The sequence below is a fragment of the Phoenix dactylifera genome, chromosome 8 (genome assembly GCF_009389715.1).
Source record: "Phoenix dactylifera cultivar Barhee BC4 chromosome 8, palm_55x_up_171113_PBpolish2nd_filt_p, whole genome shotgun sequence".
NCBI classification, from domain to species: domain Eukaryota; kingdom Viridiplantae; phylum Streptophyta; class Magnoliopsida; order Arecales; family Arecaceae; genus Phoenix; species Phoenix dactylifera.
The window spans coordinates 4,143,636-4,200,321 of record NC_052399.1 but is presented as its reverse complement, the minus strand read 5'-3'; the positions used below and the strand labels follow the sequence as shown (position 1 = coordinate 4,200,321).

The window sequence follows — 56,686 nt, the reverse complement described above, 5'->3', positions numbered from 1 at the left end:
CACACAGTCGGTGGCCAAACCTTAGAGTGCCATCTGGGTGCATTTGGAGTTCGGGTCGCAACCCTTTCTCCACTTCATCCTTGAGCTGGCAAATGTGCTCATCAGACTGCTGGGCAACCTTTATTCTATCGATCAAGGTTGGTTGTAAACTCAAGGCGGCCAGCAAAATTTTTGTAGTTTGGGTAACCACCTCAACCTGCATTTTATCGAGACCCTTCTGAATCTGTGGTTGAGTGGTGAGTAAAGCGGCGGAGCTTATAACTGACTTTCTGCTTAGGGCATCCGCCACCACGTTGGCCTTTCCTGGATGGTATTTAATACTCAGGTCATAATCCTTCAAGAGTTCCAACCACCTTCTTTGCCTCATATTCAATTCCTTCTGGGTGAATATATACTTCAGGCTCTTGTGGTCGGTGTACACATCACAGTGTTCGCCATACAAATAATGTCTCCAAAGTTTCAAGGCGAACACTACTGCGGCCAATTCTAGGTCATGTGTCGGGTAGTTCTGTTCATAGGGTTTCAGCTGTCTCGAGGCATAGGCTACCACCTTGCCATCTTGCATCAGCACACAGCCTAGCCCGTTCTTGGAAGCATCACTGTAGATGGTAAATTCTCCAGTTAAGGACGGTAATGTCAAAATTGGGGCAGAAACTAACCTTTGTTTAAGCTCCTGGAAGCTTCTCTCACACTTGCCGTCCCAGATAAACTTGGCCCGTTTCTTAGTCAACTGGGTCAAGGGGGTAGCTATTTTGGAGAACCCTTCCGCAAATCGCCGGTAATACCCGGCTAATCCCAAAAAGCTTCTTATTTCCTTGGCGTTGGTGGGACGAGGCCAATCCACCACCGCTTCTATCTTCTTGGGGTCCACTGACACTCCTTCCTTGGAGATTATATGGCCGAGGAACGCCACACTGTCCAGCCAGAACTCACATTTGTTCAGCTTGGCGTACAGCCTCTTCTCTCGAAGGATTTGTAGCACCACCCTCAAATGGTCTTCATGTTCCTTCCGGCTCTTTGAGTATATCAAAATGTCATCGATAAAAACTATCACGAACTGATCCAAATATTGTTTAAAGACTCTGTTCATCAAGTCCATAAATGCAGCCGGGGCATTGGTCAGTCCAAAAGGCATAACCAGAAATTCATAATGCCCATACCTGGTTCGAAATGCAGTTTTTGGCACATCCTCAGATTTGATCTTCAGCTGATGGTAGCCTGACCTCAAATCTATCTTGGAGAAGACTTGGGCGCCTTGCAGCTGATCAAACAGGTCATCGATCCGAGGTAGGGGATATTTGTTCTTTATGGTTATCTTGTTCAATTCCCGGTAATCGATGCATAGCCGCATACTCCCGTCTTTCTTTTTCACAAATAGGACAGGAGCTCCCCATGGCGACGCACTGGGCTGGATGAACTTTTTATCCAGGAGTTCTTGTAGTTGTACCTTCAATTTCCTTAACTCAGCAGGGGCCATCCAGTAAGGAGCCTTGGAGACTGGCCCCTCTCCTGGTGCGAGGTCGATTGTGAATTCGATCTCTCGGTCTGGGGGTAATCCTGGTAATTCCTCCGGAAAGACATCCGGATATTCTCTGACTACTAGAATATCTTCCAGTTTGGTCTCTTTCTGGGCATCCATTACACAGGCCAGATAGGCCATACACCCTTTTCTCACAGCCTTTCCAGCTTTCAAGGCAGAAATAAAGTGTAGTGTAGGAGCATCTTGAAGGGGTATATCGCCCTGAAAGAAAAATTCTTGCTCCCCAGGTATCCGAAATACTACCCTCTTGTAGTAACAATCAATGTGGGCGTGATACTGTGACATCCAGTCCATGCCCAAGATAATATCAAAGTCTTGCATGTCAAGCTGTAAAAGATTTGTCTAATTCTTTTTCCCCTATCTGAATTATGCAATCCTTATATTTAGTGTCAACAATTGCGGTTTTCTGAAGGGGTGTAGCAACATGCCATGGTTCCACTAATTTCTCAGATGTGCTATGTAATTGTCTGGAAAAGCTAACCGACACGAAAGAATGCGTAGAACCAGAATCAAATAGAATGAGGGTAGGAACCAAGTTGACCAGAAGTGTACCTGTCACCACTTGATCGCTAGCACTGGCATCCTGTCGAGTCAGTGCGAAAACCCGAGGGTTACCCCTCGATCTCTGGTCCTCTGGTGCAGTATGTCGGGGCTCGTCCTTCTTTCGGCTAGGGCAGTTGCGGGCGATGTGTCCTGTCTGCCCGCAAGAATAACAAGCTCCGGTCTTCTTCATGCAGGTACCCCTGTGGTTTCCGCCACAGGTGGGGCAGCCTCTGCTCTGTCTCTTCTTGGGCACAGCCCCCTTGCTGCCTCCAGCCCCACTACTCGGTGCTCCTGATGACCGGGTCCTCTTCAGGTCCTCCCTCTCTCTCCCGGACCGTATCAGGTCAGCCTCAACCTTCAAGGCTCGGTCCAGTACATCTTTGTAGCTTGAGAATAAATGGGAGGATATTCGGGACCGAATCCCGTACCTCAATCCCTGCTCAAACCGGTTCACCTTACTTCTCTCATCCTCCATGAACTGGGGGCAAAATCGTCCCAGTTCGTTAAATTTATTGGCGTACTCCAGAACGGACATCTGGTCAGTCTGGGTTAGTGTCAAAAACTCATTCTGCTTCGCCAGGTGCACTGAGTCCGGAAAGTATTGATTGTAAAACATCCTCTTAAAGTCCCTCCAGGTGAGTCTGTCAACGGCATAAGCCGTCTCCATGGCCGTCCACTAGTATTCGGCGTTTCCTGTCAGCATAGAGGTCGCCAGCCGGACTGTCACCTCATCAGGAAAGTGGAGGGCTCGGAACATCTTTTCTATCTCCCGGATCCATGTTTCAGCCGCCATAGGGTCAGACCCACCCTCAAAGGTCGGGGGGTTCAGTCGGCGGAACCTCTCATAGCAGGAGTCTGCTGATGGCATAGCGGCCAACTGCGTCATCTGCTGCTATTGCAGCACTTGCGCCATAAGCTGATACACTCTGGCTAGGCCTGCCTGACCTGCTGCAGACCGTGGAGTATCCGGGAAAACTGACCGCTCGCTGGGCTCCGGGGAGGGTGGTCTCCGGTCGTCATCTATATCTTCCTAATGATCACCTAGCAGTCAAAAATTTTTAAAGTGAGGTTATGATAACTAGCATATTATAACATTTTCTATAACGGTGACATTCTTAACTACCCTTTTCCTTAGGCATTTTATGGTTATTCTATTGTTTAACCTAAGGCTCTGATACCACTAGATGTCACGCCCCGGATCCGAATCCGTGACACGGCCGTGCTATTGCCGACTATCGCCCACAGTAGCACGCAGCCTCATACAGGGGTAACAGGTAGCCAAAAAGGATTCATCCTTATATATATATTAAAAGTTTGCAGTACAACCTTCAAGTTTGAAACCAAAAATACAGAACTTCTATGCTATTCAAATGTACAGAAGTATACAAGCTTCTCCAAAAATACGAAGCTCTGTAACAAAATAAAAACATATCTGATGGCGATCACTGGTGAGGATCTGAAAGAAAACGAAACATAAACAGATGTGAGCTACACGGCTCAGTAAGTAATCCTGCATAATCCTACCGGATCAACCAGTAGACTAAACATGTAAATCAGGGTTTTGAAAAGCTGACATGCATGTTTATCTAATAATCATCCTGGCATAATAAGTATGCAATTTAAACAAAGCAGTAGTGCAAATCACAAAATTTTCATATTATATGCATATGAAACCGTGCCCCCCGGCATGCCGTGGTCCTTTTACTCTCGGATGCTACTGCGAAGTCAGACTCGGCCACTGGCGGGGCCAGCTCAGTTACTATTCAGCCACTGGCGGGGCAAGCTCAGTTACTATTCAGCCACTGGCGGGGCAGGCCCAATTCCAATTCAGCCACTGGCGGGGCAGGCTCAGTTACTATTCAGCCACTGGCGGGGCAGCTCAGTTACTATTCAGCCACTGGCGGCTCAGTCATTCTCAGTAGCATCTTTGAGCCCATTATAGTGCCTCTGGGCTAGCTAAGCCTTTATAAACTTACATGCATGATTATAATATCAGTATCATCATGTTGCATACATAGCCATAGCTTCTGGGATCATTAAAGTTACTTATGCATTGTAACATATCATGTATGAAATATATATACTTAAAATAAATGCTTAGGAAACATTAATAACATAACATGATCCATAACAGGATTAGGACAGGTTACTTACAGTGATTCGCCTTTCTCCTAGGTCTCCTGCGTCCTGGTGACGAGTCCTAAGTCACCTACAATCATGTCATAATAACAATATATTATTTCCTTTTCTACCTGAAATTTAGCCCAAGCCTAATTCTTCTGTATTGGGGTCTTGGCTGGGCTCATAAGTCTTAATTGGCCTTCCGATTGGCCACTAAGCTTAATTCCCAGCTTAATTGGGTTTAATTTCGGGTTTAGGGTCACTGTGACCCGTTTGGGCCTGAGTCAGGGTCAAATCCGGGATCAATTTGGCCCCCAAATTAATTACATTGGCTTGAATTGGGCTTTAATTTTGGTTTAATTTATAGTCTGGCTTGCCCAGACTTAGCCCAATTTGATTGGGCTCGGGTTTAGTCAAATTTGGCTAAACCCTTTCCCTTTTTCTTTTTCTCTTTCTTTTTCTTTTTCTTTTTCTTTTTCTTTTTCTTTTTCTTTTTCTTTGGGCTTAACGGGTTGCGGGTTCGGATTCGGATCCGACCCGCGAACCCGTTATCACCTTTTCCTTCCCCCCTTCCAGAGGCTTCCGCCTCTTCGTCTCCATCGCCTCCCTCTCTCCTCCGGCTCTCTCTCTCTCTCTCTCTCTCTCTTCTCTCCTTCGTTCTCACCGGAAGCCACGCCTCCGACCGGTCCTCCGACCAGATCTGTGGCCTTCTCTCTCTCAGTCACTCCCTCTCCTTCTCTCTCTCTTTCTCTTTTTTTTTCTTCTTTATTTTCGCCGAAACCCTGACTTCCGGCCCACCGAAACCCTCCTCTTCTTCCTTGCAGGCGGCCGGGGAGACGAGGCTCCCCCCGATCTACCAACCGAGGTGGAGTTTCCCCCCGGAGCGCCGGCGGAAGGGAAGGCCAGCCCTTCCTCCCTCCGAAGTAATGCCGGAGAGGGAAAAGGCTCGGAGATGGGTCGGGATCCGGCTATAAACGAGAGCCTCCACCCGCTCCATCCACGGCAAGGCATGGCCGGAGAGGATGAAGCCTCAAAGTCCGATGAGTTCTCTTTTTTTTTTTTTTTCTTTCTTTCTTCTTCTTCTTTTCTTCGGTCCTTCCTTCCGGCACCACCACCCCTTGCCGGAGAAGAGGTGGTGGTCCGGCCGGGGCTGGCGGCCCTGTGGCCGCCTCTGTTGTCGTCCCGGCCAGATATGGCGGCCTGGGTTGCCCCCCCCGAACCCCAAGGTACCCGCGGCCGAGGCCGCAGTGTCCAGTTCGTCAACAGGCCGAACCCGGTTGGGTTCGGTCCGGATGGTCGCGGCCTGTGAGTCCGGCCCGACCCAGGGATTGTGGGTTTTTCTCCCTCTCCTGTGCCGGCCTCCTCCCCTCTATGTCACTGTTGACACAGAGGGGAAGAGCACCCCACAGAGGGGTTTCTCCATGCTTTATAATGTTATTAACAGGGGGTCCATACCTGGTTTTAGTCGGGTGTAGTCGGGCAGTGCTTCCTCCCTGGTAGTCCCCCCTTCTTCAGAGCTTCAGGGCTCCTTGGCCTTAGGCTCCAGGGCTTCGGCTCCCTCTTTCTTTCTCTCGTTCGGTGTTTAGGGGGGTCTGTGATTTGGGGTTGCCGGCAAAGGCTTAAATATTTGCTTAGAGGATGAAACCCTCCTCTGAGACGTCCCATCCTCTCCTTTCCACCATACTTCGGGACTGGCCGCCGCCCCCCTGTCTCCGGCGCGCCGGCATCGGCTGCCAGCAGGGGGTGCGGTAACCCCTCCCTGTCGGTCTTATCCCTTCGTTTTTTTTTTTTTAAAATTTATAACAGCACTGCCCACAGTGAAATTTGGGCCCAAACCCTTAACTGGGCCCATTTCTTATTGGGCCTAGTAGGTTGTGGGCCCGGACATTACAGTAATGTTATACCATATCATATATTTACGTATTAATACATATTATATTTTATTATGCTCTATAGTATAATACTATGAAATGTTCTTTTTGGTCATTTTGTCGTACCAAAAGTACTTTCTTAGTTTATTTACCAAATACATATTAAAGTTTCATAACATTTTAAAAATGTAGCTACCAAACAATAAATAGTTTTTTTATAAAAACTCCATTTCTGAATACCAATAGCTCTGCCAAATGGGGCCTTAGTCTCTTTCTGTTTCTGATGTATACAAAAATGGCTTCATCCCTTTTGGTGGTGAAGCCTAAGTAGTTGGTTATTTGCTTCAATCAAGGTTTTATATTTGGGAAGCCTAAATAGTCTTGCCTCAGCTACACTATGTATAGTTTTTGTTTAATTTCCAAGGTTTATTACATGAAATAAAGGATTGAACCTTTTCTTTTGAATCATACTAATTCATTGTCCATACTCACACCTCTTTCACTCCGGAGTTACCCCCTCTCACAGGAGGAATAAATTAAAGAATGAAGTGCTTCCCACGCACCCGCACAGAAAGCACTTCCCCCCTTCTAGGTAGACTTATTCACCGGATATCCCCCGAGGGGGACGAGGCCGGAGGCCGGAGGCCGAAGGGGGGAAACGGACTATAAACTATAGGGATAGGGAAGGCTACAATTGATCATGGCTGAGCCTCAAGCCTAAACTATATTTATTTTTTGTTTAAGCCGGACTATTTAAAATTTAATATTTTCTATGCCCAAGCCCAATCCATGATCAATTCTACAGTAACACCTGTTAGATTGGTTTGAAATTTAACTAATCCCTAACGTTACGTAATTCTTGGAGCAGCCCAATTCACATGATACCATTGAACCTTTTTTTTTTTTACTACATCGGCAGCTCACATAGCCTTGTATGAGCATTGCCATGACAAATACTACACAAAGGTAATCCTATTCTGTATTCAATTCCAACTATGTAGTCTAACCAATTTCATTTGCCGGACCCAACCAAAGGTGAATCCAGAACAAGCATCCTCCTCCATGGCTATTGCCGCCTCATACCCTCGAAACAAACCTCTCAAACTCCCCTAACAGAATCCCCATTCTTCAATCACGCTCGACCCGTGATGCCCGAAAGCACGCTCAAAAATCTAAATTTCATTGAAGTATAATAATTTGTATGCATATTTGTTTAGGGCCCACCATCCCCTTCCCTGCACCGCAAGGAAAAGCAATCGAAACCGGACAGACGTAAGCACGAAGCTAGAAGCAATCACCGTATCCAATTTTAACTCATCACCGGCCGTCCATCTTATATCTCGCTGCCGAGCGCATCGTAGCTTATATGTGGATCTCCACAACTGAGCAAAAACAAAATAACGGCCCCATCGACGTCTGAGATCGCTCTGGCATCGAGGCGGACTCGAAAAGCAAGCGAAAAAATTGGATTTAAGTAACCCCGCTGGATCCCATATTTTACGTTCTCTAATCCCATCCAAATTCCTCCAGAAATTACTGCACGGAAGTCAGAAAGAAGAGGAAGCCAAGGAACTCCTGGAAAAAGAAAATTCTGGGAATCCGTTCTTCTCCATCTTCTTCGGTCCGCTCGATCTTCTCGCTCGCTATCAATAAAAAGGGTTGGTAATTCTGGTTTTTCTTTCTAGATTTTGTGATATTAATCTCCCCAATTTAATGTCGTGGTTTTGTTCTTTTTTCTGCATGCATTCGATGATCCTGAATTCTTGCTATTGTTTGTTGATAGTTTTTATTGATTTATTGTACATATGTGTTTTATGGCCTTTTTTTCGCTTGGTAATCTTGAACCGATTATAGGTGATTATTGGAATTTCTTGGAAATTTGGCATGGGATCAGGGTTCCGACCTTTGTCAGGGTCTGCGTAACTGGTTACACTGACAAGTTTCTGATAAAAGAATCATACATGATATTATGTATGATTATTTTGATGCTGAAGCAAAGGAATTTCAGATTTTTTTCCTCACAGAAAAGTCAATCAAATTTTAGATAACCGACGTTAAAATTGCTGCGGTTACATATATGTTGATTCTGTACGTAATTCTAGGATTTTCTTTGCTTTCTGTTGTAACCCTAGCATTTCTATTTGGTAAGTCTTCTGCAGACTGGTTACCTCTTGTTGACTGGCCGTTCCCCCTTCTTTGTTATTGATGGTTCTTGATCCATCCTATCGATTTTCTTCTTTTATTTTTGTTTTCCATCCTTTTTATCAAGGCTGATTGATTTCTTCTGATGTTATGTGAGTTTCTTTTCTCCATCATTTTTAGGTGATTTCTTCTTCCAACCATTGCTAAGGTTTAGAAGAAATTTATTTTTCAGATATCCTGCATCCTGTCCGCATAACTTAATGTCTCGCCAGTTCTTTGTTAAAAGAATCATGTGCAGGATTTTTTGTGGAGGTAGAGTGTTTTTTTCCAAGAAATCTATTTGTTATTTATGCTTAAAGGCTTGTGGTTTCGTTAATATTCTTGCAGAAATCTTAATGTTCTGATAAATGATGCTAACATAGTCAAATATCACAGGTTTTTCCCTCTAAATAAAGCAAACAAATCCTAAAGTGATAACAACTGATGCTAAATTGTTTCTTTTTTATATTCTTTAACATGGAATAGTGATTATTATGTATTTTAGGGTTTAATTCTGGTCATTACAGTCAGTCTGGATGCTCTCCTCCTTCTTTTTCCTGTTATTTTTCTCCAATATTCCATGACCTTAGAATTTGTCCTGCGTTACAACAATTTATATTCTTGCACAGTCAGGTTTATGATTTCCTGTTAGCTTTTATGATTTCCTATGATGGTGCCATTCCGGTCTCATAATCTTCCTATTTATTTATCTCTCCTATTTTCATTTTTCTGAAATCAGGGTTTACAATTAAGGCCTGTTATCATTGTTATCATGAGATTCAAGAAAGGAAATAAGGTGGAAGTGTTGAACAAGAAGGAGGTGCCATCAGGCTCTTGGTGGCCTGCTGAGATAATCTCTGGCAATGGGCATAACTACTATGTTAGGTATGATTTTTATCTAGCAAACATGGGTACAGCCATGGACAGAGTACCAAGAAAGGTCATAAGACCATGTCCCCCATCATTGAAGGGTCCAAGGAATTGGGTGCCTGGTGACATTGTTGAGGTCTTGGACAATAACTCATGGAAGCTTGCAGAGGTTTCAAGGGTTGTTGGTGATGGTTACTTTTTTGTGAGGCTCCTTGGATCCTGCAGGGAGTTCAAAGTCCGCACATCTGACCTCAGGCTGCGGCAATCTTGGCAAGATAAAAAATGGGTTGTGATTCAAAAGGTATCATCATGCAATCCCTTTGTTGACATCATGCAATTTCTACGACGGTCCAATTTGTTCTATAGGCACATCAGCATATTTTCTTGCTATTAACTCTACAATGACTCAGACCCGCTTGGTACTTCTATTTTTGCATCAAAATAAATTGCATTGGTTGTTCTTCTCGTTCTTTTTGTGGTGTCTCACCAGTTTTGCATTTGTTTTCAGGATTCTGGAAAACATGATGATAGGATGATGAGCAGTCTGTCAAAAGGAAAGAAATTCAAATGTCAGATGCCTCAGCCATGCCTAGAAAGTTATAATGCTTTTGTCTTCACAAGAGGCACAAAGAAAAGGCCACGAGTCTCATCACAACCTGTTGAGAGATGCAATGAAGCTAGCAGAAAGATGAGAGCAATTGAGAAAGATGGACGGAGTGAGCGAATATTTGGAGTTTATTCCTCCCAGTCATTGGAAAAGGTAGATGCTGTTGCTTCCCCACGAACAGTTCTGGGTGAGAAATGCTTGTATGCTTCCTTAAACAACAAAATGACTGGGTTTTCTAAATTGGATTCATGGAGGGGATTGCCAAATATTGATGTTAAATATTGTCCTGTAACAAGTTCAGAACCCAGTGATGCTGAGAGTACCTCATCCTCTGTTGGTAGTTGTAGTACCAGCAATAGTCCATATAGATCACCACACTGTCCTGGAATGGGTCTTACTCAAGATTTGTCTAGTCGTTCAGATGATGCTGAAAGTTGTTGTGGGTCGGGAAGAGAATCATCTCTTCCCACTAAAGAGGTATTAGCAGCAGAAATTCATCAGTTGGAGTTGCATGCTTACCGTTCCACTATGAGGGCATTCTATGCTTCTGGGCCCATTAGCTGGGATCAGGAGGCATTGATGACAGACCTGCGTCTTATGCTAAACATATCAAATGATGAACATTTGTTGGAGCTAAAGAATTTAGTGTCTTCTGAAATAGGCAGAACCTCTTAGTTAACCAGAAGCCATAATTAGGTCTTGGCAGAATACTTTTTTACTCCAGCATCAGGTTTAGTTGTTATATTTTTTCATTGCATTGTAATGTAGGGATCAAATTATAGCTGCATCTTGGGCAGTGAACTCATGTATCAGCTGTTAAGACAGTGAACTACTATGACCAAAAAAAATTGTATTATAAGCTTCTATAGAGCAATGAATTATCTACCTTGAAGCCTTTTTTAATCTGATTTTGGTGTTAATTTTTTTTTGCTGGTGCCATTTTTTGGTTATTCGATGGGCTATACTTTGTTTTCAATATTTTAAAATGTTGAAATGTGATGAATTATATTAAAAAATAATTCTGATGAAGGTACAAAGTATATTACAAATAATATTGTATCAAAGAGCTGCTGTGTCTCTTACTGTAAGTTTTATATCTAAGATGATTTGAAGGCATCGACCACCAGCTCCTTAAACTTTATGCCTCATCAAGTTATGTGATTAACCAGTGTTTCTCCAATATCTGCTACAAGTGATGCATGTTTACAAAAGGAAGCTGGAGCTTTCTCTAGCACCTAAAATTCTTTCTGTTTATAGAAGAAATGTTCATTATTTAACAGGTTCTTTGGATGGTCTAGATGCTGATTTTGGGGACATGTAAAATCTCATTAATAGATGCATCTCATATACACATCCTTGATAATGTGTTTTTTCTCCTTTGGTTTAATTTTGGTGCTCATTGCATCAAAATGATGGAAATCCTTAAGCATGAGCAACCTTTCTGTGTTTTTGTTGCTTATTGTTAATTTGCTGCCTTATTTGCTGTACTGGATGGGCATCTTTTGAAACCTCATTATGATAAGGTGCATCATTAGGAATCGATGTTCAATTTTATGCTCTTTTTTACATCCTTAGGATGTATCTGATTTTGGTCAGTATTGCTGGAGTTCTTAGTTTACATCCTTAAGATGTCTCTGATTTTTGGTCAGTATTGGGGGAGTTCTTAGGATCAATGATTATGTGAAACCCTTGACTATGAAACCTTTTTCTGTGCCCTTTATTTGTCAAAATTTTTGCCTCTTTTAAATGAAAACTCCAGTGCTTTGATTTCATTCATTAAGTTCTGCTTTGAGTGAGTTCCATTTTGCGGACATATTTGATACTTTTCATGCCTTTTCCAGGGCCAAAGTTGGAGGCTTGTAAAGTATGCTTCCATAGGTCCCTGATGATGGCGAGGTCTTTACATGTTTTGGACTTCGAACAGTGTTGCAACGTGTCCATCTGATTCTTACGAACACATCAGCATAAGCCAATAAGTTGGTACCTTAAGATCTTTTAGTTCATTCTATTTCAGGCTTGCTTAGTGGTTGTGATACATTGTAACCTGCTGCTGCTTTTTGAAATGTATATGCAGTAACTAGCTTTTTTGTATTTTAGGTTGTAGAAAAAATTCGCTTTTGCTATTGTGTCCTGATTGTTTTTCTGCCATGAATACAATCTATCTCAAGAAGATTGAATGGTGATAACTGAAAAAAGAGTTTTCAAAGCAACATATGCATTTGCATAATAGTCTATATTTTTTTGAGGACAATAATAGTCCACGTTGACCTCAGTAGATATACAACATTTAGGAGCATGTGGGTGGCAGTGTTGCAATCTGGTGCGGCAAACCCTACTTGAAGAAATTTACCGTTTTTTGTGTGGTAGGTGATTAAATATTTGAGCAAGAGAAGGCAAGTTGCCATGCAGACTGTCTCGACTCATTTATCGCATATGGCAATCCTGAGGAAGATAGACGGAATAAAGGCTTATTTTCATCCATTAGTATCATTTTTATACTACCGGGAATAGGATGGATTGATTACAGAATTCCATTATGCTTGTAGACCCTAGGACTACCTATGGGTGTGTGCTAATTAATGTTATTTTGGATTACCCATAGTATAGTAGAGTCAATATTTTTATAGTAGACTTGATATTGTTGCAAAAGTCTTTTATTTTAATATATGGCTATCTGAGACTCTGTTCGGTTGTCAAGAAAATGAAAGAAAGGAACCTAACTCATTAAAGGAAAAGAAAATAAAGGAAAAACAAGAATTTTCTTATATTTTATCAAACTAAGAAATTGCAAAGAAAGTTGTTGGGAAAGCAGTTGGGGTCTGGTAAGTTATTCTTATTCACTTTGTTTTTGTTATTTTCTCTCAAAATCACTACCTATTAGAGAGGAAAAACTTTAAGTCTCTTTAAAAGAAATAACTATACATTTGCTTCTGACTTTTCTCTCTTTCTTCTAACTGCAAAATGATGGAAAAAGTTTTTTTTTCCTTTTTCTTTTTTTAAGCTGTAATGTAGATGCTTGTTGCAGTGTTCATAGGAGGGTAACTTTTTAGGGGAACTTTTAACTGTAAAGCATGTTTTCTAAGCAAGTATTTGGTTGGTATGATGGCATTACTGAAAACATTATGGAAAACTTATATATATATATATATATATATATATATATATATATATATATATATATATAAAGAAAGTTAGCATAATAATAACTTGATTTTTGTATACATATTTCGAGCAACTATAAGCATTTACTTAATTATGCAAGACTTGTTGATCTTCCAAGTTTCTCACTGCTTCTAGGGGTATTCTGTTTAAGATATTTGTTGGATAAAGAATGTTTCTCGACCTACAATGAACATTTTTTTCTCGCTTATGATTCTAAGCAAAAGGAGCACGCTTTTTGGCTGAAACTTTTAGTACTGTTGATGCACCAGAATGAACTAAGCGAATCAGAATCTTCAAACATTGAGGTTGTTTTGTGACTTCAGTCTCTATAATCTGACCTATGGTGTGCTGCAAAGATTCTAGCATTATTTATTCTCATTAGGAAGGTGGAAATATCAGTAAATCACTGGGGCATGTTGCGGACTTTGTCAGATATCAAGATCAAGATTGGGTAATCTTTCTTTGAATGTAAGAGGTTTCACTGTTAATATAATAGGATAGATATGAGTGGTTTCAGGGCTCACAATAACGGTTTCTTGGGCCTCTCTTACGACCTTTTCTTTTCTTTTTTTCCTTTTTTTTTCCTGCTTGAGAATGGAAGAAGTAACTGTGTTCCAATATTTGCAAACTTTTAAGAATTTGTAACCTTTAATAAGTGCTTTGGAGATTGTAAATGAAAATTTTAAACAGGAAAAGAAAATATGTAGTTCTTCCATCAAGGGGGGTCTGAAATTAGCATCCTTGGAAATTTTAATTTTAGACTTAAAAGTAAGATCCACAGTCTATGATCAAGGAGAGAAGGAGAATTCTGATGGGCTAATATAATTTATGATCAAGTATTTAATTTTAAATTCGGAATTTCTTTGTTTGATTAGCCAGGGTCCTAATGCTTTGAAGATGATGAAATTGAGGGCAAAGCAATCCCAAATTCCAGGCCACTAATTTTCACATAATCTATCCAACTGAAACTAATATGTTTTGTAGTGAGGTATAAATTGTATGTTTCTGTTTTGAATAATGACACTGGTCCAATTGTAAGCTAAAAATTTATATATCATGCTACCTCATAGTGGTCCTTTAGATCCTTGAATGTTGATGAAAAAGGAATTATTTTGGATGTTGAGGTCTAGGTATGGATGGACAAAGGAAAGGCAATGAACCTGTTGATGGGCTGAGAAAGATACGCAATGTTATTTTTGAGTTGAAGGTTAAAGTCTGAACAATATAGGGGCGGCAATGGGTTGGGCGCCACTGCAGTCAGCCTCCTGTATGGAGCTCATATTAGCTCGACTTGAAACTAAATTGACCTGCTAGAGGATCAGCGATGAATGATGCGAACCCGACCAGAGTCTGCCCAGCTGACGCGGTCTGATTTATTTATCTCACAGATGGTGATAGTGAATAGTTGCATGCTGGCCAGATCTAGCGATTGTTGGTCACAGACAGTGATGAGGCATGATAGGGATGGGCAGCATTGATTTGGCTTCATTGAGTGGTAAGCAAGCTGGATACAGTAATTGGGCAGTTGGATCTGTATTTGGGTGGCCTAATCTAGCGGGGGAGCTGCCGCTGCTGGTGGTGGAATCACCATATCTAGCACTGGCATGGCCTGATTTAGTAGTGGGTTGGTAAGACCTGGCAATGGAAAGCTCAGTCTAGTGATGGGGTATCCTAATTCGGCAGTGAGGAAGTTATATTTGTGTCAGTGTGGTCTGATCACATAATGGGATGGCTGGATCCAAAGTGTTTGGTGGTGTGATGGAATGTGATAGGTGCTGCTGTGGCTGGTTAGTGGAGGCTTGATCTCAAGGAGAGGAGGAAAGGCAAGAAGAGAAGGAAAAGTGAAGAGGAAGAGAGGAATGAGGAATAGCCAACTGCAGTGGAAGTATGAAGAGAAGGGACGAGAACAGGTTATGGAATGGTTTATTTTATTAATGTTAATACATTGTTTTATTTAATTTATAGATAAGGGCCTGCGTTAGTTGGATTTGGTCGACTTGAATCTGACTCGACCCATGGTGGGACAGCTTTATCTGTCCCAAACCTGACCTATGATTTTTTGGGTTAAATGAGTTTTATGTGGGTAGGTTAAGGTAAATCAGTTCAGATCAAAATTGCCATCCTTAGGACTGTCCTTGCATGAACTGCAAGTGTCAGCCAGACAAGACCTGAACTGATTTGATGAAAGGTTTCATCTCTTCCTGTTTCCTTCATCTATTGATGCATTATTCCTCTGTATGTTTTTCTGTTGTTTGTATGCTTTGAAGCAATGTACTCGCCTTTCTTCTAGTCTATCCCCTTCTCTTTTCCTTCCTTTTTCTTGCTCACTTCTTCTTACTCAGTTTGGTAGATTCCATTACATTAGATTTGCTTGTGGTAGTTTGATCGACAGTTTTGTCTACGTTACAGTAGGCTCATCCTCAGCATGTTGTTACAACCATATTTCCTTCCTATGGTGCCAAGGTTGGGCAATGTGTCAGGTTGTTAAGTGGGATGTTTTGAATTTGGCCGCATACCTCAATCTTCATCTTCTTTTAAGTTTTTGCACTAGAGTTGGCATGCATTAGTTCTGAGATCAAATTTGACCTAAAATTATTTCATGCAGAGAATTTCCCTTAGAAGATCAGGCTTTGTAAACCTGATCATTGGTAGGTTTAAGTTTAACATGTGATTCAGTTTTTGTGAGTTATGAATTGATCAAGTTATAAGTATTGTTCCATAATGAAAGCTGGAGTTTGACCAAAGGAAAGAGCTAGTGTAACCTAGACTTTTCTGGTCTGTACTATTATGAATGCCTTTCTCTTGACAAATTGGTAAAATTTCATCTGCAGATGCATCTAAGTCAAGATTGGGAATTGTTACCAGTTCATCATAAATGCAAGTTATGTTAGAAAACAAATGGTATATGAAATATTGCGAAGACACACCTTTTACTTTGGCAATCTTTTGTTTTGGGCCTCTCTCTCTCAAGCATGTTCATTTGTAAGCATGTTTATTCCTGTAAAATATTTTCTAGGGTTATGAGGATGTTTAATTTAATATTTGTTTTGTAATATGGAGCTTAAAGTTATCAATGTCCTTTGGTGTGTGATGACAGATGGATAATGGAGTGGAGAATTGCACTTGAATGTCAGTTTAAAATAGAAAAAATAAGCTTTATCAAAAAGCAATTTCAAAAAAAAAAAATGTTAATAACATCGAACTACAAATAAAAAGTAATAAATGGTTAAAAAAACTAATTTTTTTAAAAAATTCATTGGCACAGATCAAAATATAATAGCAAAGGTCAACATTTTGACAAAAGCAAGATTAAAACCCAAAGATTGACACCTTTCTAGTAGGCATTAGTATCTATAGTTCCTCCTAGTACAGCTGCAGCTGATTTGCACGCACTTTGATTTGACTAAATCCTAACCTAATTTTTGATCCATCCAAGTGAATTTTATACTAATGGGTGGTAAGGGCTTCCAAATTGAGACCAAAGCTCTGATTTAGTCAGAATCAATTTGGTATATTTGCTTCATATAAATCTGAGTTGGGTAAAGATGTCCAAAGTTGCTCCTTTTAAACTTGCAGATGAAAGCAGAATGGAGGCTTCCTGGTTATCCAAAATGGGGTGGATGACTTTGTTAAGCGAAGTGTGAATATCACTGCTATATATATATATAACTGAAAAGGCTTTGTCTGAGATAATAGCCAAACTCATCTTTCTCTTCAAAGAATTAATAGCTAAACAAGGTGTGGCATGAATATTGTAAGGCCTCCCTTTTTTTGATGTTCACTTTCCTTTTTCAGAGTCTTCGTTGGTCTATGACTCCAATATATGATTGATGTATAGAAGGAAACTTATCGTGAGAATGATGATCTTGTAATTTTAAGACCAATTCTCCAAATATACATTTTTGACCTCTCATTGGCAATTCGTCAAGTACTCTTCTTTCTAGTCTGTTATTTGTAATTTTAAGTCTGTTAATCATCTGATTCACCTTCTTTTGGGTTATCTGTTCAGATTATGTTCAAATAATTTGCCAGGTCTAATGGCAAAGATCTAATAGAAATCATTTTATCATGAGAACACAACAGCCTGTCAAATGCGCCCTCTGCTTGAATCAATCAGGTGTGCTACGCATGCTAGTTGGATCTGGTCAAGGTTGCCGGTGTGGAGAGGGATGGTTCCTCTATGACCTATATGAGGAAGAGTTGGTTAACAGGCTGTTCAGAAACTACATTGTCAGCTGTGTAAGAGGTATCTAAATCCATGCTGACCTCATCTTAGAAACAGAGGAGGCAATATTAGAGCTTTGGACTTGTAAGGAGAAGGAGAAGATTGAGATGGAGGATGTACAAACACAAAAGCGAGGCATCGCCGTCTGTATATAAGATCTGATAGTGAACTTTGAGCCCGAGATTCTGTAGATCTCCTAATTAGATCTTTATTTGTGACTATGGGGGCATTTGGTATGGGGTGCTGACCCCAAGATCAAAGGTGATATAAGTAGAGGTGATGAGATCACTATGTTTGGTTGCACCCTAGTGATTCTATATGGCAGAGATCCCATAACACCTGCACTCCTAAAATCACTTCCCAACCTAGTGATCTTAAACCATCCTTTGAGGACGGATTTCTAAGACCACCCCAGGGAAATGATCGTGGGATGAAATTTGGGACAAAAATGCCCCTCATTCCAACAAGAAAAATTGATATATCAATGTACCATTAATATATTATGTCAATATTATATATAATATGTTATATTGATGTTACATATACACTATTCACGATATATGTATTATATTATAATATATTATTAAATTATATTTTTATAATTATAACAAAAATATATTATTATACTTTACATTTATATTATGAAATTATTTAATATATTATTTCTCTTTGCCTTATTTTTCTAATCAAAATAAATATTGGTATAGATAATAGTATAATATAAGTATAAGTGAAAATATTAATTATATAATAATAAGTAATATATTTTTATAGGATTATTAATTTTTCTGTGGAAATTATAGCTGATCTACTTATAAATTGTTTGGACCTGCTGCCGGCCATTCATATATGTTTTTCTATGATTTATTTGAGAATTCTATTTAATAGTTGCAAAATGTATGGAATATATTAGGGGCAGTTTTGGTATTATATGATCAATAAACATGGATTCCTATGGCATACCAAACAAATTATCTTTAATCATTAGAATATAACATACCAAACTCGGTAATCTTAGATCATCGGAGGTCAGATTATCCCAGAATGAGTATCACTAGCGATTGAAGAGCCCTGTAGTAATCCCATTTGGGCCACCAAACGCCACCTATAGGACTCCATATAGATAATTTGATTCATAAGATATCTCATAGAATTGAAATATTTCATTTGCTTTTTTCTATGACAGCAAGAAAGCTGTTTAGTCCATCACCAAGGAATCATTAAATCAAATAGGGGTTAATTCCATTCGGGATTGGGGATTCACTATCATAAAAGATGATCATCCCTTCAGTTGGATGAACTTTGCTATTCAGTGAAGATTTGATCGTGGGGTTTGTGGGACCAAGGAGAACAGGATGAGTTACTGTGGGATGGGGAATTCACAATGAAAGGGGAACTCAGAGTTTGTGATAGGGTAGAATAGATCGAAATTGCATAGGTACTTTTATGTATGTAATACATGTTTTGAATATTTAATTGTTATTTTTCATTTACACAGTTCTTATTCCTGAATTTTCTAGAAAAAGTGTTGCGCAAAACACAGGATCCAAACGGCGAATAAAACAACGCACAGAATTGAGAGAGGAAGAGAGAAGAAGAGAACACAAAGATTTTCGTGGTTCGGCAATGTGCCTACGTCCACAGGAGCAAAGCGGCCGTATCTTTTTCACTATCACACAAATAACAAGGGTTACAAGATATTTATAGATAAACCCTAATCCTAGAGTCCTAATCCTTATCAGCATTCCTTGTAAAATAAAACACTACATAATTATCCCAAAGATAAACATATTCGGTCGCTTCGCTCCGCTCTGTTAGAATACCAGTGTCTCACTCAAATAAGAATACCACTTAATATGAGCCACTTATTCTAACAATCTCCACCTTGGCGAATATTCACCTCTTAGGAAAAAAATAACCAGGGATACCACCTGACGTTGATAGGTTGGAACACATCTTCTCTAGCACCTAGAGATGTTAACCAAGTCCAAGCAATGCTTGAACTTATCTGTAGTAACGGGTTTTGTCAACATATCTACTGCATTTTCAGAAGTGTAAACTTTCTCAAGTAATATGTCACCGGAAGAAACCATCTTCCTGATCTTGTGATACCTCACATCTATATGCTTGGATCTCGCATGATACACCTGGTTCTTCACCAAATAGATCGCATTCTGACTGTCACAATGCAACCGAACTCCATCTTGCTGAATATCCAGCTCCTTGACTAATCCCGTCAACCACAATGCTTCCTTGGCAGCCTCAGTTACTGCCATATACTCCGACTCAGTCGTAGATAGTGCAACTAGAGACTGTACCATGGACCTCCAACTGATAGGTCCTCCTGCAAGAGTGAATACATGGCCTGTAGTCGATCTTCTGTCACCCAAGTCTCCTACATAATCTGCATCAACATACCCCACAACTAAAGGATCATCTTTCTGTCTAACAAACATGATACCATGGTCTGTAGTACCCTTCAAATATATGAAAATCCACTTGACTGCATCCCAATGCCGTCTCTCTGGATTAGCCATAAACTTGCTCACTGCACTAATTGCATGCGCCAAATCTGGCCTAGTACAAACCATAGCATACATCTGACACCCCACTGCACTAGCATATGGCACTGTGACGTAGACAATCTGAAATAATTCGCTTGCTCACTGGCTTCGCATTATCCATGCTGAACCTCTCCAACACCTTCTGTATATAACTATCCTGAGATAACCACAATTTTCTGAAATCTCTATCCCTGCGAATCTCCATCTCAAGAATCTTCCTGGCCGCGCTCAAATTTTTCATGTCAAACTCTCTACTCAATAAAGTATTCAACTTGTTGACTTCATTCATACTTTTCGCAGCAATCAACATATCATCCACATAAAGTAACAGAAAAATAAAAGAACCATCATCAAGGCTCCTCACATAAACACAACAATCATACTCACATTTCCTTTAGCCAATCCGAATCATGTAGGAATCAAAACGCTTGTACCCAGGGGCGGCCCAATACATTTGGGGGCCTAAGGCGAATCCAATAAATGAGACCTTTTTTTTTAATAATAAATTTTTTACTAAATATAAAATACTTAAAAAATGATATGAAAATAGATAGCTATTAAGTACACTATTTCAACGAAGATGCATGAACCTAACAAAAACAGACAAGAAACCTTTTTAATTTAATATAATTCTTCAATGGGAGCACAGAAAAATAATTACCCTAAAAGAAGGGCCATGAAACTGATTAAATAACTGAGATAATGCTTGACAATACTGTTTACCCGTCAAGCAAGAGCAGAATAGGAAAAGGTCATCCCATGGCACTTCATGGCCAAGGTAAAAAAAAGAATTTGTCCAGAAAGGGGCCTCCCTATAAAAGAAAGTAGGGGCATTATGGGAAATTCACTCCATCTAATTAATAAAAGTCCCATCCCACCATCTCCCCTTCAAGTGAGTACCCAAGCAGCGACTGCAACATCACACAGCAGCCATTGAACCCCCTCCCTCCTTTTCTCTCTGTACCACCCAAGAGGGAAGAGGGAAGAAGAAACCGAGAGGAGAAAATTAAAAGAATCTCCACCCTCCAAGAAGTCCATTTCCAATCCCCTTTTCTTCCTGATGGCCCGGCTGGGTCAGGAGTAATGTGAGGGAAGGAAAACCAAGACCAAAACCAAAAAAGAGAAGGGATGAAAGATGAGAGTGGCTTCAGGCGTGTATCAAGCCAACCAAATCCCTTTCTTCCTGATGGCCCACTGCCCAGGCCAGCGCCCAGCTACGACTCTAGCTATTGGAGACGGATGGAAAAGGCAGAAGGCTACAGATTAAATAAAAAAAAAACTATGCAGTGGGGACCGTGGGATGGGGGCCTCCCGTGGGTCGGGGGCCTTAGGCGACCGCCTAAGTCGCCTAAGGCCCGAGCCGGCCCTGCTTGTACCACTACCTTGGAGACTGCTTCAGCCTATAAAGTGACTTCCTCAATATACAGACTAAGTGCTGTCCAGGTTCTGAAAATTCTTCTGGCTGCTGCATGTAAATCTGCTCCTCCAACTCATCATGAAAAAAAGTTGTCTTTACATCCATCTACTCTAACTCCATATCGTAGTGTGCTATCAATACTAACACTACCCTGATGGAAGTGTGTCTGACCACTGGGGAGAAATCTCATCATAGTCAATCTCAGCTCTCTGTGAGTATCCCTTTGCTACCAGACATGCCTTGAACTTTTTTCCTTCTTTTTCTGATACTGCTTTCTTTTTCTTGAACACCTACTTGCATCCTATCGCTCTCTTTCCCTTCGGAAGCTCCACCAACTCCCATGTCTGATTTGTTTTTAGAGATTTCATCTCCTCCATCATATCACCCATCCATCTATTCTTCTTCTGGCTGTGAACTGTCTCCTGAAAAGTAGTAAGATCTCCACTGCTACTGATTAATGCATAGAAAACCAAATCTTCGAAACCATACCTAGTTGGTGGCTTGATAGTACGCTTGGGTCTGTCTGTGGTTATATTATGTTGCTCTTGATCGGCTGAGGTAGAAGTCTCTGTACCCTGAATATTATTCTCCTTAAGATAACTCTCTAACTCCATCTGCACCACCTGCTTATTGCTGCCGCAACTTTCTGATACCTGCTTCTTTTCTTCCTGAGTACCTTTCAATATGGCTTTCTCATCAAAAACCATATCTCTGCTGATCACTACCTTGTTTGCCTTCGGATCCCAAAGCTTGTACCCTTTCATTCCTTTCTGATACCTCAGAAAGATACACTGTCTAGACTTCGGGTCTAGCTTTGACCTCTCCTCACTAGAATATGCACGTAGGCTGGACATCCAAACACTCTCAAACCTAAGTAGTCTACCTCATTACATGTCCATATCTCCTCTGCAACCTTACCATCTAGTGCTGCCCTAGGTGACCTATTAATCAAGAGCATGCCATATTCACTACCTCTGCCCAAAAGTTCTTTGCAAGCCCTGCATTTAACCTGAGACACTGTGCTCTTTCAGCTATAGTCCTGTTCGTCCTTTTCGCCACACCGTTCTGGTGAGGTGATTTACGTATTGTGAAGTGTCTCTTAATCCTATGCTGCTCACAAAACTCAATGAACTTTGAATTTGTGTACTCAGTCCCATTGTCTGACCTGAGGCATTTGACCTTTCTCCCTGTCTGATTCTCTACTCAGCTTTCCACAACTTGAACTTTGCAAACGTTTCTGATTTGTGCTGCATAAAATACACTCAGACCTTTCTCGAAAAATCATCAATGAAAGTTACGAAATATGTATGTCCACCCTGTGATGCTACTCTGACTGGTCCCCAAACATCTGTATGAACATAGTCAAGAATACCCTCTGTCTTTGTGCGTGGCAGTCCTGAATTGAACCCTATTATGTTTTCAAGAACACAATACTTGCAGAAATCCAGTTTGCAAGTTTTAACATCCTTCAGAAAATTTCTTTTATGTAGTTCCAGCATACCACGTTCACTCATATGACCCAAACGCATATACCACAAGATTGTATTATCAGACTCAGACTCTGCCGCAGCAACTCCACCTACAACAGTAGTCTCTATCAATCTGTAGATGTTTTCTGCTACTTTCTGCCCTTTCATCACTGTCATAGCACATTTATTAACCTTCATTACTCCACTTTGAGACTTGTAACAAAATTCGTTAGAGTCTAAGGTACCCAATGAAATCAGATTCTTTCTGGAATATGTCTAACATCACACAACGTTCTAACCACACCATCAAACATGGTAATCTTGATATTTCCTATTCCAATGACTTTGCAAGATGCATCATTATCCATCAAAACAGAATCAGAATTAACTAACTTGTAGGTATCAAACCAATCTTTGTAGAGCGTCATATGATAGGAACATGTTGAATCCAGAATCCAAGAATCCGCGAGATGATCTGAACTAGACGAAACTGAAAGTATATCACCGTCACTGCTATCTGTGTCTTCTTTCACTATATTCGCAGATTTAGAGGATTCAAATCAGATCTGTCACCATCTTTACCCTTGTTTCTCTTAGGACAATTCCGCTTTATGTGACCCTGTTTCCCACACTTGTAGCATGTTATGCCTTTCTTTTTTCTAGATTTGGACCATTCCTTGTGTTGCTTCTTCCATGCTCCTGGTTATCCTTCGCCACTAAGCCTTCTCCTTGAGAACTCTCATCATTGGCTTTCTTCCTCTGATGAAAACCTAACAAGGCTCCAATGACGTCCTCTAACTCTAGAGTCTCCTTTTCCCACGTCAGAGTTGTAATTAAATTTTCGTACGTAGGAGAAGCGGGTAAAGAATGCAATAACGTCAACGCTTTGTCTTCGTCTTTGAACTTCACATCAACTCGCTGCAGATCACTGATAATCTGATTGAACACGTTGATATGTTGGCTTAAATCAGCACTCTCTGCCATCTTAAAACCGTACAGTTTCTGCTTAAGATAGAGCTTGTTCGTCAATGATTTGGACATATACTGACTCTCCAATTTTGACCAAATTGCCGCCGGCGATTTCTCGTCCATGACATGATATATCACATCATCAGCCAGACAAAGTCGTATTTGAAACAGCCTTAGCCTCTAATTCCTTCCACTCTGCATCACCCATGTCATCTAGTTTCTTTTCGTACAGAGCCTTTACCATACCCTGCGATACTAACAGATCCTTCACCTTCTTTTGCCATAGCCCGAAATTTTCAGTTCCATCGAACTTTATCGCATCGAACTTCGCAGAAGACATCCATGTAACCTTATCTTTTTGCAAAATAAAATAGAGAATAATAGGATCTGATGAAAAATGAAAATACCAGAAACGCCCCTCTTCTTCTAGGTCAGAAACGCGTGCGCGGGAGAGACTCCTCTTTTGGATCTGTCGCGCGACGCAATGAAAACGCAGCAGACGGCGGCACATGGACAATGGTGGGGCACCTGCAGTAGAGCTCTCGGCCAATTGGGTTCTCCTTTCTTCCCCGAATCCGGCCGCAAACGGCGTGGGGCAGTGGAGCAACGAGAGGACGTAGCCAGACACGAGCGCACGGGCTTGTTCTTCTCCGATCAGATCGCGCGACGATGAGGAGGACGCAGCAGTGACACAGGCGGCGGCGCGCGGAGAATCTCCTCTCCGCCTTGCTGTGGTCGTGCGGCGGTGGCACAGGCATCAGCTCTCGTCCGGCCGGGCATCATAGCGGGGCCTTTCTCCTTCCGCTTGGGAGCCACCGGAAGAACACCCACGCGACGGGAAGAAGAAGAAGTTCCTCTTTTTTTTGTGTTCTGTATGTTGTTCTCAGCTTGGGAACAACTTGAGATCCCACGTGAATAAACACCCACGGCTTGGGAAGAGAGCCTTGGGAGAGAGGACACAAACCCCTCAGCCCCCACGTGAAACAGAGAGAAAACAAATCCCTCCTTCCTTCACGTGAACCAGAAATCGCCCACAGCACCTACGAGAGATCTCTTTTCCTTTCTTTGCGGCACCGACGTGAACACCTTGGGAGAGAAGAAACTCTCGTCCGCCCACGTGAAGAGAAACGACCGCGCAACCGATTTATAACCTTGCAGCTCTGATACCAATTGTTGCGCAAAACATAGGATCCAAACGGCGAATAGAACAACGCACAGAATTGAGAGAGGAAGAGAAAGAAGAAGAGAACACAGAGATTTACATGGTTCGACAATGTGCCTACGTCCACGGGAGCGAAGTGGCTGTATCTTTTTCACTATTACACAAATAACAAGGGTTACAAGATATTTATAGATAAACCCTAACCCTAGAGTTCTAATCCCTATCAACATCTCTGGTAAAATAAAACACTACATAATTATCCCAAAGATAAACATATCTCGTCGCTTCGCTTCGCTCCGTTAGAATACCAGTGTCCCACTCAAATGAGAATACCACTTAATATGAGCCACTTATTCTAACAAAAAGCATATAGGTATTGATGAGCATAATTTTGACGGCAATGCATACTATCAACTTAAACCTCAATCGGTGAGATACCAAGCGTGGGACGTTGGTACATGAAAAGTCAGGTTGTCCTTATTAGTACATGCCAATACATATTGGGATGGTGATCGTGATGGCTGATGCCCTAATCCTAAATTTTATAAGATAGTCGACCTGTAGAAGATATCTAAACAAATCATTAGAAACAACAAATAACTAGGAAGAAAAACTAGAATCCAATGAAGTACTCAGGTGCTAAGCCATCCCAAGTGTTGGGATAGTACCATCTCGATATTGTCTCAACCTGGTACCTGATTGAAACCAGGTCCTGGACCCAGATTTAGAACCTAGATACAAGGATCATATGGTAGACATATTGTGATTAAATTATCCAATCATCATTTTATGTGCACCAGACAAAGTAAGCACTAGAAATTACCATACTAGATGGTGAGTACTAGTATAAATGTAAAAGAAAGAGGTCTGAAGTAGATCAACCCCTGAAAACCCCTCATCCCCTCTTATGAGTGGATTCACAAGATTTAAGCTCGGATTTGCAAGATCTAACCCTGAAATTATAAGCAGTTAGTCAAGCCATATTTAATTGTAATGTTGGTTAAACCTTGATTGCAGTGTATATGCTGGCACCAAATACTTGATCATGTTTAAACATTGCTGGAAGAAGCTGAAACGGATATATTTTTTTTAAACCTGTTTTATTTCAAATTATATCGTGTCTGAGTTTGAGGAAATCAAATTGGGATAGTAGTGGTTGGATTTTTCATTCTTGTAGCACCATTATGTTATTCTTTTGGCACTGGTGGAATTTACTCCTCCATTTGGTCTTGACTGTTGAATTTTACCACTCCCTTTTGGATATAGTATTTAAGGATCATTTTGTGAATTATTTATTTTGGTTCTTAGAGATTTTATGCAGAAATTAAGAGTTGGAGTACTGGCCTTTCCTATTATCTCCAGTAGTTGCTTCATTTTATAGGTTGCTATGCAACTGGACGAATCTGGATTGGAGATGATAAGAAAAACTTTAGACTGATTGAGGTAAATGGAGGTAAGTAATTGTCAAGAAAACACTTCTAATTTTTGTTCCTGCACGCCTATCCTGCCTCAGGAGAAGTGACTGGTGTTGACTGTTACTTTCACTAGTTTAGTTTTGACCAGCTCTTAGTTTTTCCTTAATTCTTATTTATTAAATTTGTTCAGGTTTTTGTGAGATGTTCTTTCTGCTTTCCGGTCATTGTTTTCCTGTCCTTTCTTCTCTGAGTTTAAATGAATGACGTTTTATCTGTTGGGATGCAGGGCTCTAGCAGTCAAAACTATCTTATATATCAAAAAAAAAAAAAACAATATCAAGCTTGAGGAGCTGCCTTTCAATTAGGGTGTGGTCATACTTTCATTTGATGCTCTTTGTAACTTTAGTATTTAAGAAATTTCTGGTGTTTATCAACGGTGCCTGCACCCTTTCTTCCCTTCTCTAGTTTCTTTTTCTCTGAGCATCGATTAGTAAACCAAAAAAGAACTCATGGGATCTTCTATATGCTCTTTGTTAAATGCAGGCTTCTGTATCTACTTTTTCTTCCCCTTCTTTTATTAGCAAGGCCGTGCTTGAGTTCATCATCATAAAAAAAAGTGATCTTTTTTCAATATATTTGTGTTTTTGTTCTTTTAAGACCTTTAGTGATCTTTGTTCTGAATCCAGAAAGGATCGATATTTCCAAATGTTGACATCTTATAGACTTACCGAATGTCATTAATGTTAAGTATGCTTGCTGATTGAAATGCCATTCGTTTGTTATTTACGTAATTATATTCTTTTTTTACTTTTATATTTGATATCTTTTAATTTTTTAATACAATATTCTTATTTGGTTTATTGAATTTTTTATGATATTAAATTTTGTTATATAGTCCGTATATTTAGCAGGAATGCTATGAGAGCGCATCTTGTAGACGTAAATGTCTGCATGCTGCATGAACAACATATGCTTTGATTTTCAAGTGGCCCTACATCTAGTGGTATAACGGAGGTGTGGTTGTGATCATGTCTCTGTTTAGAGCTTCAAATTCCCCTACCTCTAAACGCATGTGTAAATTCATTACTGCACAATATAGCATTTTGATATTATCTTGTTGCCATCTAGCTGAACTGGCAAAATGAGTGGTTGAACTATACAATACTATGATCTGAAGGGACTTTTTCCGCTTTACTGTTAGGTCTGGCTTCAAAGTTAAAACGTAATATAACAGTATCATTTTGCAGATCTTCTGACTCCTGTGACATCAAGGAATCCTTGCAATCAGCGATATGCATTGAATAAATGAAATTCAGATTTCTTTAAATGGCCCATCACATTTAAAGCTTCCTAGCCCATGTTTAGGCAAGCATATGGGGCTACAGTTCCAGGAACTATTGTATGATAGTCCCATGGCCTCTTGATAGAAAGGTTGTGATATATTCATCATAATGTCCTGCTAAATGTACTGATTTTCTTATTGCTTGACCGCCTTGCAAACACCCAAAAGAAGACTCTGATCAAATGTTATTCAGTTTTCATGAGTGCTTTCTGTATCTTATTTTTGAATTCAAAATCACATGTGTGAGTATGTTAGAACTTTTTTTGTCAATGTTTTGAGAAAGATATATTGTTTTGATGAAATAAATTATACATGATGAACTCACATATTCGTTGCATATGATTCCATTGCGACGCTGTAATTTTTTTTAACAAGCCAGGTCTCAAGTTTCTAGCACGTCTGAGAAAGGGAGGTCAGATTTATGGATATGCTGGCCTTGAGTCTGGCGGAACCATCAATATTTTTCGTGTAATGGAAGAGAAACTTGTTTAATCCAGCCTATGCATTCCACTGACAGGCTAACACAGAAATTCATAGTTCACCTTGTTTCCAGCAGAAAGTGTGCATCACAGGTAATGTGTTTAGGTTAACAATAATTTTTTGAAGAAATTAATTTGTGGCCTTGTGTTTGCTAATGATTATTTTCTAAGATGTGCTTGTCTTTGTTGACAGGATGCCATAAGTTTGTGTTGTTTTGGTTTGGTGTGCAACGTGTTGTTAAGCATGCGGTTATCATTGGCAGTGACTATGTTGTGCATCGAACATGTGCAGAATTCAGCAACCTGTCATAGTGAATTGTGTGTACCAGACGGCTATTTGTCAAGATAATCGAGTGTGATGTGGACGTTTGGCAACCTTGGTCTGTGCGTTATTCTTTTATACTAACAGGATAGTGCTGAATGGGTGGATAATTTGTCTTCAGTTGATGAAGGTGGCGGTCTTGCAGCATGCAATAAGATGTGCTTAGCTAGCTGGGATGTGTCCAAATTATGATGTGAATGAAACTCAGGTGACCTCCATATAGTCCTGGCTTTTCGGGATATGTAATTCCTGTTGAGCTAGATGAAATATAGATAATTGTGTTCTTCCATCAGTAGTAGTAAGGGTGGTGGTTACCAACATCCTTCAGCTAGTGCGTACCTACCAAAGAAATCTGACTGAAAACTAAATGGTGCAAGGTGTCATACGTTTAAGATGCAAGGTGCCGTGAACCTGTGGATACAATCATCCCATTTGTTTTCCTTTCTTATTCAATTGGCTGTCTTTGTTTTGGAATTTGGAATACTGCAGTTTTGCATTACTGTGGTGGATAGGCTCATCATTTCTTGTGTTTCGACGGTGGTGGTTGGGGGGACAGCGACCGACTTCTGTTAGTAGCTAAAACAGGTAGTCTGGTGAAAATGATGGCATCAACCAAGAAGTCAAGCTGTTGATCCAGCTGGAAGAGAATCGAGGTGAACTACAAGGGATAATATGAGCTGAAGAAAGAGAGACAAAATCTAAACCCTGCAAAGCATTATATGTTTATGATCCCCTGTCCATCTTTTTGATATAATGAGAATGGGAATGGACTTAATTAGGCTATTTTTAAATAGTTAGATATGCTTTGCCAGGAATAAAAACATGGTTTAGGAGAGAACTGCAGTGGTCCAATGAAAGTGAAAGAAGGATCTCAAGGGTGAAGGTGATGGGCATGCAGCAGGGAGGTGCGGAATTGCAGAATGAAAACCAGATGTATGGCAGAAATTACAGGGTTTGGTATCAGCATGCCCGGGTCCCGATGCTGGTACCGAGCAGCAGCCTTCTGATGCTGCTGCACTCATTTATCCGGTTTGAGTTAATGGGGTTGCCTGTGGCGGTGGACCCAGAAGTGGGACCAAATTAATCTCTCATCAGCATATGCCTTCAGCGACGGCCTTTCTCTGTTCCCGGCTGCGGCATTTAACGATCGCAGGGGGAACCGACATGAATCTTGTGTTTATCACTTCGCACATGATTGTAGTTTATATATTTGCATATGGTACACACAAATGCTTCTCTATTTCTTTCATGTGCCTGGTAACTGTTCTTACCCTCCATATGCTCAAATTTATTCCATTCATCTATTCATTGAAAGCAACACACAGCATTTGGTTCCTTATCCATTCTCCTATCTACGTGCCCCAGGTTTTAAAGCGTAAAAAAAAGAAAAATCCCTTGCAGCAGCCTTGGGGTAAAGAGGTGGTGGGTTGTACCATCTCTTACTGTGTGATAGGCCCACCGTATCACTTGTCCCTTTACAGATTGAATATGCTCATGGGACGGTTATAACAGAGTCATGGATGCGCAAGAGCTTTGCTATCCGCGCTGAGATGCTGGGCCCTGACCATTGGACTCATTGAAGACTCCTGGTATGCATCTTTTTAATCAGTTGTACATACATAAGTGTATACATATATACATAAGTGTGTGTGTGTGTGTGCATGCATACGTGCATTTGTACATTATGATTTAATATATATGAGTTGGATTGGATCCCTAATTTGTATGTCTTGTATGTGTGTGTGTAGTATTATGCTATTATTGCAGTCGCCTGAAATGAGATAAAAAATGTTCGGAGTACAAACGAATCTGAAAAAGTTAACATATAGAGTGGTCAAAGCATGGAGGTGTTTTATTTAGTTTTTGTTTGCATTGGAAACTTAGTTATCTATAAGCCAATGGTAAGGTAAATATGGATGCAAGCATCAAAACGTTGTCTATGAGAAGAATGAAATGATATGAAATGGATGGAGACATCTGTATCATAATGATGATAATATAGAATTGAAATGTATTGGTAAACTAAGAAGAGTGAAAAATAGTTTTGTTAGTAAAGCTCCGGAGTTAATTAGAATAAAACAATGCAAAATGGAATAAGCAAGCATGGAAAAGAAGAACAGATGATGCTAGAAGCCCTTGATTTTTATGGGTGATTTGGGAGGAAAAAAGGGAGAAAATCTAACAATGCTCCAGTGGACTTTAAAAGACTTGATGGAGTATATGCGGTTAGTGATTGAGATGAGAGATTCCATGGACTTATGGGGAGCAACTTTCGGAAAGACAATGGATGACAGAAATAGTATACTCAACAAGAGATTAGTAGCCAATAAAATTACAACACATCATTAGTGATAAGTGACAAACGGGGGTACTAAATCTGCTATGGCTCCAACTTGCGCTCCAGAGAGCATGTACAACAAGTACATGTTTATGCTTGCATGCATGTTGGTATGTGTATGATCCTGTCCCGAAGTATGGGCATCATGATATTTCTCATTGGGCGGGAAGTATATTGGTCCGGAGAAATTAGAGTCGCTCCGACAGCTCGCATCACGACAGAGGAGTACTGTCGTGACCAAGATAAGACCATCGGGGCCTGTCACGAGATAAATGGAAGGCCACCCGAGCAAAACACGAGGCTTCCGGTTACATTAATGAGCTCGGTCAGCAAGGTGCCGTGCCTTTTCACAGCTAAGCATGCTTGAACTGCACCCATTAGCTCAAATGCAGCTGTAACCAACAAACCTCCGGAGAAGGGGAGGAAAGAGGAGATGAAAGCATTGAGACTTAGAGTAGATTATTTATTTATATATATATGTATGTATGTATGCATGTATGCATATGGTTGCTAAGCCAAAGGTACGACACTATGCAATGATAGGAGGGAGATGGTCGTTGGCGCTTTTGTCTAACAACACGCCGACAGCCGGGCACAAATCAAGGGGAGGGCCTTTGGCATTTAGCTGGGGCAGGGCAACCAAGTGTTGTAGGCATAAACAAATGGTGTTTTGATTAGGGAGGAGGGGTTTCAGCCGAAGCCATGGATCTAAGGATCTAAGGGAGGGAATTTGCTTGGGAAGTGGACGTTAGTAAAATATTTAGGAGCGTTCATGGGGGCATCCTCCTAATTCTTGTTTATGGGTCCTATGAGCTGGAATCCATGGGGAGTGTAGAATCCAAGCATATCAAGTTCAAAGGCCATGTGTTTCTCGCAAGGCCAGGAGGAGATTGGTGGAGACTTCGGCCATTTTTCTACTAGGAGCGAAGGTGGGAGGACGACGGGGCCTTGGAATTAGAGCGAGCTGATGGAGGGAGAGGCTTGTCCGCATTGATATGCGGTGCATTACAACAGCTGTTCAATCTTCGGTCGGACGGCTGTCGGCTCCAGAGCCATGCCTAACGACCAACAGCTTGCTCAGGGAGGGCCCATCCCGGCCCGGTGTTTGCTTTGAGATCCTTCCTCTTATCTGCTCTCCATCCAAAAATCACAACCCTTCCCTATTTATAATATGCATATACATATATATATATATATATATATATATACACACACACACACACACATGCTTTTTGGCCGCAGCAAATAATAAAAAAAACACAAAGGAAAGTTATTTATTTTTATATTATCCTACTAAAACACCTTTATTTCGACAAACTGGAAGTTTTGTGATTTAGACGAATGCGAGTGACGAATGATTTCGAAGAGTGATCTCATTTTTTTTGTGAGGCCTCAATTCAATCATTGGTTGATTTAGAGTTGACCCACCCACTGCGCTGTACTCTAAAAGGATGAGGACACCTTTTCTTTTTTCCTTGGAGAAGTATTCGCATCTGATGCTAACTAATAAGTTTGATGTACTCTTCAAGTACATCTTGCTTGAAGATCATGTCTCCTTATCATGAATATATTGTGCCATAACGTGAACAATTACGGAGGAAAAAAAAAAAAGAGAGGCAGGGAACATGGTCTCCTGCATGATTGCTTGAGAGGATCAATATTATAAGCTAGCCACCTTCTTGCATGTAAAAGATTCCAAATACCATTACTATCGGTTTCTTCCAGGAGTCAATCTCAGCTATTGTCATATGTAGGTGGCATTCGATAAGGAATAAGAAAAATCTTTTCATAATCCCACATGGAACTTAGTTTAAGATGGCCAGCAACCTTCCATCAAAAAAACAAACAGGAAGGAAGAACATTGCTGTTTAGATAAGCATAACTTCAAAGAAAAGCTTTTCTGTTTATGAGTATCTCAATACGAGGGACATTCTAATTCGCACAGATGAGCTGCCCATGTTCTAGCTAATCGACTTAAGATTACTTAATCTCAACTAGCGGCCTAATGTGCCACATCAACAAGGCCTCCCTCTAGTAGAGAATTCTGATGGAAACACCAGCAAAATTGCTTTCCTCTCTTAGACAATCACAAGGGAATCAAGCTCCTTCTGAGTACATAAATGCGAGATAGGAATCTGTTCCCCAAACAGGGAAATCAAATCAACTAATAAACAAAGGCCTCCTCTTGAGAAAAGGACAAGACCTCTCGTTAAGACACCTCCATCGCGCTTCCTACCAGCCACTCCTGTAGTATTATCAAAAGCTATTTTGAGTTCTTAATGAGCTAGCAGTGCCTCACAGCATTGGGAATGCAAACTTCCTGTTGCTCCCATCATTTGGAGCTCTCTCTCTCTCTCTCTCTCTCTCTCCCTCCATGCCTCCACAGACATTGCATGCACAAAGCAGTCCTATTATGATGATCGTATGGGTCCTGCTGCTACCTTGTCCATTCTCTTACTGTATGACATGCATAGCACACAGTTGTTCCATAAAGCATGGAGAAGAGTGCCTTTCCCTAGGATGAGTGTGACCCTTATCAATTGCGAAGATCATCAGTAGATAACCCATGATCTTTACACTCCTTTTGAGATGGCCATCGCGAGGATAAAGTTCACCTTGCGTGCTGGTTGCCGCCACCCATGTCTAGATCCAGTTCCAGAAGTGTGGTTTAGGAATAGTTAAACTGGCCTAGGAAGAACCAGTTAAGATTGGAATTATTTAAATTCAAATGTAATTATACCTTGGGATGGGTCACATGACTGCTCGGCATGCCTACCATATTCTATGCATGGGAAGTACGCACTGGGTAGGATCGAGAAAGGACCCGCGCCACATGCTCTCATGGGGACCAGCAACACCATGAGAGCACATCCAGAGCTCCCAAGGGAGGGCCCCAGGAGATCCCCAAAAGGTTGCTCCTGCCAGAAAAGAAGAAGAAAAAAAAAAAAAGCTCCGTGACATTTGAAAGCCCCCCAGCAACCATGGAGGAGGATGCGCGATCGACACATGCATGCTGTGCTGCTACAGCTTAACTGGCTCTCGAGTTGGTAGGAGATCGAGGAAGCACGAAATTGTCCGTCGCAATGCTTGAGTTATTCTTTTGCTTGTTTTTTGAGTCTTGCTTTTATCAAGCTGTGCTGCTACAGCTAATTAACTGCCTTCCTTCTTGCTTTTATCACCAGAGAAGGAAGGAAACTCTCATGATCTTGCGAAGGGGTCCCCTGTGACCTGTACCCGGATGTGCTTCGCAAGAAATGCTTCACTGATATGTCGTGATCCATAAATGTCCTGTTGATTAGTTTGAGATCGATCATTAGATATGATTGAAACATGTGCCCTGATCATGACCATATCGAGGGACAGCACGACCCTACAACTCCTATTTTTCTTGGTGAAAACAACTATTCCTTTTTCCCAAAAAAATAACAAATAAAAGAACCACTAATGTCACTTTAAAATTTGGTACCGCGGGATTCAAATTCGGGATATTGCTCCAAATATATAACTGTTAGTCTGTTATGGTGTTCAAATACAAAATAATTTTTCTTTTGTCCAATAATACCAGCTTATTGAAAGTTGAGTTCGATATTTTTTTTTTATAAAAAGAGCGGCAAGGCCGTCCGTTTTTTATTAAAAAAATAAATTTTGCAGAAACTATTTATAAAATTTATATATATATATATATATATATATAAAATTTTTTACAAAAGGTAGCGATTTGTAAGTAGATTTATTAAGCTGTTCGACAAGCTGAACAATCTCATAAATAACTTGAAGGATCTCTATATCTTCAATGTACAACTATATAAGCTCTGCATCCGGATGTGAGTCGGCCTTTTTCAAAAAAGATAAATCATCGTCTCTTAACGTGCGACGCCAATACTCCAAAGATTATTTTCAGGTTTGAGATGAGAATCAAGCAGCTTCTCTTAACACAAATACTTTCAGCCGAAAAAGGTTGATAAACTTTTCTGCAAAACACAACAGAGAGAACTTGATTTTTAAAAGAAATTCCAAACATTTCGCTCCTTCTATATTTTCTAACGCACAGTTGCAATCAACTGATCCGTAGCTTTTCTCATTGGTTGTTGGAATTTTTTGTTTCTCCATTTAGTCCATAGATCATTAATGTTGGTAGGCCAATCTCTAAGATTTAGCTGCATTTTACTTGTTGTTCATAAACTATATGCAAATGGGCATCATATGGTTCGATATTCAAATCATGAAAGATTTTTTTTTTTTCTATGTGCATCATACAGTTAATTTTTGGCGCCATTTCCCTTCTTTCTTTTTTTTTTTTTTATTGCCATTTATCTGGAGAGTTGTGTGAAGGAGGATTTGCCTCCTGCCGCGGGGCCATACGGTCATGTATGCAGCCGTTTTGGTGCTTATACTGGATCCATACGGTCATTTATACAGTGCTTTCTGGTGCTTATACCTGCAACACTATACGGTACATGGTAGGATATATAGAAGCATGGTGTGCAGACACAACATACGTACGGAGATGCCTGATGCCGGAGAGGTGGGCCCCATCCGAGAAGGACAAGGGTGACATACGCAGTCACAGTGCCGGCGGTCGGTCCTCGGGGAACGGCTTCCCCAGTGACAGCTAGCCTAGCCCGAGGCCGGACATCCCGTCTCAGGCTTTCCCCACTCCCGGCCATCTCCGCAGTCCAGCGTTGCGACGGAGCCACACCCAATTATAACCCCTCAAAATTTTGTACTCACGTTTCAGTCACTTCAACTGTTGGCCCTGTCACCCAATACCTCCAACCTTCCCCTGTTCCACTGCGTCCGCATTGATTCTCTACGCATAAAAACTGCATATAAAACAGGGACCACAGAGAGAGAAAGGGAGGGCGAGAGCAATTCCAGTGGCTTTTTTTGAACTTTCCAAGGGTAAACTAAACAATTTCCATTGAAAAGTATACAGTAGATATACACCAGAGCGTGAGTGAGTGCAAAGGAGAGAGAGACAGAGGAGGAGGGTTTATGTGTCAATCTAAATGAAGGCTACAAAGGTGATATGGGCTTAAAGGGGGGTATTTTAGACAATCGCCGGGCATCTTTTTACATGGAGGGTGGGAGGTAATTAACGAAGGGGGGCAGGCACGCACGTTAGCGGCTGTCTCGTTCTGCATCGCTTCGCAGGACACAAGTAGCAACAGTACAGGGCGTTGTATTTTAGTCGTCTGGGTAAAAGAAAGAAAGCGGAGGAGAAGAAGAAAGAAAGAAAAAAAAAAATCCCTATGATGATGGGTGGTTCCTCTTTGCCCGGTCATCATGATACATGGGTCGCCGCGCGCTGTGGTGCTTCCGCCGCCTGCAGTAGACGAAAACAAAAACAAAAAAAACTGGATGGAAGGAATCACGGACGGATGGTTGAGGCAGTCACCAGTGGTAGGGATGATGCGGATCGGACGGCGGTGATGGTGATGCTGAGGAGAGGGAACGGAAGAGGATGGGTGCACCGTACTGGGGGTAGAGGAGCATGAGGACGGTGGGTGCGTGGACGTAGGAGGGGGAGAGCCGGAAGGCGAAGCGCTGAAGGATGATGGCCACCGTCAGCTTGGTCTCCAGGAGGGCCAGGTTCTGGCCGATGCACATGCGGGCCCCCAGCCCGAAGGGGATGAAGGCCGTCGGATGCCGGGCCGCCCGGGCCGGACCCTCCGCGAACCGGCCCGGGTTGAACTGGGCCGCGTCCGCCCCCCAGAGCCGGGCGTCGTGATGGACGGCCATGATCGGGATCAGCAGCTCGGTGCCCCGAGGGATCCGGTATCCCCCGAGCTCCACGTCCGCCTTCGCCCTCCTTATCGTCGCCACCGCCGGCGGGTACAGCCGTAGCGTTTCGTTAAGTATCATACCCATCTGCACAAATAATATCATCATCTATGAGTTTTTTTTTTTTTTTCTTCCTTCTTCGAAAGGACCGACATGTCACTCTAATAATAATAATAATAATAATAAAACAATTACAATATTTTTTTAAAAAAAAAATGGGTAGCGGCGGTACTTACGGTCTTGAGCTTGGCGAGGTGGTCGCGGGTGGGGATGTCACGTGAGCCGCAGACCTCGAGGACCTCCCGGCGCGCCCGCTCCTGCCACTCCGGGTGCATGGCGAGGAGCACCGTCGTCCACGTCAGCAGGTTGGAGGTGGTCTGCTTCCCCGCGAAGAAGAATGTCTTGCACTCCTCCACGATGTCCCGCACCGTGATCGTCGACGTGGATGCTGTCCTCGTCGTCGTCGACCGGCGGCGGTCCGAGGTGGATGATGGTGCTTTCTTGGTGCTGGCATCGATCATGAGCCCCAGAAGATCCTTGGTGCTCCCGTCCGGCTTCTCCTTGTCGGAGCTCATCTCCTTTCGCCGGCCGATCAGCGCCCCCAGACTTTTCTTGATCTCTTTGTCTAATTTCCACGAGCTCGTGTTCTTCTTCGTCGGCAGAAATCTATGGTACAATTCAAGAATTTTTTGTTTTTTTTTATAAAAAAAGATGCTTGGATTGGAACAGTTATATATATATATATATATGTATGGTACCAACGGAGAGAAGCAGCTACCTGTAGCCGGGAATGAAGACGTTGCGGAAGGCCTCGGCCGCAACGACCATTTGCTGCGTCTGTAATTGGAACACGGCCTTGCCGTCTTCGTAGCTCCTCCCAAATGCGGTCCGGGTGATGGCATCCTCCGTCACGGTCTGGAAACACTCGGAGACGTCGATCTCGACCTCGCCGGAGGGCGACATGGCGGACGACCACTTCTCCACCATGTCCTTCACCGTCTCCCCGATGAGCGGTATCAACAGCTGGTCGTGCGAATTTGGAATGCATAATTAATTGGCACGAGAGCAGATCGAGAAAAAAGGAAAGCGTCCGAAGAATTAATTAGGTACCTTGAGATTGTCCATATGGAAGGTGGGGGTGAGGACCTTCCGGTGGTGAGCCCATTTCTCCCCTCTGAGGCTGACCAAGCCGTCGCCTTCGAGCTGGCGGACGAGAGGGTGGGACTCGTAGCGCTCGAAGGAGTCGGCCCGCGACACGAAGATCTCGCGGATGAGGTCGGGGTCGGCAACGGTGAGGCGGGCGGTGGGCCCGAACCATAGCAGGAATGTGGAACCTGGAAAAGTGGCAGGGCCAGCATATCAGCACCACCACCATCTTGTGACAAAAGGGATTGAATCGAGAGCAGAAATGTAGCCAATGCTGGAGTTATTGAGATGTCCAGGAGGAAAAAAGGAAAGGAGGGGCACTTATGGTGGAGAGCAGCAATAGACCGCAGCTACCTCCCAAGGTTACAAGAAGGGGACAAGGAAAATGAGAGAAAGCAACTGCAAACAACTCCCAGAACTTGAGAACTACAAGAGCAACTGTAAAAAGGGCTCAAAAAGAGACAGAGTCTCTGAGTGGATAGGGGGAAAACCCAAGGTGGTACAGCAGTAAAGACCATTTGGCCATAAGCTACGGTACATAGCCGATGTCTCTCTCTCTCTCTCTCTCTCGCTGTGTGTGTGTGTGTGTGTGGGTGTGTGTCTGTGGGAGAGAGAGAGAGAGAGAGAGAGAGGTTAAAGGGATCAAATGGGAGAGGAAAGGGAAAAAAACAAGAGGCAATGGGTCATACAAGTGATACAGTACAAATTGAAAAGCGGAAAGTGAGGAGAAATCTAGGTGAATAACAAAAGAGGAGGATTATGCACACTAAAAAGGATGGGGGGGGGGGGGGGGGGGGGGGGGGGGGGAACGGCTATCATAGTTAAAAGGAAAAAGAAAATTTACAGACACCACGACTTAAAATCGACATCTAAGCTTTTAGACTTGTAGCAAACTATAATTCGATGCCGAAAGCACCATAGAAATGGGCAAATAGAAAACTGATTAACTCCACCACCACTAGAAGGAAAAAAAGGCTGACAACAACCAAAAGGATCGACCGCCAGAAAATAGAATCTATGTAGATGGGAATAGGGGGGCAAAAACAAAAAAGAGGATAAGAAAGGAGTTGCCACCCACAAGCCCAGAAATATATGATGAGCCTCAACAAAGCCCAAACGCACAAGCACCGTCCATCGCCTTTTATACTTTGAGAACCCTTCTAAGGTTCAACGTTAGGGAGAGAAACATAAGCAAAGTTAAGGAAAGTAGCCCCAGAACAAAAAAAAAAAAAAAACAATTATGAGAAAAGCCTGAACAAAACGAAACAAGGCCAAAGACACCTCTTCACACCAAAACCAACACCACCCGCTGCCTCCTCAAGCACCAAAGTACACTGCTAGGAATAAAGACTAAACAGGCCAAGTAAAGAACACATACAGAGAGAGAGAGAGAGAGGAGGGGGTTATGGTACCATAGATCTTCTTCCAATGGTGGTAGAAGGAGAGGACTCGAGGAAGGATGTTGTGGGAGTTGTGAGGCATCATTGGCTTGGAGGAGGCCTCCAGCATCAAACCAACCATTTCTTTGACGCATCCAATGAAAAAACGGTAAGGGGGACCCCTTATGCCTTGCTTTGAGAAGTGCTCTTCTAGCCTCTTTGGCCTCCACCAAAGGAAATCCAACAGCTTGAGTACCATGACCATGCACACAACCAAACCACCCAGAGGCAAAAACCACTTCCAACACCACCCTACCATCTCCCCCATCCCTCTTCCTATTCTGTTTTCCCTCCTCCTCTCTCGTTCGCTTGCTTGGTCCCCTGGTACTACTACAAATATAAGGCACTCACTCCCTTTTTTTTGCTTCTCTTTGTAGCAATATACGTTGCGCGCGTACAGGTATATAAGGAGTTGGAGAAGAGGAGAATAGCTGCGGATTGAGGAGAGAGAGGGGGGGGATTGAGGAGGAATAGGGGTTTGGGGTTTTATAGGAAGGGGGGTGGCAAGGCCGGCGCCGTTGGGGCCGCCGTTGGGGTTACAAGGGTCAACGAAAGGGGCAATTCTTTTGTTCAATGACCAAACTGGCCTTCCATATGTGGGTATGGACGGGCTTTTATCGTTTAGGTCCGTAGCTGGATTTGGCTTCTTTTTTTTTTCTTTTTTTTTTGGGGGTCTATGATGGCAGGCACAGAGAGGGAGAGAGAGAGAGAGAGAGATGGGTTCTAAACTTCCGGATTTTTATTTGAGTTTGCTCAGAAGGGTGAAAAAGAGGGGGCCTCCACAAGAGACAAGGCATTTAAATGGGAGATTAGAGGTAGTGCAACAGAAGAAGAATAAGACTGCCACTTGTTATGATTGTGTTCTGAATGCCAGGCCCATTATGAGAGGCGTCGCTCTCTCGCAAATGGTCGCCATTTTAACCTTTCATGTTTTCTTTTTTGTTTCCGTTATATTAAGTTGCGGAATCGAGGGCAGTACTTTCTGTTTTCCTTTTCTTTTTTCCTGCTTTTAATCCTTCGTTTCGCTGCCAGCGCTATGATTGATGTACATAATGCTTGTCAGAAATTATAAGCTCATTTATGCCTTGCTTTGCTGCCGCCGGTAAATGCCTTTATAAATTCCTTTTTTTTCTAATGCTTTCCAAGGGGAAGGGCAGCCGGGAGGAGAGAGAAGGTAGAGTAGAGGCCCGATACGTTACGAGAGAATACGCTATATACCGTTAGAACTAATGCTCTGATGGAGCAGAGTTTAAATTGGCATACTTAATAGTAGTTCATTTATACAACTTGGCTGCAGTTGTCGCCAGAAACGTTTGACTTCTACCTGCTCATATCATTAATAAGCCGATACTTCTAATAATTATCATCTAATCCGATGCGATTCATGACTGAATTTTGACCGTCTTCAAATCTCCTTTTTATGTGTCAGAACATCAGCAGGGAAATAATTATAACCTTCCAAGAGCTTAGCTCGTCTAATTTGATGGCCATAATGAACAAAATGGATTTTTGTCCATGAAGGTTGCCTAGATTGGAAGGTACAGGTGAGGTCTCCAATGTTAATATAAGAAATTTGATATTCAGATAGGCTAGGCTTCCATGCATCCTAGATTTTTAAAATAAAGCTTTATATATGTCTATATATATCTGGGAGAGAAATATTGGACCGTTTTTTGATTTGTGTGTCATTCTTATGAATTGAAATGAGAATAGGTCGTGGTATAGCAGCGCATTGTTTAGAAAAATATTGGTATACTATTGATTGGTTCGCTGTATAGCGTTGGATTTAGGAGCTGATTTTATCAACTAATCCAGACTCTAAGAAATCAAGCTATAAAGAAAATCTTGTTTTATGAATTGGGATCAAATGAAACATCAAATGCATCAACTAAAAGCAATTGTTTCCTTGTCTTGCAAGCCTTTGTTTTACCAAGAAAACCGAAAGCCACGGGTTTCTTTTGTCTTACCTTGATCCATCATCTTCCAAGATCACTCTTATAGAAGAACTATTATCCTCTTGAATGCATTTCGTCTATATTTTTGCACTTGAATTCCAGTGTAAGTTTTTTCAAAGAGCATTTGAAGTAGGGTGAAAATAGACTGCATAGTATTCATTTGAATATATTTTCATATTTGAATACATCCAGAAACAAACACAAATTTCAGATCGCATCATATCAAAAAAAAAAAAAGAAAAAAAAGAGAGAGATGAATAGACAAGTATCCGATCCTTATCTAAATATCTGATTTGTTTACAATCTTATTTAGTCATATATAGCTTAATTCATCTTCTATACATTGATATATTTGATTTAGCGATTCATAAAGTTTAGCTATCTGATTTATGTCCGTATTTGAACTAAATTTGTATCCTTGTCCATTTAAACATATATAATATAAAATTTTAGTTTCTAATTAATGTATGTAACTGTATCAATAAAACAATTATATATTTATTCTATATTTGTCGGCCTACATGAAATTAATAGTCAGAAAAGGCTAGAACAATTATCATCGACGTCATCATTGTTTATATCTATACTTATCAACTAGGAATGGATATGAATACAAATATATCTAGTGGTGATAATTGATCCATATCCTATCCTTCTTCGATCCTAGTTTGAACTAGTCGAATCTGGCTGTAAGCTTATACTGTAAAAAGTATTTATGAAGTCCTTGAGCCATGACATATGAAAGTAGTTGAGGTCTTTGTCATGGAGAGAGTGGAACATTTTGAATCTTGAATGATATAGGTCAGATCGGTAGAGGTCGAGAAGCCAAGACCAAGAGGTTAGACGGTTGTAGCCAACGAATGGGAGAAAACAACCCAAGAATAAATGGACGCCTAAGGATAAGGATCATGGAAGAGTTTATCGTGACGTAAGCCGTGCAACACTAAATTGGCTTGCTGGCATCGGCATAACGCTCAACCCAGAACATAAATATGTTCGGGCACTGTTTGTAGTTTGATACGTTGAAATTTTTAGTTCAAGATGCTAGAACCAATTTGGATGCCAATTATATTTTACTATACAAATTCAACCCGAACCAGAGGATGTAAGTTCACACTTTTAGGTGGCTATCTCCAAATGTTCTCTCTCTCTCTCTCTCTCTCTCTCTCTCTCTCTCTCTTCTATTTAGTCCAATTCAGCTGATTCCATCACATTGATATACTCAAGAACGGCATTCTAATAATATACGAGACTTGGAAGCAATGAGATATAAAAATCATTGTCAACGAGATCATACATTCCGTGAATTGGAGGGTCCTTCTTTTTTTTGCTCATTTGGCAGCAGAGTGCATGAGATTATATTATATGCCGTACAGTATAGCGTGGGTGTACACATGTACACAGCTAAATATATTGCAACGGAAGCAAATGAAAAGTTTTAAAACCAAAGTTGTACTCTATTCATTTCGGAGAAGCAACTTGGTTGTCTCGGGCACATAAGAGGTTCACAAGAATGAGTGCAATTAGAGATAATAATAGAATAAATGAGGGGGTAAGGAAATGGCTTTATTGAAGGGGGAGAGAGAGAGAGGAGAGGGGTTGATGTTTTGGAAGGATGCACATAAATTAGGGCACATGGCAACAAACGCTGGCTCTATGGGAGGCGCTTTCTCCGCTACCGGCGGGCCGGGATGGCGCTCCCAAGAAGGACACCTCGGCCCCTTTTGCTGTGGGGCCCACCCCTTGTGGGGAGATGGCACACCTTCCCCAGTCCATGTCCTAATGGAACCAAGGCAGGCCGGGGCCATGTGCTCCCGTGGGTCGCAAACCCACAACCCTTATGCTCGGGTTTGGGGTCCGGGCTCGCCTTGGACTCGGGGCACGGCACGGAACGGAGGGCTCTCTTCTCTCTCTCTCTCTCTCTCTCTCTCTCTCTCTCTCTCTCTCTCTCTCTCTTCAGAGATGGGTGTTTTGCTCATTTGAAGAGAAATTAATTTATAGGTATCATCTAAGCAAATGTTATCGTGTTATGCTCGCACTGAGCGTGTGCATGGGCGTGTGATTTTGATTTTTATTTTTTTTGGAGAAAAAACAACAAAACTTATGAGCGATTGTGATTGGATGATGCACAAAACAATGAAACTTCTCTATGGAGATGCCAACTGCCATGGAGGATTCTCTAGGAACTAATGCTTGGCCTGCTTATCAGAAAAGGGTTATGCTTCTATAGAGAGAGAGATAGAGGATCTTAGAAGACTGGATTTTTTTTTTAAAAAAAAAGGATTTTTTGAGAAATTACAAAGTATTACTAATTATCGAGGGTGCGAATAATCTAGCACACAAAACCGAGAAAATAATGCGTGAAAAACCTTTGATACTCAAATGGCATGGACCATAGAGTACATTCCTTTTTTTTCTTTGTTCTCTAAGCCATTGCTAGGGAAATTGCTCTCCTTTTCTTTTATTTTTGAAGTGACGGGTAGCTTAAGATTTGGTCTCATGTCTTAATCTCAGCACCAGCCACTATAAATGAGACTTTGATCTTCTAGTATCTCATTAGGGGCATAGAATATAGCATCGTTATCAAATTAGGAAACTTATTTGATAGTCACTAATATCAGAATTGTAATATAATAATAAGAATGTAAGCAGGGTGTAAAATAAGGCCGGCTGGCTAAACTGAATCGCTTTCTTTTCTAACTACAAAAAACAAGCGAAATATAAGTTTGGGGAAAATAAAAGCACAGCCATCCATAACCTTCTAATGATTCGCTCGCATGTCCTTTCAATGTGACTTACTATATTAAAGAGATATATTCTTTTTTAGGCAAAAAAAAGAAGTATAAGAACATGCACGATCTACAGTTTCTTCGATCCATATGTAATAGCTGGTGGCCTGTTAAGAGATCTCAAATTGGGAGACAAATTGCAGATGGTAGGTATTTTAATTTGTAGTCCAACTCCTGCACCTCCACAATGCCAAACTTCAGATAACAATTGTTTGCATCCATCCATCCTTATAGTCCACATAAAGAAGTTGGGTATTAGACGAATTGATTGGCAAAATGTGTTGTAGTTTGGTAGGTTGGCAACTTGGCAGCATTTGCTATAACTACCCGGCAGTTCATAAAGATTAGGTCAATATATTATATATCTTGCACACAATACGGATAGTAGGTGTACCAGACTAGGTGAATATATTATATATCTTACGCACTTCATCTAACATTCCACACCTCGGTATTTTAGAGGCTAAAACCCTTGCATCATACCCTAATTTCCAAGCCATCATTTAGCGTCACGGTTGTGTCATATGACCTTTTGCAGCCTCTATTTTGAATTTCCAAGTAAACGCACCCATAAGTTGACTTTGCAACAAACTGTTCAAGAACTAGACAGGAATATTTGTCTTTAAACATGGTGATGTCGAGCAAGATTTGAAGTTTCCAAGTCGTTGAGGTGCGTGCTCCATGGAAATTTAGAGGAGGGCCCACCAAATTGGCGCTTTCGTTCTTAATGTGGACTAATTAAGAGATAGCGTCATTTTGCGGCAAAATTTTCAAGCTGTGATACATGGCATCACTATTCGAAGACTCTGAAAAATGAGATTATGGAAGCTCTGCATTTTGACGAGCAAGAGACCTAGATGGGTTTACCCGGAGAAGGGAGTGGGCATCGACTTGTTGAAAATTTTCCCTAACTCGGCTGCGGAAAATCTACACCAAATTTATCGGGGATCATAATTATATCATCCTTACGTCACAACTCATCCATTTGGAGAATTAATTTAGATTCTAGTATTTATTCACAAATAGGCCTAGAAGACCAAAATATTTACTCATCCAGACTGAATTTAGAAGGCCAAGATGCTATACCTAAAGATATGGTTTTATTTGCCATGTATAATTACTTGTGGTTTGGCTCCTTGATGTTGAGATAAGCATTGGGTCTTCAAGATCAGCAATGCAACACTTTTTGTAATGATCTAGATGAGTTTCCAAGAAATGCAAGCAAACATTTGATTTGCATCTGGCTATCTAAACAAATAAATTACGAAAATACTATTTTTGTCGTAGACATCCAATTTTTGTCAAGTTTTTGTACAAAGTAGCTGCTCTAAGACTTGAACTCGAGTCACCGTGCAGTCCAAGACCTTTATCATTGTACCAATTAATGACCCCATAGAGCATTTTTTTTCTTTCTCTCTTAACAAAAATATAAAAGATTCTGATTTTTCTGCATTCAACTATTTTTGATGAATGACATGGACTCAAGATGTGGATGATAACATATCACGAAAATATTATTTTTAAGACTATAAAGCAAGCTCCCAACCTCCATACACATAAGTGTGTTTCAGACAACAGAAGGGGTTGTGCATGCTTAAATTTCAGTGCTATGAGGGCCTCGTATGAAATGCTCGTAACCTATGCTAGACTTTAACATCCCACACACAACTCTACTTATGAGGGGTGACCTTTTTCACATAATGTCATGAGTTGCTATTATACATCTATTAACTATATTGTTGTACAGCTCTCAATAAGATTTGAAATTTGACATCTACTATGGATATGTCAATTCTCTCCGCTCTACGTTGCGTTTAAGTAACACTATGTTCGCTAGCCTACCATCTCCCTGCGAATGAGATTCAAGGAGATCAAATAAATATGACTATAGTTGTTATGATTGCTAATTTTATAGAGAGGGTTGCTTGCTTCCTCACCTTTTCCCTTTCCTTGGTTTCTTCTGAGGTTGTTATGCCGCAATAGATGGTGCAAGAAGCTTTTTGGAGGAGATTCGCCGAAAGAGGGTGACGCTTTTGACACGGCTGGCTGTTCTCACGCACGTTTAGTGTGAGCGGCCGATGTACCCAAAAAAGAAGAAGAAGAAGAAGATGATGATGATGATGATGGTGATGGAAAGAGAAATCGATCAAATGCTTCTTGTTGCTTGCAAATGGACAAACTAGGAGCTGCAACCATCGCTTCCTAAAAGCGGGAAGATTTGGGAAAATGGCCAAGAATTTTCCAACCAGGAAGCCCAAGAAGAAAATTTTATAAGCTATTCTCCCTTCATCTCAATCAATGACGTGGATACAGCGGCAAGCAGCGGCGGTTTTGGAGGAGAGTGTGCTTGTTTCTTTCTAGAAAAAATGGAGCCGTGTCTGATGGTGTCGCCTCGACTTCGAAGTTGCTTAACAAAATTCCAGTCCGATGGGGCTCTTGATTTCATTAGCCAATGACTTAAAATTCCATGTTCTAATAATTTAGCTTATCTAGTGTTTCTTTTTTCGGTGAACGAGCACATCTAGTTTAAGTTTCAGACTTGCTTAATGGAGAAAGATTTGTAGGTTCGTTCGTGGTATATGTAGAAACCTAGAATTTGAAAGTAATCGCTGAATTTCAAATCTAAAGATAAAGGATCTGGATGCCAAGAAAGAAATGAGAAGAGGGATAACTAGTAACTTTTTATTTCGCTAGCGCCCGGTAAATGGAAGCATTATTAATTTTTTAATGATAAAAACTAGGCACAAGAGGGGTATTTATATGCTTTGAGATCCCTTATTTGATCCAATTTTCAAATGCATATTCTTTTGTTTTGGTTTAGGAAAGTATGAGAGTTGAAGTGTATTAGGATTAGGGCTTCATCTAAAAGATTGCTTTGGCCTTGTTTTGCTCCATTTTTTTGATTATAGTGGAATTTTTGCTTAATTCTTGCTTACGGACGCAAATCTGTTGTTAAACCATGTAAATCCATGTGTGATGTGCTTTCTTTCTCTCTATATTCTCGAATCTTTTTTTTATTTTTTGTCGTTTTGAGTCCTAGAAACAGATCCAACATTAACTAAGCTAGAGATGTTCAGGTATCCTAAAAATTCCAAGGGAATAAGAAAAATAGGTCATAACTCTTAAGCTAACTAAATTAATCTATCTCACCGCTCTCACCTTCAAAAAAAAAAAAAAAAGAAGGAAAGAGTCTCGACAATAATCTATTTATTATTGCTTGCCTTTCAATGCTAGTTATTATGCTATCAAATAATCCAACAAATACGACGAGTTGCCATCAATTGCCTTGAACTTGTAGTCCATTTTAGATATGTTTCAAATTAAACCTTTGGACGATAAGCAGATTTCTTCTAATGATGGCTAGTGTACCATTAGATGTATTGTTGTCCCTGGTTGAGTTTCCATCTATATCAATGCATACATGTGTATATACAACAAATACATACATATACATATGCTAATTCAATTGTATATAAGTATATATTTTTTAATTTTTTTTTGTAGTTTTGAAGGAAATGGATGAAGGGAAGAATAGAAATTTTGTATCTTTGACAGCTTTACCAGCACACAAAAATGGCACTATAATGGTGATTGTTTCAGTGGCTCGAGGCAGTTGGCAGTAAATCGATCAGTATATTATTCGCTACTGTTGGGCCGTGCATATCTACTGTTCCTTTGGCTGTATGATAATCATTTTAATTGCTATATCAGGTAAAAGAATGTCACCGACCAGGCCCCTCGGCACAGTGCATCGCCACTTGGATAGAGCGAGAGAGAGAGAATATTCTTTAGATCTTTGCTTCCCCTTGATGCCAAAAATATTCTCCAAACGGACCGTACCGAGTGCGACCCATCCCTTCCCGCCGTCCAATCTGTGATCCCATTATATATATTCAAATTATCAAAAAGCCGAAGAGATCGAACGGCTGAGAACGTCGCAGGTAATTCTCATGGTTACGGTGGGAACAGTGGCGCACAGCCCGGATCCAGCGAAGCTCCGGCAATTCAATTACGTCCACGCAAAGCACGGGGTGCGACGCGTCGTCATGCGGCGGGCGGCGGGCCCAGCACCTCCATCAAATCATTATTCTCCACGTGGCATCCAATCATTTAAGCCTTTACGCTTAGTGTTTCCTGTCCGCACACCTAAAACGGCCCCCATACGCTTTTGTCCCTCTCCCTCCCTCCATCCCTCTCTCTCCCCCTCTGTCCCGTCAACTCAGACAGGGGGCCGGTGGTCACCGCGCCCCCGCCATCCATTTGTCCTCTCTTCTCACGATAACGCAAATGCCCCTCAACTTATATATATATATATATATATATATATATATATATATATATCATATTAAACTATCTATTATTTTTTTTTCATAAATTTTTTGAATGAACCTGTTTCTGGAAACTAGACCAGGGGCGACCGGTCCGCTGAGAAGAATGAGCTCTGGTGAAAACTGACGGACGGCAATCCGTCGGCGAGCGGCATCCTCTGCAAGGGGCCTGCAAAAAGCCAATGGCCGAGGTTTCCGGCACCGGCCCTCCGATGCCTAAGTCAGAGGGGGCAAGTGTATCAAAGGAGAGAGGATATGTGTCCAGGTTTTTGCATCCCCTCCTCCCCTTTAAGATGGGAAGGTTCTCCTTTTATAGAGGAGCGCTGGGTTACCTGTGATGTGATGGGGCGAAGTTGCCGTACGGCTGAGCACGTCGCATGAATTGGTACACGATCAAATGAATTAATGCCTTGCCGTTGGGGATGAAGTCGGGATCAGGGAGTTGTCACGGCCAACTGGATGCAGCCGAACTAATTTGCCGTGGAGGACTGGAGATCCGTAGATAACAGGCGCCACGCGCATTAATTGTTAAGTAGGCCGAAAATACGCATTGATTGTTGAGTAAGCCGGAGATACGCATTAATTGTTGACTAAGCCGGAGACACGCATTAATTGTTGGGGGCGGTGGCCGGATGTGGTCTCTGATCGGACTACAAAAGGATGTGACCGCGGTAGGTGAGTGGTGAGGTCGGACTTCCGAGATCGAGAGCTCTGAAGTCGGGCGCCAAGTCGGGCGCTTTCAAGGTCATGTGCTGCCGATGCGCTCACGTGCTTTGGGGCGACTTGTATTTTCCCAACAGAACCTGATTCTCCAACCATTCAAAAATATAGAGATGACATGAATTCACTATCAAATTCAGCGACCGAATATCTTCTGTCATCATCCCTTGTATCCATAAGTAATCGGTCGTGCATTGAAACAGACCTTAAGCATCTTTATTTAGGTAATATAACTCTTCTCGCTTGCTTGCACTGAATTTTGCTTGTAATATAGTTTCTTCATCTCTATAAAGTATTTCACTTTTTTATTGAGAAAAAGAGAGAGAGAGTTAAGGGCATGAATGGAACTTTAGATGATTAGTGCGGGTGGCAAGCTGGCTATGGCTTTGGCCACATCCGATGCACTCATTATATTACTCGTTGTGAACCCCAGTGGGCTTTGAAAATGTTGAAATAGGGGCAATATTGGAAAGAGAATGACAGGTTTTAGGGGAGGGGGAGCTGGGAGTACAAAGATAACAACCTCTGCAGCGCCCGCCGGATATCGTTCCGAAAGCAATGTTGGTACCAGCACCACCACCATCAATTCCTCGCTTACATCGAGGTGCGCTGTATATTTTTACCTACTCGTTTCTCAAGGCAAAAAGAGCTATTTACTTTACCATTATCGTGCAACTCCCGGTTTATCTTTTTCCCCCTCACCTTTACCTTTCCGATGCTCGAAAGTTCAAAAAATAATAGTAATAATAATAATAAACAAATTAATCTGCTGTCATGTACTTTAATGGAATTCATGTGCCGATCACGGATGGCTGTGATTAGAGAATGACTTCTTCTTTTTTCCCATCCAAACTCGATAAAGATAATATTGCAGAGGATGATGGTGATAACGATACGTGACAAGATGGAAAGGAAAGGTTGGGCAACGTCCGGCTGCATGTATTTGTTTTGCTCCTTGGAAGCTGCTCGTAAAATTTTGTCGGCATGTTTATGTCCAAAAGGCCATGTCTTGTAACCTGCAGCGATGAACAGACTTCACTCCTTCCATGTGCTCCATCTTTTCGCAACAGGAAGCCGGATTCCCCGACTGGGATCCGCGTGATACGAGCGGGCCGTGGCCTGGCCTGGCCTGGCCCCACAAAACTCTGGAGCTATGCGCCTCTCACCTCCCTGGATTTGGTGCGGGCTGAGATCGAGGTCTCTTTATCTCTATCGCTTGCTGAAGCTCAGCTCCTGTGCCAGACTCGTGACTCCAATGCGGCTACCAGTCTCGATAACCAGTCCGAATGTCTCGCGATCGGAGACGCAATGCGACCAACAATTCTATTCGAGCTCTGCTCGGTCATTTCATACCAAGATAATGGAGAAGCAGCGGACTGCACTCAGCATATTATGAAATGATGGATGCTAGGGTTAAACTAAAGAGCTATAGGTTTGATGCATGTGATCGACTATTTGCATGCCATTAAGACCGTGTTGGAGTGTGACGCTGTAACAAGAATCGATCAAAACAAATGATGAAGATCACAGTATTCTTGACCCCTCTCTCTCTTTTTTCTGACAAATACGACAGACCACCTCAACTAGGGAGGGGTGCCAACCAGTTCAGCTGCCTGGACCTCTTGCCATCCCTATTTCATTCCAAGCTTCATACATTGTCAAGTAAGGTAATCGGCTTCGTAATTACATGGGAGATATTATTTGGAGATAGAGATAGAGAAAGAGGTGTTTTGATCTGCCTATGGCTAGTCAAGCTCTTCTTGTTAGCGAAGGATCGATGATGCTTGTAAAATTTTGTTTATGCATCGGTGGTGGTTGAAGATCCTTCTTCCTTTCCTTGATTATCAGAAAAAACATAAGAATTGTACAGTCAAGATATAAGGATAAACAAAGATGTACTTTCTATTTATCTGGCCTTATTAACTTATGGCTTTTTCAATCTGCTATTCATTATATGAACTGCTGGCATTTAGTGACGGCGGGTCTATAGTAATAGTCTTTTTTCCAAAAAAAAAAAAAAAAGTTCACCATGAAGGTGCATAAAAGCCTATGCAAAACATACTATACTATACTAGCATTGAACCAATATGTGGTATATACAGGGATGTACAGAGTATAAGTACACCAAGCCGATCTCGTACTGGACGTATATATTGACATTGTAGTAACATAATACCTGTGCGAGGTAAGCTACCGAGATTTCGAATCGCGAAAGAAAAATTAAATTTATGTTACCGAGGTTGGTCGTTTCATATCCAAATTCCAAGCATTAATGGTGGAGAATATAGAAAAAAAAGAAAAGTAATAATACGCTGATGGATGGTCCACTTGATCAATTTTCAATTTCTAAGGATCTCACCGTGATTCTTGCAAAAGCCAACCATGGTTCCTTTCTTGATCCCGACTATTATTCCTAGTTCATAGGCCCCATTAATCATGGCAGAGCATGCAGTGCCGATATAATAGTCAATCTTGGAAGAGATGTATGACAATTATTACATCTAAGACAATGATAATATCATATTTTATACTTGATAAGAAAGATTTTGCCCTCGGAAGGATTAGAATCACAATCGACCAAAAGCTGAAAGTTGACCGATGACCATATATCATGTTGTGGGGGCAATCATATATGAAGTGAAAGATCGAAGCCAAACTTTCAAATCCCCTATTACTAACTCCTCCGAAGGTTTCGCCATCCATGGATCACAACTCACATTATTCAGAGGTCCAAGCCAAAAAATTTAGGGATAGCAACTTTTCAGCCATCACTAGTCACTAATGGCAACATCTTAGCTCATGAAGCACACCATATTCTTTGGATGTATGTCGTTCCAACAAAGCCAAGTCATCCTCCAAAATTCTATATCATAGAGATTCTCCAAATTAGGATCAGTGAAAAGTGTGAACATCGGGTCAAAACGGGCACTGATTTCCCTTATTTTGATATTTCTGTCAGCAATCCTCGAAGGGGTTGGCTGGAGACCCATAATCCCCTCCTTGATTAGGCCGAGTCATGGATGCCTGCGGGCCCCTGGTGCAGTTGAAGCACATATCAAAATTAAGTTGGTAGGTGACTTGTTCATAGGTTTTTTATGACCGCCAAAGGATGAAGGAAAAAAGAAATTGTCCGTCCAGAATAAACCTGTGGTTATTTTTTCATCCTTAATATTCCTTTTGTTTAGTTCTACATCTCTATCATGAAATAACAAATTGAGTCCATATAGGCATTTTGTATGTAGCTATTTCTGGCTATAGTTTCTGATACTCCGTCCATTTTATAGAGTATTTGAACCTGGTTTGACAACAGAGAAATGAGATCAAAGCTTACAAATGTTGAGCTGATCCATTGTACAACACAAGGATTTATGTCAACTCTCAAGTGGTCATTTACAAGCTCATGTTCATATAAAGCAATGCTTTCTTTATAGCATTCGTCTCCCACACATTGCACAATAAGCATATTAACATAAAAATTAAAGCTAGCTACATACTATGATAGTTCAATGTTTGGAAACTTGTGAACTTAAGATAAATGCCTCCTCAGCGTCTCAAACTTTCGGCTACACCCTCCACAAACGTATAAAAAGTTCAGCTAGAGTGATCGTGTCCATAGATACAGACTACATTAATGCACTCGACCTGATGCTATCAGCTTATAATGAAGTCCAAAATGGTCGGTTAGCTCATATCAAAAAAAAAAGGTGGTCGGTTAATGAACAACATCATCTCTCTTTATAAATATGGACCTACCACCCCACCTCCATAAGTCAGAACAAAGACCAGACCCTTCCACTCGCCCTGGACTCGGCCTTCTCAAATCTGGTGGACTGAATTCAACTCCACGGTATTGTGGAGGCCTACCGAGGAAGTGGCAACAAAAAAATAAATAAGTTTTTTGCTAAGAGAAATGGATGGTCGTGTTTGGACTTAATTGTTTGTTTTTCCCAAAAGCGATCTACCATAGAAGGCAGATGAACCATTTGTGACGCATGGCATACTAAATCCTGACCTACTTCATCCGATATTGGGTAACAGTTGTTTACTCAATAGATCACACCGAACATATTTATATATGACTTTTGAGAAAATTATAGTAGTCCGGATCCAAGCAGGATTTCGAAGAAAATAATTTTTAGAGATATATAGTTGGTAGCTCAACTGGTTGGTAGAGAGGTCTCGATTTCGAACATGAGTGGTGGTGCATGAGCAATGGATTCTCAAACAGAGCTAGTGCACAAGCTGTAAAAAAATCTGAAGGCTTATGAGAAGCAGCATGTGTAGAAGGCATGGAGTTTCTAATATGAATGTGACACCTAAAGATCGACACAAGGCGCGTTCCTAGAACTAAGCTGGTCTATGTCACCCATCCTTCCATCAGAAGTTACTGAGTTTACTTTTACCATGATCGGAAACATTGATGGCTCATCGAAAAATGCTAATCTAATTCACCTCCTCCGACCTCCTACCGACAGCAGCTAGCGACACCATGCCCAGCTTTGAGCTCTCCAAACTGCCCACCATTTCTTTCAGTCCTTATCCTTGTGGTCATGCTGTCTCTCCCCTTAAATGCATTGCCTAAACCTACTTAACCTGCATTGGGTTGGCAAGGACCCCTCGTCCATCTACTTGTTCCAAAGGACCCACACATGGATGGAAGCGACAAGGTGGCGGCTAAGGTTTAGATAACCAGCTTTAAATGCTCGGATTCGTGAGTGCATGCATATCTTCCGGTGTCAAATATATATGATTAGGTGGACATTGCAACGGGCCAGCATGGGCGGCCGAATAGACAGCCACGGTCTCTAGGACACACCTTGAGCCATCAAGGATCCTTGTCCTGTTCGTACATCGTTGTTGTTGCTGTTAACACCCCAACCCATGTGCCTTGCTCGTACCATGAATCGCAACAAGTTTTGCAAAGCCTGGCCTACATTGATCTCGGCTCTGCAATATATAGCCGAGTCGTCTTACCGGGCTCTGAATCTGAATTAAACCTAGACGAAGTGCTCGACATAATGAGAGGCCATGGAGAGCCGACAATCACATTGCCGGAGTACCCAACAAGAAGATAGCTTGTCCATGCGAGATCGATGAAGCTGGGTCGTCCATCCCTACTATTATAACTGTATAATCAAGTGCCAGTTCATCCAGCCTCGCCAGTTCTAAGCCTAGGTTGAACGGAGGCCAGATGGCCCCTGCCTGGAAATCCAAAGCCAAGTTACAGCCCATCAAATATCCTTAGGGCCATGTAGGGTGCGCCAGCTAAACCCTAAGCGATAGTTTTGCACGCCCCATCCGGTTCCGGTTCATAGGACAGCTGATTGCTCGGAGCATCGTGGAATCCTAGAAATGGATAGAGATAGCATCGAAGTGACGCTGTTCTCTGTAGAATGGAAGAGTGAATTTTGGTTCCAAACTTCACTCTCAGATCAGAGCCGGTAAAGATTAGGTAAAAGGAGGACCGATTAGCTTGGCAACTAGCAAGCAAGCCACAAGGATTTATCCTTGGAACATTAAAAGCAGTGGGACAAATAAACCAGCTTCTTACTTTTCGAGCCATCTGCCCATAATTGAAGGTGGGCAGAATAATTACCGTCAACTTCCTTCAGACACACGGGGCCCAAATAGATCAATTGTCTGTATATAGTAGGTTAATTAACCTATTAAAGGGCCCTTGACCACTAAGGTGTTCCTTCAACAAGTGGAAACCATCCCCACAATATCTAATCCCATCTGAGCCCACCAGGATTTTATGGTCCCCAATCTAAGATCAGATTTATCGCCATGATCGGATGTCTTCATGTCAGAAAGCTCGATCCCCATCCTGGGGGGAACGTACTAAACCTGACCTGATGATCCAACTCACCAAGGCCCTATACAGACACAACATCTTGGCAGGCAGTTCCCGGTCATTTTGTTGTTTCTTTTGCGTATCCGTTCAATAAAATTACAGCACTTATTTCCTAGTGACAAAGAATGGAAGATCTACGCTCAACGCTGCAACGCAATGCCTGATACTAAAAACTCCAGCTACTGTTAATGCCTGTTCCTTCAGAAAACAAATACTATCAATCAAGCCCGGAATTACTCCCCTTCTTTTCTGAAGCACGCTGGGAAATAGTTTTTCCCTCACCATAAGCACAAGCGTATGAGCAACAATCATGAGACACTGATCAAAAGCAGGAGAAAAAATTTTGATTCTATTTGACATCACTTCCATTCTTCAGTTTTCATAAAAAACTAAAATCTTAAAAAAAAAAAAATCCAAAACTTTTTTGGTAATCACTTGAATTGTGATGCCGCGGCAATGGACTAGTGATATCAGGGACCAACAGAGCTGGTGGCTATTTCATCTATTCTATAACTGGAATAAAGTGGGCAAAGAGATTTCAAGAAATGATAGATCTATCCACTCCATCAAAATTGAGTTGAAACTGGTGTATCATAAGGAATTTTTCTTTTCTATTAATTCCTATAGAAACTCCAAAGATAAATTGAAAAAAAAAAAACTTTATTAGTTCTATCTCCTCTTTCTTCCAAAGAGAATGAATCTTTTTTATCAGAAGATTAGGGGGGAAAAAAAAAACCTATTGGAAGGAGTCAATCAATATATAGATTGATCCAAAATCGGATTCAAAACCAATATAGCATCCAATAGAGGCAGTGGTGGTAGCTATGGAGGTTTCACTTTCAAAAAAAGAAGAGAGGTACTCCCAAGAGGGAGGTTCCTGCTTTGAAACAAGGCAGGGGTGTTACCCAAGATATTGCTTAAAACTGTTTCAAGCTTCCCAATATTTTGTATAGCATTTCCTCATGTAATACAGCATACACAACTCATACAAAAGACATTCTTGTCACACAAGCACATGAAATATTCCATCAAAAACGGATGACAGCGATCCATCATACTGATGACAGATCAATCCAGGAACACAAGTTTCTAACCAGAATTTAAAGCATTCCTTTTCATGCTATCTTATTTCCATAACCTTTTCGCTTATTGTCATCAGAAAAAAAAAACACTGAAACATCAAGACATCATATGTCCAGACGAAATAAATATCTGTAATCCTTAGGACCATCCTGCAATTACTATAGACATTATTTTTCCCTTCTCGTTGGACATCCAGCATCCAAACCAGAAGCAGAATTATCTCCATTTCTACCTCCATTGTCACTCTCTCTCTCTCTTTTACCCTTGCATTTATTCACAAAGATTCCCTCAGATAGCTCTTGGTGTTATCCTACTGGTATCTCTGTTTATTCAGAAAGATTTAAACCAACAAGCTTCTTCCGATTGTTAGTCCTACTAGCGCAAAGAGCCACTCTTTGTATTAATGCAAATTAGCCTAATTTAAGTTTCGCATTCCAATAACTCTCATTTCTTTTCATTCAAGTAAAAATGAAAAAAAATGACTTTAAGGCTCTGTTTGGGGGAGCTGTTGGCAGTAGAGCTTTTAAAAGTATAGCTTTTATAAAAAGCTGTTTGCTGTTTGATAATTACATTTCCAAAATGCCGTGCCACTTTAATATGTGTTTGGTAAACAAATTGAGAAAGTACTTTTTTTTCCTTTTCTTTTTCTTTTTTTCTTTTTTTTCTTTTCTTTTTCTTTTCTTCTTGTTCTTTTCTTTTCCTTCTCTCCTTTCTTCTTCTTCTTTCCCAAAGCTTCTCCCCTCTTTACTTCTTTCTTTCTTCTCTTCCCCTCTCCATTCTTCCTCCCTTGCCCCACTTCTCCCGCGCGGTCGCGGCCGAGGAAGGCGGAGAGAAAGGAGGCAGCTTTGAGGAGGGGGGCAAAGGAGAGGCGGTCGGGGGAGAGGGAGCGGTAGAGGAGGGAGAAGAGGCGGAGAGGGAGAGGGCTTTGAGGGTGGCATTGAAGAGGGGGATGGAGGGGGATGGGTGAGAGAGGAAGAGGCGGCGGGATTGA

The 56,686-nt window shown here is 41.4% G+C and overlaps 2 protein-coding genes across 8 annotated transcripts; one reads left to right on the top strand and one right to left on the bottom strand.

Annotated features, from left to right (window-relative positions):
* The first annotated feature begins 7,477 nt into the window (after window positions 1-7,477).
* On the top strand, window positions 7,478-29,979 carry LOC103708790 (protein AGENET DOMAIN (AGD)-CONTAINING P1-like). Of its 7 annotated transcripts, none has more exons than XR_604347.4 (5): window positions 7,478-7,733; window positions 8,996-9,427; window positions 9,635-9,886; window positions 11,575-11,709; window positions 15,727-15,950. XR_604347.4 is itself a non-coding variant. In XM_008793874.4 (5 exons), exons 2-4 carry the CDS (start codon window positions 9,029-9,031, stop codon window positions 11,676-11,678), a joined length of 789 nt encoding a protein of 262 aa, XP_008792096.2. In that variant the 5' UTR covers window positions 7,478-7,733; window positions 8,996-9,028; the 3' UTR covers window positions 11,679-11,709; window positions 15,727-15,950. The 7 variants fall into 7 exon arrangements, 5 of the variants coding, with proteins under 5 accessions (XP_008792096.2, XP_008792099.2, XP_008792095.2 ...); XM_008793874.4 differs by having other exon boundaries at window positions 9,635-9,920; XM_008793877.3 differs by lacking the exon at window positions 15,727-15,950 and having other exon boundaries at window positions 11,575-11,919.
* A 5,480-nt stretch (window positions 29,980-35,459) lies between these two features.
* On the bottom strand, window positions 35,460-39,425 carry LOC103708830 (cytochrome P450 734A6). Its single transcript, XM_039128713.1, has 5 exons — window positions 38,940-39,425; window positions 37,492-37,715; window positions 37,160-37,404; window positions 36,618-37,047; window positions 35,460-36,468 (listed from the first exon to the last, which is right to left on the bottom strand). The coding sequence occupies exons 1-5, from the start codon at window positions 39,232-39,234 to the stop codon at window positions 35,992-35,994; spliced, it is 1,671 nt and encodes a 556-aa protein (XP_038984641.1). The 5' UTR covers window positions 39,235-39,425; the 3' UTR covers window positions 35,460-35,991.
* Between the last annotated feature and the right edge of the window lie 17,261 nt (window positions 39,426-56,686).

Excerpts from the sequence above, each read along its gene's own strand:
- LOC103708790 (XM_039128714.1), top strand. The coding sequence starts at position 9,029 with ATGAGATTCAAGAAAGGAAATAAGGTGGAAGTGTTGAACAAGAAGGAG. Across the intron at positions 9,428-9,634 it reads AATGGGTTGTGATTCAAAAG|GATTCTGGAAAACATGATGA; the intron begins GTATCATCATGC and ends ATTTGTTTTCAG.
- LOC103708830 (XM_039128713.1), bottom strand. The coding sequence starts at position 39,234 with ATGGGGGAGATGGTAGGGTGGTGTTGGAAGTGGTTTTTGCCTCTGGGT. Across the intron at positions 37,405-37,491 it reads TCCATATGGACAATCTCAAG|CTGTTGATACCGCTCATCGG; the intron begins GTACCTAATTAA and ends TCGCACGACCAG. Across the intron at positions 36,469-36,617 it reads ACCTCGCCAAGCTCAAGACC|ATGGGTATGATACTTAACGA; the intron begins GTAAGTACCGCC and ends TTATTTGTGCAG.